At 31.4% G+C, this 71,588-nt stretch overlaps 4 protein-coding genes across 5 annotated transcripts; 3 read left to right on the top strand and 1 right to left on the bottom strand.

The window, feature by feature from the left end:
- The first annotated feature begins 40,550 nt into the window (after positions 1 to 40,550).
- Positions 40,551 to 42,782, top strand: LOC118061382 (putative disease resistance protein RGA4). Its single transcript, XM_035074814.2, has one exon. The coding sequence runs from the start codon at positions 40,551 to 40,553 to the stop codon at positions 42,780 to 42,782; it is 2,232 nt and encodes a 743-aa protein (XP_034930705.1).
- A 6,843-nt stretch (positions 42,783 to 49,625) lies between these two features.
- On the top strand, positions 49,626 to 50,828 carry LOC140956166 (putative disease resistance protein RGA3). The gene has a single exon (XM_073412658.1). The coding sequence runs from the start codon at positions 49,626 to 49,628 to the stop codon at positions 50,826 to 50,828; it is 1,203 nt and encodes a 400-aa protein (XP_073268759.1).
- Positions 50,829 to 51,153: 325 nt separating this feature from the next.
- On the top strand, positions 51,154 to 54,429 carry LOC118061383 (putative disease resistance protein At3g14460). 2 transcript variants are annotated; one of them, XR_004689559.2, is made up of 3 exons: positions 51,154 to 53,358; positions 53,445 to 53,551; positions 54,175 to 54,429. XR_004689559.2 is itself a non-coding variant. In XM_035074815.2 (2 exons), exon 1 carries the CDS (start codon positions 51,154 to 51,156, stop codon positions 53,341 to 53,343), a length of 2,190 nt encoding a protein of 729 aa, XP_034930706.1. In that variant the 3' UTR covers positions 53,344 to 53,358; positions 53,445 to 53,742. The 2 variants fall into 2 exon arrangements, 1 of the variants encoding a protein (XP_034930706.1); XM_035074815.2 differs by lacking the exon at positions 54,175 to 54,429 and having other exon boundaries at positions 53,445 to 53,742.
- Positions 54,430 to 57,857: 3,428 nt separating this feature from the next.
- On the bottom strand, positions 57,858 to 61,573 carry LOC118061403 (uncharacterized). Its single transcript, XM_035074826.2, has 2 exons — positions 60,544 to 61,573; positions 57,858 to 58,141 (listed from the first exon to the last, which is right to left on the bottom strand). The coding sequence occupies exons 1-2, from the start codon at positions 61,571 to 61,573 to the stop codon at positions 57,858 to 57,860; spliced, it is 1,314 nt and encodes a 437-aa protein (XP_034930717.2).
- Positions 61,574 to 71,588: the final 10,015 nt, after the last annotated feature.

The raw sequence follows: 71,588 nt of genomic DNA, 5'->3' as shown, positions 1-71,588 counted from the left end.
GGGCTAGCTATTAGCATTTTTATAGGTGTAGTGATGTGCACGTTTCACTGTTAACTCTTGTTCATTATGCGTTCGAAAATATCAACATCCTAGATTGCGTTGTCGACATCTGGTGGTTTGGTTGAGCAAGGTATTCCACGGTCAAAAAAAGTTAATCGGAGATGTGATTATTTCTGAATCTTTGACAAATTAAAACAAAGTGCATTTTGATGTGAGCTCTTGGTGATCATTTGTCCAATGTGCAATTCGAGTTGATTTGAAAGTTGCATAAACGTCTTAAATCATTTTTTAGTCCTTAGAAATTGGATGCAGGTGTAATTGTTGAAAAGTGTATATTAAACTTTTTTAAATTATAAAAAACACAAGATTTTTTTAAAACAATTCAAGGAAATAACTTATTTATTATATAATAAATATATGACATAACACAGTCTCATGATTCGAAAACAAATTTAGAAGATTACCCCATATAACTTTTTTTTTTTAAAAAAAAAAAATTTATTTTATTTTTATAATTCAATATTATATTATTTGGTTGTAGAAGAGTTAAATTTTTTATTTTAATTTTGAAAAAGAGTTGAATCGAGTTTTCCTTAATTTTTTTTATTGATTTTCTACTGTTTTTGCTTTTAATTATTTTATTATTTTTTGTTTAAAAACTTTGACCTGCATTGTTTCCTATTTTTTAGTTTTTATTTTTTAAGGGTATCATCCCACCCTTATAAAAAATTTTGCCATGTATTTTAGCATGCTCATACATAAAATTAATTTTTTGTCATATTTGTTTTTTAATTTGAATAAAATCATATTCTCAATGTTTTAGAAGGGGCTTCATTCTTCAATCCTGTACAGATATGGAGATTTTTATTAGATTAAATATTAGTTTAAAAAAAAGTATAAAAGATCATCATCTAATAATTAAAAAAATTAATGATATTTAAAATGCGCACCACCATATCATATGGAGAAAAAATTAAAAGTTATTAACTAGTAATTAAAAGAATTGAGAATCCTAAAATATACATTAACTTTAAATGTTGAGGTAAAAAATAATAGTTAGCTTAATAAAAAAAAAAAATGTCATTTTTACTTACCTTATATAATCTTATGAAATGTTCTTTTATTATATTGTTTTTCTCCTTAGGACAAATTTGTCTGTTTGCATCCAATATACAAAAACCTTAATCCTTAAAATATAGGGCTCGAGAAAATTTTTATTTCGCTTTCTTTCTTTGTCAGAGTTAAAGACGCGTTTTCAAGTTGGCTAGAAGCCACTTGTTATGTGAAAAAGATAGCAGTATTCAATTAATGTTTAAAACTGGATAGGTTAAACATCCATAAGACTTATGGAAGACTTTGGCACACGTTTGGAAGGACCTCCCACTAATATTTCTTAATTCTTGAAAGCTATATATTCATTCAACATCCTTTATGATCGTCAAGAAAATATGAGCACGGTCGTCAGTTAATTCTATTATTTTTAATTTTATTTTTAATTTAAATTAGAGAAATAAGTTTAATAAAAATGTAATGGTGAGTATATCTAATTTAAGGATAAAAAAACTTTTTTTTTATGAAAATATGTTAGAAAGTCAAACAAAATTATTTTTTGGATTTAAAATCACATCTAAAAACTCATAATTTGAGATAATTATTGTCAGAGAAATATTATGAAAAATATTATCCATGAGATTACTTGAGTAGAAAAAGTTTGTCACGATTGACACACCAGCACTCTAGTATTTTTAAGAATGTAATTATGGTTACTTTTCAACGTGTTTTTATTTAAAAATATATTAAAAATAATATAATTTTTTATTTTTTTAAAAATTATTTTTGATATCAGCGAAAATATAAAATAATCTAGAGAAACACTAGAGAAAATTAGGGTGAATACTATTAATTTTGAAAGACAAGAAAAAAAAAAATAAAAAATTATAATTTTTTTCAAAAATCATTTTTTAAAATGCAAAAACAAAGAATATTTTAAATTTTTTTTTATGTCTATAACTGTATATTTTTAATTGGATTCAATTTTGTTTTGGGGATTTTGTTCTATAAGATTTATTATTTAAGGATGAAATTCATAATAAAATAACTTAGCTCTTGCATAATATAAAAAAAGTTGAAGATACATCAAACTACTGATAAAAATAAAGTATTCAGACATTAAATAACTTAAGCTTATTGGGTTTGGATAGTTTTTTTATAATTATTATTATTATTATTTATCTAAGAATTGACTTGCATTGTTTTCTATTTAGTTTATTTTATAAGGGTGTCATCCCACCCTTATAAATTTGGTCATGTATTTAGCATGCTTAATAAAATTAATTTTTTTTTAATTTGAATAAAAAAATATCTCAATGTTTTGGAATTGGCTTCGATCCCTGTACAGTTTATAGAGATTGGTAAAAGAATGTTGGTTGTGTTCCCTGCTAAATGGAGGCCACGAGATGAATGGAAGATGTATATTTTTATGTTTTGGAAATGTATCTCAAAAATCATTGTAGAGATTAATTTATAAAATATTATTTTTAATTCGATTCAATTGTTCATTTGGTATTGTTTAATAAAATAACTTGTTGTTTATCATGCGATAACAGCATCCTAAATTGTTTGAATTAATCTTTTTCGTCCTAAATTGTTTTAAAAAGGGTATTTTTTTTTCGGTCTTGTGATGGAATTAAGAATGTTTCACACTTTGTAATATGAGTGACAAGATATTGAATGGTCAAAAAGTTAGTCGAAGATGTGACTAGTCTATGTATTATATGTCGAACCATAATACAGTGGTGAGCTAATTATGTACGTAATCGATTATATCTGATCTTTCACAGTACTGAATACAATAACATAGAAGGCCATCGTCGCTCGACATTTAAGAGAAGTTACCTGTAAACGAGCGACAATCACCCTAATTTTTTCAGTGTATCTTTTTCTCTCTTAATCCCTTGCGCTCGCTTACTTACGACCAAGGCCTATATCCAGCTGGCGACCGACCAGCTTTGTTGATTGGATCAGCTCTAAAGAGAATTCATCAACCTTTTATTTTTTAAAAAATTATCCTCGTTATCGTTTAGATGTAATCATCTTATCGTCCAAGAAAAATGTTGGCAGCTTCAAATCCCTGTCCGAAAAGTGGTGTGTGCTACATTATACTATGGATATCGTGCGAAAATCCCCCCTTTTTCACAGAGAAAATTAGAGAGAGAGAGAGAGAGAGAGAAATTAGAATGGCAAAAAAAATAATCTTATAAGACAAGCTAAGTGATCGACGTGTACGAGAGAAGAGAAATCCTATGCCATGTGCAGCATAAGTTAATTTGCAAGTTGCACAAATAATTAATCGGAAGTGCCCAAAAAGTGATAGGGACTGCCTAGTCCTTTAACTTTTTTTAAAAAACAATAAAATAACAAAAATTACCTAAAAAAAAAAAATCATAAACTTATTGTCAGGTTTTTTTTTAATCTTTTTTTATATTTTTTTTTCTTTATCACATGAGTTTCACAAGTGATTTGATAACTTATTATATTAAAATATTATTAAAAATTAGTGATTAACATGTATACTACACAAGTTAATATTTGGGTGTGTTCATAGGTTTTGGACAACATATTTGGCAATATATTTGAAAGTGTGTTTGCGGTTTTTTTTAAAGTGTTTTTACTCGGAAATATATCAAAATAATATTTTTTGACATCAACATATTAAAATGATTTAAATACATAGAAAAAATATTAATTTAAAGTAAAGAAAAAAATAAAAATTTTAATTTTAATTTTTTTTAGATGTTTTTAAAACGCAAAAAACAAAAAAGTTTTTTTTTTCTTTTTGCGTTTTAAAAATACTTTTTAAAAAAAATTAATTTTTTTAATTTTTTTTTATTAACTTCAAATTAATATGTTTTTAGTGTTTTCGAATCATTTTGATGTGTTGATATCAAAAAATAATTTTTAAAAAAATACAAAAATATCATTGGCATGCATTTTGACACAAAAAATTATTTAAAAAGTAACCACACTACTAAACAAGCTTTTATACAATAAATAGTCAAACTTTAAAGTATGACTAGGTTTGATTGATTTTTTTAGTTCATGTATGTCTAACAGTCCAACAATAATGTTGTTTAAGTGAAGAACATTTTAGAGTATGCACAGCTCTTTATCATCATCCTCATGAGACTATCACTTGACAAAGATATATATGATCTGTTTTGAGGTATATAATTGTGGACTTGCATAACTTTTGAGGGAGTTGGTCTGTTTTAATCTTGAATTTCAGGACAAAATTTGATCCAACTGAAAAGACTGGTTATATTTTAAATTAGCTTGCTTTTCTTTTCTTTGAACTCCTTAACTATGTCAATCTAGAAGGCCATTTTCATGCACCAATTAGCAAAAGTTATATTTAAAAGCGACAGCTTTGATCCTAACATCATAAGCAACAATTGGATGGTATATGATCGCGGACTTATATTAGAAGTGGACATCAATAGGTTTGGTTAGGTTGGATAAAAGAATCCAATCAAATTGAAATATTTTTATAAAATAATAAATCAAACTAAAATAAATGAAAAAAAATTAAAATAATCAGTGTGGTTTTGATTTAACTTTTATGAAAATTGAAATAAGTTTAAATTAATTAAAAAAAAGGCTATTTTCACCGATTTCTTTTTTTAGATAAAAAATGTGTGTTTAGTGCAGTGTAGTTAATTATATATAATATAATTTTAGTTTTTCTGGTTTTATTCATATTTTTTAAAAATTAAAATTAATATCGAATTGAAATGATTTTTTTCTTAAAAAAATGTCTAATTATTTTTTTAGTTTGATTTCTCAAATCAAAATTTTAAGTTAATTTTAGATTGAATTTTATAAATATGAGGTATAATCTAGTTATTTCAAATTACCTATGCTTTTCTTTTCTTTGAACTTTTTGTATACAGTATAGAAGAATCCCATTGTCACGCGACAATTAAGAAAAGTTTGATGTAAACGAGCGACAATCACTCTATCATGACAAGATAAGTTTGAAAAATCTCATGTCTGTACGTGACAAATCGGTAGCACTTTTGGCTCCTAATAGCAAAAGACAAAAGATAGATTAATGTTTGATAAGGCGGCCGACAAAGATATATGTTCACTTTTGGTAAGCAAACGTCAGCTCTAGCCAGTGTCCAAGGAGATGAAACATTAATTAATCTTTCCATTTACTTAAACGACCAAACTCGCGCGGCCTTTTCTTTAGGAAGTTGGTGTTATATATTATTTTTTTAATTTCATACAGAGTTTTCTTGCTTCCATATATAAGTAGAATCAGTCAATTTAATATAATTTATATTATTTTTTAATATAATTTTTAATAAAAACATATTTTTTGTGATATTAAAAGGGTGTTTCACACTGTATTTTAAAAATACTTTTGAAAAAAAATGATTTTTTTTGTTTTAAATTAATATATTTTTTTATATTTTTTAAATTATTTTAATCTCAAATAATTAAGAAAAGTGACATTGGAACGAGCGGTAATCACCCTAATATCGCACGATAAGTTTGCAAACTCTTCTATCCTTTTGGCTTTGAAGCTCGTGTGCCTACTTACCATTTTTTAAATCAATAAAAAACAAATAGCCACTATACGACAAGAGGTTTATATCCTAGCAATCAGCGTCGTTGATGTTTTTCTTAAAAGACGGTGGTCGTGGTATGTGCTGTTTATGTAGGCCAATGGCGGCGGATGATTATATATAGTATTCCGCTACAGTTCACAAATATCTTTTATATCATCCAAAAACATGTATCTTAAACATTATTGAGTTTTATATAAAATAATTTGATAAATACTTGTGTTAGAAACTGCTAATTTGTTTTTTACATTAACTTTAAAATGATTAAACTGATTATATAATTAAATAATACCCCTAAATATTATATCATTTATTAAATCATAATAATATCTTAAATAATATTTTCTTCATTTGACCATGTGACATAACACATGTTATGATCTAATTTAAAAATTTATCAAATTTATAATTCCAGTTATGTATATTATAATTTTGAATATAAACTTGTCAAAAACTTTTCTTCATAATGATCTAACAACAATTTGAATATGAAAATTATAAAATATTTTTTTATAAAAAATAAGAATTCATCATCATAATTATTTTGAATATGAATACATTAATATGGATAGTTTTAAACAATAAAAAAATCTCATGTTTTAAAATTGGATTCGATACCTTGTACTTATGAAAACTAAAAGAATAATGTTGATTAATTGTAATGTAGGGCGAGAAGCTGTTAAGAAATATATATATCTTATTTATTTGTTAATGATATAATATTATTTTATGTTTAGCCTATATATAATCTCTTTATATTGAGGTTAATTGAAAGTATTGTAATGAAATGTTTAGCCTATATATAATAGTATTAATCCAAAATGTGGGCGATCTTCTAATCTAAAATCTTAATTTGAATTGATACTAGAATTTGACAGGAGTCGGTTGCTCTTTTGTCTCATCAAAAACAAAACAAAAAAATTAATATTTGATTAGCCGACAATAGAATTTGTCTTCAACACTGATTGAAATGATATCGCAAGGTTAGAAAATGGTACATTGGGTGTTTTAAGGATAATTTTGCGGCAGTCAAGTGTCAGACATAAAGTATTTTCATCTGGTCTTGCTAAGGATCAAATTCATAATAAAAAAAAACGAGGCTTAGATTAAGAAGTTGAAGATACATCAAATATATATAGCACACCAGTACTACTGACAAAATGAAATCTCCATACATGTATAAAAAGCTAGCAGCCTCTCCACTCCTCTCTTGCTACCCATGGAGCCAGAAGGTAGCATGGAGTAACTCGTATGCTGCATATATAAAAAAGCAAATACAAGGAACAAAAACATAATATGTAAATCACACAACAACAATTAAAAACACCTAGCACATTACTAAGAACAGCTTGCTAGAAAAGCAGTCACTAACTCGCATACTGCAAGCGTAATATGTTTTACCAATAGCCCCTATTGGACAGGGGCCCAAACATTGAATATCTTGTGTTCAGTTCTGATTTCGTAGCTCACTTCACCATCTTCATCTACTTCCCTAGTCAGAACGATCCTGTCTCCGACTGTAAGGCCCTTCTCTTGCACAAGTGACAACCACTCTCCGGTGATGGCTGGTTTTGGATGGCCTTGAGTCCGAGTAGAAAGCTTAAGATTCCAGACTTTCCCAAGAGTATCTCGTGCATCAAAACGTATTGAAGTTTGGCCCTCGGACAGTAGTGGAAAGGCCCAAAGACTGTGGGTTGGATAAGCTAGACGGTTTTCTAAGTCTGTGCGCTTTATGATTTTATTCATGAGCTCCTCCATTGATGCTAGAAATGGATTTCAAGAGCACTAATCAGGTTTTTTGACAGGTTGAGAAACAGATGAACTAATCAGGTTTTTTGACAGGTTGAGAAACAGATGAATGGTGGAGGGCTAGCTATTAGCATTTTTATAGGTGTAGTGAGTGCACGTTCACTGTTAACTCTTGTTCATTATCGTTCGATATCAACATCCTAGATTGCGTTGTCACATCTGGTGGTTTGGTTGGCAAGGTATTCCATGGTCAAAAAGTTAATCGGAGATGTGATTATTTTTGATCTTTGACAAATTAAAACAAATGCATTGTCCAGTTGATTTGAAAGTTGCATAAACGTCTTAATCATTTTTAGCTTAGAAATTGGATGCAGGTGTAATCGTTGAAAAGTGTTTATTAACTTTTTTAAATTATAAAAACACAAGATTTTTTTAATACAATTCAAGGAAATAACTTATTTATTATATAATAATATATGGGGTAACCCAGTCTTATAATTTGATAAACGAATTTAGAAGATTTGCCCCATTTAACCTACGTTTTTTTTAATTTTTAATTTTAATTTTATAATTCAATATTATATTATTGGGTTGTAGAGTTAAATGAGTTCAATCGAGTTTCTTTGAAAAAAATTTATTGATTTTCTACAATTTTACCTTTAATTATTATTATTATTTTTTGTTTAAAAATTGACCTGCATTGTTTATATTTAATTTATTTTATAAGGTATCATCCCACCCTTAAAAATTTGGCCATGTATTTAGCATGCTAAATAAAGTTAATTTTTTGTCATTTGTTTTTTAATTTGAATAAAAAACATATCTCAATGTTTTAGAATGGACTTCAATCATGTACAGATATTGAGATTTATTATATTAAAATATTATTAAAATAAAATAAAAAATCATCATCTAATAATTAAAAAATTGAAGATCTTAAAATGCGCACCAGTTCATATCGAGTAAAATTAGAAGTTATTATTCAGTAATTAAAGGAACTGAAAATCCTAAAATATACATTAACTTTAAAGATTGAGGTAAAAAAAATTAGTTATGCTTAATAAAAAAAAATGTCATTTTTATTACCTTATTTTCTTATGAAATGTTTTTATTATATGTTTTTTCTCCTTAGAAAAATTTGTCTGCTTGCATCCAGTATAAAAAATAACCTTAAAAATTACACACACACACATTTAACATGTCTTTTTGTTTTTGAAGGATTCGCAACTCGTATGTGTTACCGACATGTAGGGCCCGAGTTTTTATTTCGCTTTCTTTCTTTCAGTATTTCAAGCTGGAAAAGCCACTGTTATGGAAGAAGATAGTATTAATTAATGCTGGATCGTCGACATCCATCAGACTTATGGAAGACTTTGCAGACGTTTGGAAGGACCCACTAATCATTTCTTAATTCTTGAGAGCTAATATCATTCAAAGGGCCTTTATGACCCTCAACAAATGAGACGGTAGTCAGTTTGAATTAAATTAAATTAAATCTATCATTTTTATTTTTATTTAATTAAATTAAATAAGTTTAATAAAATGTAATGGTGAGTATATCTACTATTTAAGGATAAAAAACTTTTTTTTGATGAAATATGTTAAAAAGTTAAACAAAATTATTTTTTGGATTTAAAATCACATCTAAAACTCTTAATTTGAGATAGTTATTTAAGAGTATTATAAAAATTTTATCCATAAGATTACTTGAGTAGAAGAGTTCGTCTCAATTGACACACCAGCGAGCCTCTAGATATCTCTTGCATTCCATCTAAATCTTTTTTTTATGTCTATAATTATTATTTTTAATTGGATTCAATTTGCCTAGGGATTTTTGTTCTATAAGATTTAATATTTAAGGATGACATTCATAATAAAATAGCTGAGGCATAATATAAAAAAGTTGAAAATACATCAAATATTTAACACATCGGTACTACTAACAAAATTAAAGATACATATATCAAATAACTTAAATTATTGAATTTAGATAATTTTTAACAATTATTATTATTATTATTTACCTAAGAAGTGACTGCATTGTTTCTATTTAGTTTATTTTTGACCTTATACATTTGGCCATGTATTTAGCATGCTCAATAAAGTTAATTTTTTGTCTTTTTTTCTTTATTTGAATAAAAAAATATCTCAATGTTTTAGAATTGGCTTGATCCCTGTACACAGTTATAGAGATTGATAAAAGAATGTTGGCTGTGTTCCCTGCTCAAATGGAGGCCACGAGATGAAAGGAAGATGTATATTTTTATGTTTTGGAAATGTATCTCAAAAACATCTGCAGAGAATTTTTTATATTTTCTCTTTAATTTAAAATATTATAATTAATTCGATTCAATTGATCATTTGGTATTGTTTAATAAAATAACTTGTTCTTTATCATGCGATCGATAACAGCATCCTAAAATTGTTTGAATTAATCTTTTTCATCCTAAATATTTTTTAAAAAGGGTTTTTTTTTTTTTTTGTCTTGTGATGGAATTAAAAATGTTTCACACTTTGTAATATAGTGGTGGGCTAATAATGTACGCAATCGATTAATATTTCTGATCTTTCACAGTACTGAAGACAACATAGAAGGCCATCGTCGCTCGAGAATTAAGAAAAGTTACCTGTAAACGAGCGACAATCACCCTAATATCACAAGATAAGTTAATTTACAAACACAGCTGTATCTTTTTCTCTCTTATAATCCCATGCGCTCGCTTACTTACGACCAAGGCCTATATCCAGCTGGCGACCGACCAGCTTTGTTGATTGGATCAGCTCTAAAGAGAATTCATCAACCTTTTATTTTTTAAAAAATCATCATATCGTCCAAGAAAAATGTTGGCAGCTTCAAATCCCTGTCCGAAATGTGGTGTGTGCTACATTATACTATGGATATCGTGCGAAAATCCCCACTTATTCAAAGAGAAAATTAGAGAGAGAGAGAGAGAGAGAGAGAAATTAGAATGGCAAAAAAATAATCTTATAAGACAAGTTAAGTGATCGACGTGTACGAGAGAAGAGAAATCCTATGTCACGTGCAGCTTAAGTTAATTTGCAAGTTGCACAAATAATTAATCAGAAGTGGCCAAAAAGTGATAGGGACTGCCTAGTCCTTTAACTTTTTTAACAAAAACAATAAAATAACAAAATTAGCTACATAAAAAATCATAAACTTATTGTCAGGTTTATTTTTTAATCTTTTCATTTTTTTTTTTAATCACATGAGTTCAGAAGTGATTTGATAATTTATGATATTACAATATTATTAAAAAAAGAATGATCATAGGTTTTGAACATGTTTAGTATCATTTTTTGAAGTATGATTGCAGTTACTTTTTTAAAATATTTTTTCATTTAGAAATGTATCATAATAATATTTTTTTTTAAAAAAATTATTCTTGATATTAGTGTATTAAAATAATGTAAAATTATTAAAAAAATATGAATTTAAAATAAAAAAATTTTAAATTTTTTTTTAAATTTTTTTTAAAAGATTAGCACTCGCCAGTGTCTAAGAAGATCATGAAACATTAATCTTTCCATTTAATTTCGACTACTCAAATAAACGACGAAACTTCCACGACTTTTTTTAGAGGGAGCAAAAAAGCATTAAGGGATGTTTGTAATTATGGTTATAATTGTTTTTTAAATTATATTTTATTTGAAAATAATATTATTTTTTAATTAGAAAATAAAAAAAATGCAAAAGCACACAAAAAAAAATTAAAACAAGAAAACATTTTAAATTTTTTTAAAATACAGTTTTTACCTCATTGTAGACCAACATATATAACTAGTAAAGCATTTTAAAGTGGCCTTATTAATCAATTGCTTTCAAAATCATTCTCATGACAAAGTTTTTGACAAGCAGGAACATGTGTTTTTAATTACATAATATTTTTAAGCTTTTTTTTTTTTTTCCCAATTGTATCTTGGTGGCATTTGGTTGTCCCAAGTCACGCATTATCTAATCTATATGCCAACTCTTGGCTTCCATATAAGATAATGTTGATTGGTTTCTCTTATGAATATCCATTAAGTCAAAGAAATTGTTGGTTAGTAATGGTAGGTTAAAAGAGAGTTTAAGAGTGCAGTAGCGATTACTTTTTAAAGTGTTTTTTATTAAAAAATACATCAAAAAAATATGTTTTTAAAAAATATTTTTGACATTAACATATCAAAATAATCTGAAAAACACAAAAAAAAAATTAATTTAAAACGAAGAAAAAGTAATTAAATTTTTTTAAAACACAAAAACAAATACACACTAAAACAGCAGATACAACGTACTTCAGTACTTCAACTTTGTTGCTTATACAAGAACAGTCAAACTCTATTCTTTCTGCTGATATGTAAAGAATTTAAATATGGTATGCTACTTTAAGTGCAAAAGCTAATAAGAGCTATATAATTTCATGCCTGATGGGTTATGATTTTTTAAAACCTCCATCATTTAAAGGTCATTAAAGGTCATAAAACGAAAGTCATAGCCTCAAATAGAGTTGTGTTTTCTCCACGCCTAACTCTAAATTGAATCATGGTGCGCTCGCACCCAATGATGCCCAACTCCATGTTGGGTCATGGTACATCCAAGCCTGACCATTCTTAAATACAGTCATAAGCTGAACTTAATTCCTTTGGGTTCACCTAGAAATATGTTAAAAAAAAATATTTTTTAAAACAATATATTTTTTGACATCAACATATTAAAATGATTTAAAAACATAGAAAAAAAATATTAATTTAAAATGGAGAAAAAAATAAAAAATTTAAATATTTTTTAAGTATTTTTAAAACACAAAAATAAATAGAATCTTATCCAAATAGCCTGGATTCTAGGACAGCGTTGGAAAATATTTAGCATCCCCTCTATGCTTTGATGGCATATATGTTCAATAGATCATTGATTTGTCACCAATGATTTTTTTTCCTTGATCCCTACACTAAACTTAGTCATAGAAAAGTTTAATTTCTATATAAGTTCTTAACATGACTTTATAGATTAGAATGCTAAAATTTAATTGAAATCAGTTGCAGTTTTGGTTTGTAAGAAACAAAATAAAAAAATAAAAGATAATGAAAGTTTGATTAGCCGCCAATATATAAAATTCTCTCTCACAAAGACTTTTCAATCTAATTCCAACTCCTTTAATAATTGGGAGATAGAGATCACTTATGGTAAGAAAACGTCAGCACTGGCCAGTGTCTAGGAGATCATGAAACATTAATCTTTCCATTTAATTTTCGACTGCTCTAATAAACAACGAAACTTCCACGACCCTTTTTGGATAATTTTCCAAGTCAAATGACCTTTTGAATATTCTAGCATTGCACGCATCATATATATATATATACCATGATCACAATCTAGAAAGCTGGTGAATGTCGAGCGATGATTCACAAAACATTACATGTAGACTTTCGATCACCACCTTAACATCACACTATGATTAAGACTTCTCTAATTTTTTAATTCTCAGATGTTCATATGATCATTACTATATATATATATATCATTATCTTGCTTGAACTCTCACACCACTAACCCTGCTTTGAACTTTAATCCTTCGAACCATTTGCTCAACCTGTTTGATTGTAACAAAAAATGGAGGTGATGAACAAAATACTATCCGAGAGCGATGCAACAAATAAGCGACTCGAATTTCCGGCTAGGAGTCTCCCGGCCTTCCCCATGCCAGATGGTCAGAACTCGGTGGAATTTGTGGCATTTGACATGCAAGAACAACAATGGAGACTTAAGGTCTCCATCCGCAATGAAGGTAGGCATGCGAAACCTTGGCTAAAGGGCGAATGGCATGACTATGTTCATCAGAAAGGGCTCCATAAAGGAGATAAAGTTATCTTGACTATGGATGAGGAAGAGAATGGCGAAAGAATTTATCGTATCAGAGCTGAAAGAAAGCATTTCGGTTTCTGGTATTCAATTGATGATCAGCAGTAATAGCTCTCCATAAATCGAAGCATGAGGCTGGGCTCATGTTTAGTGTGGCAGGCAAGCAGAAACTATCTTTTGGATCTGTCTGAATTAAGTTCATTCTGGTTGTGTATTGAGTTAGGTCAAAATAAAATATGTGTCTGTCTTGTAGAAGGTAAGTCCTAGCTAGTCGTAAGAACAATTATCCATATGAATTTGTTTCCTTCAGTACTCTGCCTTGGTGTTCTGTCATTGTTGTATTTTGTTTTGGGTATTATGCTTATTTATGTGAGATGTGCTTTGTGTCTGTTGGAGTGGATACAGTTCCAACATGTTTGATTAGGTTTGTTCTACTGCCTTTGTAGAAATCCCCAACAAGGATGATTCTTGTATCTTCACTTCGAATTTATATTATATAAAAGAATTTCTTGTATGTGTGTATGGTTTTTAGCTTCCGGCAATTTCTCATATTTTTGGGTAAAAAAACATTTTTTGCCTCTAAATATAGCTTCAACTTCTATTTTGAAGGTTTTTTTTTTTCAATTGTATCTTGGTGGCATTTGGCTGTCCCAAGTCACGCATAATCCATATGCCAACTCTTGGCTTCCATATAAGATTTAATCCATCACAACTTTTGATTTATATGTGTTAGGTCACAAAATAATATAAGGGTTATATAAAAATAAGAATATACCACTCACCATAATTTTTAAGCATTTGGTTAAAGGTAATGTTAATTGTTACTTTTTATTAACACTAGGTCAAAGATAATGTTGATTGGTTTCTCTTGTGAATATCCATCAAGTCAAAGAAATTGTTGGTTAGCAATGGTCCTAGGGGCAGCTAAGCTGGCGGATCCAACATGCTTCAGTACTTCAATTATATTGAGAGTCTATTTATTTTTATATTTTAAAAAATATTTTTTTAAAAATTAATTTTTTTAATTTTTTTATTAACTTCAAATTAATATGTTTTTATTATTTTTGAATTATTTTGATGTGTTGATGTCAAAAATATTTTTTTTAAAAAAAAATCATTAACATTCATTTTGGCACAAAAAATTATTTAAAAAACAACCGCAACCACATTACTAAACAAGTTCTTATACAAGGATAGTCAAACTTTAAAGTATGACTAGGTTTGATTGATTTTTTTAGGTTGATGTATGTCTTAACAGTCCAACAATAATGTTGTTTAAGTGAATAAAATTTTAGAATAGGCACAGCTCTTTATCATCATCCTCATGAGACTATCACTTGACAAAGATATATATGATCTGTTTTGAGGTATATCGTTGTGGACTTACATAACTTTTGAGGGAGTTGGTCTGTTTCAATCTTGAATTTCAGGACAAAATTTGATCCAACTGAAAAGACTAGTTATATTTTAAATTAACCTGCTTTTCTTTTCTTTGAACTCCTTAACTATGTCAATCTAGAAGGCCATTTTCATGCACCAATTAGCAAAAGTTATCTTTAAAAGCGACAGCCATGATCCTAACATCATAAGCAACAATTGGATGGTATATGATCGCGGACTTATATTAAAAGTGGACATCAATAGGTTTTGGTTAGGTTGAATAAAAGAATCCAATCAAATTGAAATATTTTTATAAAATATTAAATCAAACTAAAATAAATAAATAAAAATTAAAATAATCAGTGTGGTTTGGTTTAACTTTTATAAAAATTGAATAAGTTTAAATTAATTAAAAAAATGAGCTATTTTCACCGATTTCTTTTTTTAGATAAAACATATGTGTTTAGTGCAGTGTAGTTAATTATATATAATATAATTTTAGTTTTTTTCTGGTTTTATTTCATATTTTTTAAAAATTAAAATTAATATCGAATTGAAATGATTTTTTTCTTAAAAAAATGTCTAATTATTTTTTTAGTTTGATTTCTCAAATCAAAATTTTAAGTTAATTTTAGATTGAATTTTATAAATATTAGGTGTAATCTAGTTATTTCAAATTACCTATGCTTTTCTTTTCTTTGAACTTTTTGTATACATAATAGAAGAATCCCATTGTCACGCGACGATTAAGAAAAGTTTGATGTAAACGAGCGACAATCACTCTATCATGACAAGATAACTCTTCTCTCTCTGTCTCTTTAATCTCATGTCCGTACGTGACAAATCGGTAGCACTGTTGGCTCCTAAAAAACAAAAGACAAAAGATAGATTAATGTTTGATAAGGCGGCCGACAAAGATATATGTTCACTTTTGGTAAGCAAACGTCAGCTCTAGCCAGTGTCCAAGGAGATGAAACATTAATTAATCTTTCCATTTACTTCTCGACTACTCAAATAAACGATCGAACTCGCACGGCCTCATCTTTAGTGAGTTGGTGTGCTATATATATATATATATATATTTTTTTTTTTTTTAATTTCGTACAGAGTTATCTTGCTTCCAAATATAACTTAATATAATTTATATTATTTTTTAATAATAATTTTTTTTAATGCTTAAAGCTTGAATATAAACATATTTTTTGTGATATTAAAAAAGTGTTTGACACTGTATTTTTAAAAATAATTTTTAAAAAAATTGATTTTTTTTTTGTTTTAAATTAATAAGTTTTTATATTTTTAAATTATTTTGATGTGTGGATCTCAAAAATAATTTTTAAAAATTAAAAATATATTATTAACATACTTTTTTAAATAAAAAATACTTCAAAAAATAATCATAACCATATTCTCAACTACATTATAATTAATCTGAAAATAAAAAAGAGAATGATATTAAAATCCAAAATCTCAGAGAGACAAGAGGAGATTTTGCACATTGTCGCACCACAATTAAGAAAAGTTACATTGGAACGAGCGGCAATCACCCTAATATCGCACGATAAGTTTGCAAACTCTTCTATCCTTTTGACTTTGAAGCTCATGTGCCTGCTTACCATTTTTTAAATTAATAAAAAACAAATAGCCACTATACGACAAGAGGTCTATATCTTAGCAATTAGCGTCGTTGATGTTCTTCTTAAAAGACGGTGGTCGTGATCCCTGCTATTTATGTAGGCCAATGGCGGCGGATGATTATATATAGTATTCCGCTACGGTTCACAAATATCTTTTATATCATCCAAAAATATGTATCTTAAACATTATTGAGTTTTAATAAAATAATTTGATAATTATATGTGTTTGAAACTGCTAATTCGAATTATGTTTAAAATGATTAAACTGGTTATATAATTAAATAATACCTTAAATATAATATTATTTATTAAATCATAATAATATCTTAAATAATTTTTTATTCGTTTAACTATGTGGGCATAACACATACTAATGATCTAATTTAAAAAATTATTAAATTTATTACTTGAGTTATGTATATTAAAAAACAACAATTTTGAATGTAAAATTATAAATTTTTTTTATAAAAAATAAGAATTCATCATCATAATTATTTGAATATGAATACATTAATATGGATAGTTTTAAAAAATAAAAAAAATCTCTATGTTTTAAAATTGGCTATGCCTTGTACTTATGGAAACTAAAAGAATAATGTTGACTGTGATCGTTCTAAAAATTACCGTTGAAAGATTCATCGACGAAGCATTTTCGTCGGTACTTTCATTGGTAAATTAATTACTAATGAAATGATAGTACAAATACTAACAGAAAATTCTGTCGGTAAAACTATTAATTATGGTAGTGACTATTGGTATTTTCATTTGAATTTACTAATTTTCTTGTAATGGTTATGTTGGTGTAATTTTATATTATAATAAACAAACAAATAATTTGACCATGAAAGTGCTGAAAAAATTATGTTAGAGAATAATGTAAATTATATCTTGAAATTTCACCTAACAGCTTGAGTTATTGGGTTAAGATGATTATTCAACATAGTATCAGAGCCTTCAATCTGAAATCAATAATGATCTAAATTTATTTTATAGCTATGTAATATTTACCAACGCTAGAGTTGAAAGTATCCGTAGTTCAATATTCACTGGTGCCAGAGTTAGGAATATTATAAGCAAATTATCATAACCTAAACTAATAAATGTTTAGCAAATTAGGACAAAACCAGCAATGCAGTCTGCCTCAAGCAAAACGTTTAAGGGATAATCATATCTTTCATTTTACGTAACCAGTCCCGAACCATAGAATCTATGTTGATTAGTTAGGGTTAATACTGATCATAATACTAAGTGGCGACTCCTTAAACAAGACCGTTTTTCATCAAAGAATAGGATGCCAGATAGGGGCGGAACCAGAAAAAAAAAATTAAAAGGGGCCAAAATATTAGTTATTTTATTATTTAGGCTAAATATATTAATATTATGAAGGGAGGGGCTGGAAAAAAATTCCTTGCAAGGGTCGGGGCCCCTACCAGCCCCCCCTCTTTTCGTCCCTGATGCCAGAAATCCATTCTTTTCCTTGAAAATTTTTAAGGTTATCGCGATGTCGGGTGCGATAATTTTCAAAAATGTTTTTTTTTAAAATGAATTAAAATAAAATTTTTTTATATATTTTAAAAAATAATTTTAAGAGAAATTAATGTTTGCAGCTTCAAATCCCTGTCTGAAATGTGGTATTTGCTAGATTATACCATGGATATCGTTCGAAAATCCCCGTATTCGAAGAGAAAATTAGAAAGAGAGAGAGAGATCAAAAAAAATAAAAAAAAATACTTCAGCCACCATGAGAACTTAATCGATTTCGTAGGTTTGTGAGCATAATGTGTTAGACTCTCTTTGAATTGTTTTCTATCACTTGGACTGAAAGTAGTCTTAATCACGAGTATACAAATAATTAATTAATTGGTTCGTTCTTCAAATAAATTAAAAGAGAAACATTTGTCAAATCACATGTCTAGGTTCTTAACTAATTAATTAATTATTAGCCTACAAATTTAGCTACATTAGGCTTTTTAATTCAATTGATAAAAAATTTTAATCGGAGAATATATTGAGAACATTTCTCAATTCAATTCAATGTCTTCCTTAACTATCAATTTAAGGCCTTCCTTAATTAATATTTCAAGTCAGATATCTTTTACATAAATTATATCACCTTATTCTATTTTAATTAAAATATAATTCAATATATAGCACTGGCTTCCATAATAAAAAAGTATTTAAGATACCTAGATGTATGTGGGAGCTCGATTGGTCATAATTAAAACCATAGCCTAGACATGTGATGTGATCAAGATTAAGTAGCCATTTTCAACATTAGATCAATCGTTGTCAATGCAGTCCTAGTGCAATAAAACAATTAAAAGTGAATCCATCACATCATCAATGTCATTTCCAAACTTGGATTTTTTTTCTTCTATCTTTTTTTCCCCGTTCGGATTATTTGGGGATTTTCGAACGATATCCACAGCTCAAGCTCGACAAGCAACCAAAAAAGCACGAGTGAATGCGGCCAGATAGGGACTTGGACCTTCCAACATTGCCCCATTGATCGGTATAAATAAAGGTCACTACCTCTGATCTATTTTCATACCAAAACCCCTACAAAAGATTCCATATCATTTGGCAAATAGATTTCTAATTTTCTTTTATAAAATTTTCTCAGCCCTTTCAATTTACTAGAAATGGAGCAGGTGGCAATGGAAAAATCAGTGTCCAAGAGTGATGCAACAAATAATCGAATGGAACTTCCGATGGAAAGCCTTGGAAATTTCCCCATCCCTGATGGTCACAATTATTTCGAATTTGTTGCAATGGACATGGGAGACCGGCCATGGGAATTCAAGGTCTCCATTCGCAACGAGGGAAAATATAAGAAGCCTTGGATGTCAGGCCAATGGGGGAGCTATGCTCATGAGAAAAGCTTGAAGAAAGGAGATAGAGTTAAGTTGATTATGCAAGTGGAGGGAAATGGTGTCAGGAGTTATCGTATCACGGCTGAAAGAAACCTGACGATGGGCGTCTGGATACCGGTTGAAGAGTTTGCAAGATAGAGATGGAAGTACTTAAGGTGTGTTATAAGAAATGTTGCCCCTTTCTTCCTTGATGTTAAGTCTTGTTGTTGTAATTTTGGTATTAAGTTAATTAGCCCAGTTGCTTTGTGTTGTTTGAACCATTGATCACTGGTTCAGTACTTCATGTTTTGTGTAGACTTACCATTACATGGTGGTATGTTGTGTATTAATTTCCGTTTTTTCTTTTATAAGAAAAGGGCATGCTATTATGAGTTTTTTGGCTTGTAATTCGTATCTTTGTGGGTTATTTTGGTGTCTTTTTTCCCAATTTTTTTTAAGCACTGTTACATCATGACATCAAACTTCCTGAAATTAAAAGAAAAGGTTATACATCAAAAAAAATATTTTAAAGTCGTCACTTAATAATTAAAATAACTAGAAATTCTAAAATGCACATTGGCTCATATCAAGAAAAATTAAGAGTCACAACCTAGTAATTAAAAGAATTAAAAATTCTAAAACATACATTGACATAAAAAATTCAAATAAATAGTTAGTTATCTTTAATAAAAAAACGACATCACTTTTAGTATATCATTTCTTATAAAATGTTATTTTTATTATATATTTTTCTTCTAGATTTATCTATAATTATTATTACATCTGTCATAATTATCTTTAAAAATTATATTAAAAAAGCATCTAACATGTATTTTTTTTAAGGATTCACAACTCGAATGTGTTACCGACATGTAGGGCCCGAGTTTATATTTCACTTTCTTTCTTTCAGTATTTCAAGTTGGAAAAGCAACTCTTTATGGAACAAGATAATATTTTTATTAAATTAAATTAAATTAAATAAATTTAATACAATATAATGGTGAGTATATCTAATATTTAATATTTAAGGATAAAAAGATTTTATTTGATGAGATGTGTTAGAAAATTTTACAAGTTGAAGAAGATTATTACCGAACCACTTCCAACTCCCTTAATTATTGGGAGAGCATGGCAAATATATGTTCACTTTTGGTAAGCAAACGTCAGCTGTAGCATAGTATTGTTACTGAACTTTCCATAAAATGAGTAAACAAGACGAAAGTATTGATATTAAATTTGGTTCGATTTGGCAAATTAATTAAGTAACATACTGATTCATAGTATAGCCCAGCTCAAGTTAGGCTTATTTAAAAACTATTTTGAATATTAACTTTTTTAAATTTAACTAGCCAATAAATTAATTCATTACTTGATTGACTAGTGAAACTTGAATAAAATTAAAAAAAAAATGTTTTTATTTTATTTTTTTTAAATAATAATATTTAAATTATTTTTAAAATATTATTTTAAAATTAATTCAGATTATCACGATCCAATTCATACTCTCGATTAGTTTTAAAATATTATTGTTTTACTGTATTAATTAATGTCGTGTTTTTAGTCCTCAAGCAAATGGGATACTCCCATGAATCGTGCAGCTTTGCCGATGCAAATACCCTTTCTTTGTGAAGGATTTTCCAAATTGCCAATGATTTAATTATTTCCTTAATTTCGCATTAAAAATGATTGAAAGGTGAAATCATGCATAAAACGTCAGATTATGAGATCATCCATGACGTCAGATTATGAAATCAGCTGACGTACCTGTCTCCCATGAGTGGTGGCTGAAATAAGATAACAAAAACTGCTTTAATGATTTTTAAAATTTTTCAATATGATTAGTGGGTCCAACGAGTTGAAACATTAATCTTTTCATTTATTTTTCGACTACTCGAATAAACGACCAAACTCGCACGGCCTTTTCTTTAGGGAGTTGGTGTGATATATTATTTTTTTTAATTTCGTATAGAGTTCTCTTGCTTCCAAATACAAGTAGAATCAGTTAATTTAATATAATTTATATTATTTTTTAATATAACTTTTAACATGAGAGTTTTTTAATGCTTAAAACTTGAATAGAATTATATTTTTTGCGATATTAATTAATCTCAAATAAAAAAAGAGAATGATATTAGAAAAGAGAGACAAGAGAAGATTTTGCACATTGTCTTACCACAATTAATAAAAGTTACATTGGAGCGAGCGACAATCACCCTAATATCGCACGATAAGTTTGCAAACCCTTCTATCTCTGTCTTTGAAGCTCATGCATGTGCCTACTTACCATTTTTTAAATTAATAAGCTCATGTGCCTACTTACCATTTTTTAAATGATTAATACTAATTTGAATTAAAGAATTAGATCTAATCAAATAATTTATTGAAAGACCGATGGCATGATATTTCTATTTAAAGAGTATTAAATACATTTTTGTCTAAAAATGTATCCACCGTTTCTCACCACCGATGAAATTTCTTCCAATATCACTGAAAGTTTCTTGCTATCTGCCCTTTATGTCTTGAATTTTGCAAGATACGAACGATTGATAATTTATTGAAAGACAGCTTGCGAGTGTTGGTGGGGGTCTTCACATTTTGACCTTGATGCTTGCCTCTTTGGCAGCTAGCTTAATTGTTTAGAATTTGTTTTTACGGTGTCATAATTCAAAATTTTGAATAAATAATAAAAAATAAATTGATAATAATATATTTGCAAATGAGATTAAAACAACACAAATTCAAAATTAAGAGATGAAATTATTAAATTTGAGAGTAAATTGCTTAGAAATTGAAAAAATTAATAAGTTTAAAAATTTAATTAAAATTTGGATTAGTTTAATTAATGACATCAGGAGAATTAATAAGTTTGTGTACTTAATTAAATAAATGCAAGGATTTAATTGAATTTAATCAAAGTGGCAAAATTAAAATTTATTGATTAAGGGACCCAATTTATACAATTCAAAATATCATAGACCAATCTATAATTTATCATTTTCCATGCCCAATGACACTGTTTTGGATCTTTCTGTTCATCATCTGCTCCGCAGGTAAGTTTCCATTCTTAATTTGCATTCAATAAAACGCTTGAATGCAGTGCAAAGGTAATTTAATTACCTTCACATTGTTCATGCACGCGTGAATTTACTTCACACTTGCTTCTTCTTCTTGTGCCCAGCCGGGTCATTGGCTTGGGCTAGTGACCGGGCCGAGCCGGGCTGGCTGGGGTCTAGCCTAGACTATATAGGCTAAGTTGGGCCCAACCCCCAAAAAAAAATTAAAAATTAAAAACTTAAAAATATATGTATGCATAAATAAAAAATAATATATATATTTATTGGTTTATTCACTAACACCAGAGTCAGGAATAAAAATATTGATTTAAATTTATTTTATTTTAGCTACATAAAAAAATATGTGTATGCATAAAAATAAATTTTATTTTTGTTTTTATTTATTGACGCTAAAGTCAAGAATAAAATATGGATTTAAATTTATTTTGTTTTTATAGCTACATAATATTTATCAATGTCAGAGTTGGAAGTATTCGTTGTTAAATATTCATTAGCGCTAGAGTTGGGAATATTACACGCAAACCATCATAGTATAAACCAACAAAATGTTAGTAATTATCAACAAAATGTTAGTAATTTAAGACAAAAAAAGCAATGCAGTCTGCCTCAGGCAGAACATTTAATGGGTGATAATATCTTTCTTTTTACGTAACCAGTCCCAAACCATAGAATTTCTATTGACCAGTTAAGGTTCCTAGTGACCATAATACTGGGTGATGACTCCTTAAACGAGACTATTCCCCATCAAAGAATAGAATGCCATAAATCCATTCTTTTCCATGAAAATATTTAAAACCGTCACGATGTCTGGGTGTGACATACGATATCAAATTTAATAGTTTTATGGATGGAAAATTTTGTTGATATTTATATTTATAATTTATCAATAAGTATTTTATTAATAGACTCGTAAATATGACATGCCATTAAGAAAACTCTCATGTGTAATTTTTAGTTATAAGCTCCTCTTCCTCTTCTTTTGTCCACTATTCATGCAGTGAACGTTGGGGTCGACCCAATTTTGGCCCCACCCAAATGGTCATGCTGAGCCAGACCCAAAAACTAGAAAAAAAGAAGATATTTGTTGGGTTGAGATCTGCCCAATATTTGTTAAGCTAAGTCCGACCTAGTTAGTTGGTTCGGGCCAACCTACATGTTTTATAATATTTAATTATAATAATATAAGATTGCATATTATAATATTATACATTAAAAACAAAAGAAAAAAAAAATTTTAAAAATATTTTTTTAAAAAAATCCTTTCAAAAATATGTGATTTTCTTACATATTTTTCTGTTAATTTTGCTTAATATTAGGTTGTATTTTTGTAGAGATATAAACTTGATATTAAAATACTTGGTTTTGTCTGAAATATTTCTAAAAAATTTCAAAAAATTCAAAAAAAAAATCAAAACTTTTGAATTAATCTCTTTTTTTTTATTATTATTTTTCTTATTTTAACGTATATAACCAAATCCTAAAATTTTCCAAACATATTTTCTTAAAAAGAAAAAAAATTGCATCTTTCTCATGTTTTAAAAATAAAAAATAATGAATATCGTAACCAATTTATAATTATGCATTAAGATTTGATCAAAATATCAAAAACACGTTACCAATCTATTTTTAGGATCTAGATGCAATTTTTATATTTATGGGGTGTAAAATTACATAATAGAATACACCATCAAATATTAAAGATACAAGGTATAAAATAAATGCGATAATAAAATTCAAACTTTAAATCGGTTAGAATTAAACCCGATGAAATAGAGACTCTCTCATGAAGGAAGATCTACCTTGAACTTTAGACGAGACCAACATATAGAAACCCGACCTAGAAAAATAATCAAACAATAATACAGCTTACTTTAGGTAGGGTGCACTAGAGATGACTTATCTTTTCCTTGTACAACTAGTCCCTTACCCAGATTCTTACAGACCATAAGTTCCTAGCAACCATAATATAAGGTGGCAATTCCTGAATTTTAATAATAATTTTATGATTAAATCTAAAAACCTTCTAAACAACACACATTCCTCATAAGACACAATAAACCTTGTTGTTGCCTCGACATCACGACACACCCCTTGATAACCACAACATCACAACATAAATGAAAATGGATAGTTAAAAAAGCTGAAAAAAAAAAATAGAAAAGTAAAGAATGACAACATACCTTAGGATGAGAAGAGAAGATGGTGCTTGATTTTCAGCTCGGGTCGTGAACAAAAATAAGAAAATGAAGAAGAAGACACAAAAAGAGAGAGGATGAAAGATGAAGATTGAAGAAAATTAAACCACTTCTATTGTGTTCGTGGTTTTTTATATTAGGTTTTACCGAAGAAATTCCTGACGAAATATTAAATATTAATAGTTTTAATATTTTCATTGGTGATTCCATATGTGAAGGCAAAGTAAAATTTTCAATTTATATTTTTTTAAAAAATCCCTCCAAATATTACCAACAACTTTTTATTTTGTGGGTGATTCTGTTTAAAAAAGTAAAATTGTCAACAATAAAAAAAAAATTAATTACTAGTGCATTAGAATTCTCATTTCGTTATTGATTTTATTGGGAAAGTGTACCACAATAAAAAAGAGTATTAATTACCAGTGCGCTAGAATTCTCATTCCATTGGTAATTTTTAATTATCACTGCCTTGAGAAATAAATAATTATAGTCCAAATCATTATTGGATATAACTAAACTTTCCAAACTTCATTTTTGATATGTAAAACTTAATTACTGGTTCAACTTGGCTCCTAAACTATATATATTTTTTATTGTTTTAATCTTCTAGTTTTTGCATTTTTAATGTTTTTTCTAACTTAATTTAACATATAAAATCAATAATTAAAAGTGACATAAATAATAAAGTGATTAGACCCCAGCTTTTCTTTTTCTTTCTTTCTTTCTTTATTTCTTAATTGAAGGATAATATATTCCAAATGTTATTTTTTTATCCAAACAGAATTCTGTAAGTGTGATGTTTTCAATTAATTAAATTAAAAAAATTTAGCATAAGATATTGGTCTACGTAAATTTAAATTTTTAAAAACTTTTATTAGATAGTAATATAAAGTCATTTATTAAAGTTCATCTAATAATTTAAGTTTTTTTTTTTTGAAATAGTAATTTAATGGTAATATAAAAACCTTATCTATAAGATTAATTGAATAGACTTTGAAGAAGCGTGATAAAAGTTATTTTAAATGATTTAAAATAATATATATATATATATATATATATATTTAAAAAAAATAATAATTTATGATATTATCACATAAAATTATTAAGAATCACTAAAAAAACTAATTCAAAATAAAAAAAATCACAAAAAGTTTAATTTAAAATAAAAATATCATTTTAATTTTCAGAAGATGTGGCTTGTCTATGTATTATATGTCGAACCATAATACAGTGATGAGCTAATTATGAAATCGATTATATCTTATCTTTCACAGTATAGAAGCCATCGTCGCTGGACAATTAAGAGAAGTTACCTGTAAGGCGCTCGCTTACTTACGACCAAGGCCTATATCCTCGCGACCGACCACCTTTGTTGATTGGATCAGCTCTAAAGAGAATTTATCAACAAAATCCTATGACATGCGTGCCATGTGCAGCATAAGTTAATTTACAAGTTGCACAAATAATTAATTGAAAATTTATTGTGATTGTTTTTTAAAATATTTTTTATTTGAAAATATATTAAAATAATAATTGTTTTATAAAAAATATTTTTGATATCAGCACATCAAAATGACCTAAAAACACCAAAAAATTATTAATTTAAAATAAATAAAAAAAATTTAATTTTTTTTAAAAAACACTTTTAAAATACAAAAATAAATAAAGTTTTTATAAGTTAGTGTTTGGGTGTCTTCGTGGATCTTGGACGACATATTTTGCATTACCTATTAGTCAAATAGCCTAGATTCTATGACAATGTTAGAAAGTGCCTAACGTCTCTCTTTGTGTTTTGGCAACACGTGGTTAATAGATCATTAAGGTTTTTTTTCCCCTCAATTCTTGCACTAAACCTGGTCATAGAAAAATTAAATTAAATTTTTAAATGAAGTTTTTAACACGACTTCATCGATTAGAATGCTAAAATTTAATAGAAATCTGTTGCAATTTTGGTTTGTAAAAGACAACATAAAAAATAAAAGAAAAAAATAAGGTTTGATTAGCCGCCAATAGATAAGATTCCTTCTCACAATGAGTTTTCAATCACTTATGGTAAGAAAACGTCGGCACTGGCCAGTGTCTAAGGAGATGATGAAACATTAATCTTTCCATTTAATTATGGACTTATATTAGAAGTGAACATCAATCAATTTAATATTATTTTTTTAATTTCTTACAGAGTTATCTTGCTTCCAAATACAACTAGAATCAGTCAATTTAATATAATTTATGTTAGTTTTTAATATAAACTTTAAAATAAGAGTTTTTTATGCTTAAAACTTGAATAAAACCCAATCTTTTTGTGTAATTAATTCATCTCAAATAAAAAAAAAAAAATAAGGTTTGAGATATAATATGAGTAAATCTATATATGATATATTATAAAAAAACCATCTCAACTAAAAAATATAATTTTTTAAATGAGACCCCAAATTTAAATTATTCTCTACAAGTGATTATGGACCAACATATGCAACTAATCAAGCATTTAAAAGATAGCTTTTAGACCCGGTCGGTCCAAGGCCAGGGTTTCAGGTTTTAAACGGGTTATTGGGTTGCCCGTATCAATTTTTTATTTAAAAAAATCAAAATGATGTCGTTTTAATTAAAAAAAAAATTAACGGGTTGCAACTAGATTTTTGATCGGGTCTTGCTAGGTCACACCGGGTTTTTTCTTCAACCCGGCCCAATTCCAACCCCGGGTTGACCGGGTCCCGGGCTGGATCGGGTTTTAAAACTATGATTTAAAATGACATTAATCAAACTTACAACCAATTTCTTTCTAAATCACTCTTATCAACGTGTGTTTTTACTTACATATTTTATGTAATGAGTTAATTTACAAGTTGCAAAAATAATTAAATTTGAAACGCTTTAGGTAAAGAAGCATTCAATTTCTTATTAAATTTAAGAACAAATATTATCAGATATTAGAAGCAAATTAAAATAGACACTGTATGAAATCTATAAAAACAACACCTTCCAAAGGTCTAAAATCCAAATTTATAAAGATATTAAAATCCAAAATCTCAACAAGAGAGAGACAAGAGGGCATTTTGCACATTGTCGCACCACAATTAAGAAAATTACATTGAAGCGAGCGGCAATCACCCTAATATCGCACGAAAGGCAGATCCTGACTTTCTTGGTCAGGTTTCGTAAGCAAATACTCAATTTTCCAAGTCAAATGATTGGAAGTATCTCTAGTACCCTTCCGAACATTCTTACATTGCATGCATCGTTATGATCACAATCTAAAATCTGGTCAGTGTTGTGCGATGATTAACAAAAATTGACATGTAAACGTTCGATCACCGCCTTAACATCACGCTATGATTAAGACTTCTCTAATTTTTTAACTCTCAGATGTTCATATGATCATTACTATATATATGTATCACTATCTTGTTTGAACTCTCACACCACTAACCCTTCTTTGAACTTTAATCCTTCAAACCATTTGCTCAACCCGTTTGATTGTAACAAAAAATGGAGGTGATGAACAAAATACTCTCCGAGAGCGACGCAAAAAATAAGCGACTCGAATTTCCGGCTAGGAGTCTCTCAGCCTTCCCCATGCCAGATGGTCAGAACTCGGTCGAATTTGTGGCATTTGACATGAACGAACGGCAATGGAGTCTTAAGGTCTCCACCCGCAATGAAGGGAAGTATGCGAAACCTTGGCTAAAGGGCGAATGGGATGACTATGTTCATCAGAAAGGGCTCAAGAAAGGAGATAAAGTTATCTTGACAGTGCAGGAGGAAGAGAATGGCGAAAGAATTTATCGTATCAGAGCTGAAAGAAAGCATTTTGGTTTCTGGTATTCAATTGATGATCAGCAGTAATAGCTCTCCATAAATCGAAGCATGAGGCTGGGCTCATGTTTAGTGTGGCAGGCAAGGAGAAACTATCTTTTGGAGGTGTCCGCAGTTCACTCTGGTTGTGTAATGAGTCAAGTCAAAATACAATATGTGTCTGTCTTGAAGAAGGTAAGTCCTAGCTAGTCGTAAGAACTATTGTCCCTATGAATTTGTTGCCTGCAGTCTGCCTTGGTGTTCTGTCATTGTTGTATTTTATTTTATTGTATTGTATTATGCTTAGATAGGTGCTATGTGCTTTGTGTCTGCTGGGGTTGTTACCAGTTCCTCCATCTCTTGTTAGGCTTGTTCTACTGCCTCTGTAGACATCTCGAACAGGGATGATTCTTGTATATTTACTTCTAATTATTATATATATTAAAAAAAGGGGTCTTGTATGTATGAGTGCTTTTCAGTTCCCGTGCAATTTCTTATATATATATTTTGGGTAAAAAGAAACAGATTGTCTGAAGCTTAATCTAGTTTCTTAATTTCCAGTTAATTTTATCTTGCCAATTGTTGGCTTCCGTGTAAGATTTAATCCATCACAACTTTCAATATCTATATGTTAGAACCATCAATCCTATATGAACTGACTGAATAATATAAGAGTAACGGCGGATCAAACATGCTTCAGTACTTAAACTTTGTTTCTTATTCAAGAACAGTCAATCTTTATTCCTTCTGTTGATATATTGTTCACATGTAAAGAAGTCTGGAAATAACTAAATAAGTATATTATTTTAAGTGCAATGTCCAATAAGAGTTATAGGATTTCAGGAAAATCCAGCATCTAAGCTCTATGAAACCATTTGTACATCTCCGAGGGACAGAAGGCTCAGAGTATAAAGCAAATTAAATACCAAAATAACAAGAAGGATTGAGCATCAAAGCAGGTAGAGGCAACAATTATCAAAGGGACAATTACCTTCCGTACAATATATAGACACTTACAGCACACATTAAAAAAATATTAATTTCCATTTCTAGCATGCCACTCTTCAATTGGAACCCACATGCCCATTGCTATGTTTCTTTCAGCTTTAATTTGATAGTTTCTTACTCCATTCTCTTGCATAGCCATAGTTAACTTCACTCTATCTCCTTGCCTAAGCTTTTTCTCACGAGCATAAAGCCCCCATTGACCATGTATCCAAGGTTTTCGATACCTTGTGGGACGAATGGAGATTTTGAGACTCCATGACTTGCCTAGAATGTCCAATGCTTCAAAAACGAATGACCTGCTATAAGCAGAAATGGGGAACTCTCCTAGACTCTTAGATGGGAATTCGAGTCGATCATTGCTCGCTTCACTTTTTGATAGCACATTGTTCATTACCTCCAGCACTGAATTATAAATGTGTAAGGTGAATGCCTTATATACTGGTTCCGAGAAGAAAAACTTTAGGGCTTATCGAACTTATTCAGCTGTTTGTTTTTGCTTTGTTGAGCATGTGTACCATCGCTCCAAATTGTCCTGATCATTCTGTACTTTTCTTTTTTCTTTTTTTTACGAAGACGAGGGATTCTAAAATGAAACAAGAATGGGAAGGGAAACCTTGCTCGATCAAACGAAATGATAACGACTTTTCACATTTTTTTAAGGAAGACAAGGGATTCTAAAATGAAACAAGAAGTTGAAGATGCATCAAATATACATAACACACCAGAAATACTGACAAAATGAAAGCTCCATACATATATAAAAAGCTCCTACACTCCTCTCTTGCTACCCTTGGAGCCAGAAGGTAGCATGGATTAACTCGTATGCTGCATATGTAAAAAAGCAAATACAAGGAACAAAAACATAATATGTAAATCACAACACAACACAGGACAATTAAAAACACCTAGCACATTACTAAGAACAGCTTCCTAGAACAACAGTCACTAGCACGCATACTGCAAGCATAATATGTTTTACCAATAGCCCCTATTGGACAGGGGCCCAAACATTGAATATCTTGTGTTCAGTTCTGATTTCGTAGCTCACTACACCATCTTCATCTACTTCCCTAGTCAGAACGATCCTGTCTCCGAATCTAAGGCCCTTCTCTTGCACAAGTGACAACCACTCTCCAGTGATGACAGGTTTTGGATGGCCTTGAGTCCGAGTAGAAAGCTTAAGATTCCAGACTTTCCCAAGAGTATCTCGTGCATTAAAACGTATTGAAGTTTGGCCCTCGGACAATAGTGGAAAGGCCCAAAGACTGTGGGTTGGATAAGCTAGACGGTTTTTTAGGTCTGTGCGCGTTAGGATTTTATTTATGAGCTCCGCCATTGATGCTAGAAATGGATTTCAAGAGCACTGATCAGGTTTTTAGACAGGTTGAGAAACAGATGAATGCTGGAGGGATTCCTGTTATTGCATTTTTATAGGTGTGGTGATTGCACGTTCACTGTTAACTCTTGTTTATTATTGTTCAATATTAAGTAATACTTTAAAAGGCGTGGAAAACTACTATAGCTTTCCCACGCCTTTTACTTTCCATCTTTAATATATTCATTTATTATTATATTATATTATATTATTATAATTATTATATTATATTATATAACTTTTTTTTAATAATTTTTTTTTATTTGATTTAGTTTGTTAATGTTAAATATTTTTTATTTAGTTATCATATTTTTCATGATACGGATTCCGGATTTGATGAGTTAACCTGATATGACAAGTTAACCCGAATTTTTTTTAATTAATTTTTTTCATTTAGTTTAGTTTGTTAAAGTTAAATTTATTTCTATTTAATTATCAGACTTTCATGACATATATCCTGGACTTGACGGGTTAACTTGGTTTGATGGGTTAACTTGGTTTGATGGGTAAACCCGTTAAATTTTTTTTTTCTATTTAGTTATCAAACTTTCATGACGTGAATCTCAGGTTTTACAGGATAACCTGATTTAAAGGGTTAACCTAATTAATTCATTTTTTTTTCTTTTCCTTCATTAGTTTTTTTCTTCCTGTTGATTTTTTTTTGTTTTTTTAATTAATCTATTTAATTATTACACTTTTATGACATGACCTTATAGCCAGACCCACATCCAAAATTCTTGAGTCTGGTATTACAGTCAGGCTCACTTAAACTTGGATCATGCAAGTTTAATGTTATTATTATTATTATTATAAATATTACTCTTAAATTAAGCGTTGCAGCAAAACCCAAAATTCTTGTCAGGCTCACTTAAACTTGAATCATGCAAGTTTAATGTTATTATTATTATTATAAATATTACTCTTAGATCAAGCGTTGCAGCAAAACCCAAAATTCTTGGGTATAGTTTTTGCAAAAAAACCCAAAACTTTTAAATCTTAGTTTTTTTTTATATTTGTATATAAAAAAAACCTGCACACGAGTGATGTAACTAGTCAACATCCTAGATTGCGTTGTCACATTTGGTGGTTTGGTCGGCAAGGCGTTCCATGGTCAAAAAGTTAATCGGAGATGTGATTATTTGTGATCTTTGACAAATTAAAACAAATGCAATGATTTGAGTTTCTTGTAGTGTTTTAAAACCCAGCTCGGCTCGGCGGGTCGCTCCGGAACCTGGTTGACCCGAGGCTGGAACCGGGTCAGGTTGATGAAAAAACCGTCCAGGGATTTGGCTTGGCAAAACTCTGTCGACTCGGGTAAACCCGGATGAAAACCAACTATTTTTTTTTCATATCTATAAATAAAGCGTCACTGTTTTATCTTTTGACTATTAATTTATCAAACCATTTGCATTACAATGTGAAGACAAAATTACAAATTCACAATTCACATAATCCTAATCTCTTCAAAGTTCAAGCCATATTAGTTGCAAAGGATCTCCACCCACAAATAACTTCAAGGCAAGCCATATCTGGTAAGTTTTTGTCTCTCTTTTAGTTATAATAACAAGAAAAGGCCCTCAACAAACTCTAACTTTTGTTGTTTCTCTTCGGTTTTCTTCTTTCTCAAATTTTTGATCTTTACTGATTGATGACGCAAACCAGTAACTATACACTTGGAGAACCGCGTTTTGCAGGTAAACTATATATCCTTTTCTTCTTTGTCATTTTTTCTCCGTTGTGGCTTTTTGGCTTTTCTGGTTTTTAATTCGTTGTATTTAATTACATGGGTAATTCATGTTTTCCTTTTTGTATTTGAAAATTAAGAAGATGATACACCATATCATTGGATGTTGATCCATACCTGTTTAAAATGAATTTTCCTTTTTGTATTCACTGGTTTTGTTTCTCTTCATAGATGTAAGTTCTATGTCAATCCTTTTCTATTTCTTGCCAACATTTTGCTTGAATCTAGGCTCTGTTTCTTGCCCTATTTTTGTTTATGCTAACAACAAATTGAGAGAAAATTAAACTATAACCATAAAAATCATATTTTTTTGGGTTGGTCCGGGTTAACCCATCTGACCCGTAATCCAGTCATTGTACTGGATCGACTGCCGGATCGGGTTTAAAAACTATGGTTTCTTGGTAATCATTTGTTCAATGAGCAATTCCAGTTGATTTGAAAGTTGCATGAACGTTTCAATTTTAAATCTTTTTAACTTTTTAAAAGAAGAATATTACCTCATTATAAGCAAATCATTTTTAGCTTAGAAATTAGATGTAGGTGTAATTGTTGAAAAGTGTATTCACTTTTTTAAATTATAAAAACACAAGATTTTTTTAAAACAATTCAAGGAAATAACTTATATATTATATAATAATATATGAAATAACTCAGTCTCGTGATTCGAAAAACAAATTTAGAAGATTTGCCCCATTTAACTTCTGTTTTTTTAATTTTTAATTTTAATTTCATAATTCAATATTATATTATTGAATTGTAGAGTTAAAAAAGTTGAATCGAGTTTATCTTAATTTTCTTTATTGATTTTCCACAGTTCTGCTTTTAATTATTATTATCATTTTTTGCTTAAAAACTTATCTACATTGTTTCTATCTAGTTTATTTTATAAGGTATCATTCCACCCTTATAAATTTTGGCCATGTATTTAGCGTGCTCAATAAAATTAATTTTTTTATTATATATTTTTTAATTTGAATAAAATTATATCTCAATGTTTTAGAATGGGCTTCAATTCTCTACAAATATGGAGATTTATTATATTAAAAAATTAAAATTGCTCATCTAATAATTAAAAAAATTAAAATCTTAAAATGTGCATAGACTCATATCAAGAAAATTAGAAGTTGTTACCCAATAATTAAAGAAACTGAGAATCCTAAAATATACATAACTTTAAAGATTGAGGTAAAAAAAATTAGTTATGCTTAATAAAAGAATGTCATTTTTACTACCTTATTTCTTATTAAATGTTTTATTATATGTTTTTCTCCTTAGAAAAATTTGTCTGTTTGCATTCAATATAAAAAATAACCTTAAATTTATATATATTATATATATATATATATATATATATAAACGTTTAACATTTTTTTTTTTTTTTTTTAAGGATTCGCAACTCGAATGTGTTCCCCACATATATGGCCCGAGTTTTTATTTCGCTTTCTTTCTTTCAGTATTTCAAGTTGGAAAAGCCACTCTTTATGGAACAAGATAGTTTTAATTAATGCTGGATCGTTAACATCCATAAGACTTATCGAAGACTTGGCAAACTTTTGGAAGGACCCACTAATCATTTCTTAATTCTTGAAAGCTAATATCATTCAAAGGGCCTTTATGACCGTCAACAAATGAGACAGCCGTCAGTTTGAATTCTATTATTTTTATTTTTTATTTAATTTAATTAAATAAGTTTAATAAAATGTAATGGTGAGTATATCTACTATTTAAGGATAAAAAACTTTTTTTTTGATGAAATATATTAGAAATTTAAACAAAATTATTTTTTGGATTTAAAATCACATCTAAAACTCTTAATTTGAGATAGTTATTTAAGAGTATTATAAAAATTTTATCCATAAAATTACTTGAGTAGAAAAGTTAGTCTCAATTGACACACCAGCGAGCCTCTGGGTATCTCTTGTATTCCAACTAAATCTTTTTTTTTTTTTATGTCTATAATTATTATTTTTAATTGGATTCAATTTGTCTAGGGATTTTGTTCTATAAGATTTATTATTTAAGGATAAAATTCATAATAAAATAACTAAGGCATAATATAAAAAAGTTGAAGATACATCAAATATTTAACACACTAGCACTACTGACAAAATAAAAGATCCATACATCAAATAACTTAAGTTATTAGGGTTAAATAATTTTTTAATTATTATTATTATTATTATTTACCTAAGAATTGACCTGCATAGTTTCTATTTAATTTATTTTATAAGGTGTCATCCCACTCTTATAAATTTGGCCATATATTTAGCATGCTCAATAAAGTTATATACATAAATATCTCAAGATACCTGTAAACGAGCGACAATCACCCTAATATCACAAGATCAGTCTACAAACACAGTTATATCTTTTTCTCTCTTAATCCCTTGCGCTCGCTTACTTACGACCAAGGCCTATATCCTCACGACCGACCAGATTTGTTGATTGGATCAGCTCTAAAGAGAATTCATCAACGTCCTTTTCTTTTTATAAAAAGTATCATATCGTCCAAGAAATTAATTAATGGAGCAATTAATGTTGGCGGCTTCAAATCCCTGTCCGAAATGTGGTCTTTGCTAGATTATACTATGGATATCATTCGAAAATCCCCGTATTCGAAGAGCAAATTAGAGAGAGAGAGAGAGAGAGAGAATAAAAAATACTTCAGCCACCATGAGAACTTAATCGATTTCGTAAGTTTGAGAGCATAATGTGTTAGACTCTCTTTGAATTGTTTTCTACCACTTGGACTGAAAGTAGTCTTAATCACGAGTATACAAATAATTAATTAATTGGTTCGTTCTTCAAATAAATTAAAAGAGAAACATTGGTCAACTCACATGTCTAGGTTCTTAACCAATTAATTAATTATTAGGCTACAAATTTAGCTACATTAGGCTTTTTAATTCAATTAATTGAGAAAATATTTTAATCGGAGAATATATTGAGAACATTTTCTTAATTCAATTCAATGTCTTCCTTAACTATCAATTTAAGGCCTTCCTTAATTAATATTTCAAGTCAGATATCATTTACATAAATTCTACAAATCATTATCAATTAAATTATTTTGAAAAAAAAAATCTTACAAGACAGGTTCTCTTTGACTTTTTTTCTTAGGAAATGAAAGAGGCAAACTGTACGAATCATTAGAATGACAAGATGGTCTAAAGATCATGTTTGTTTTTTATTTTAAAAAATTATATATATTTTTTAATTTGTTTTAAATTAATATTTTTTTTGGGTATTTTTAGATTATTTTGATATACTGATGTCAAAATTAATTTTTTTAAAATAAAAAAAATATTATTTTAATATATTTACGAATAAAAAACACATTGAAAAAAAAAACTGCAACCATACTTCTAAATACGCACCAAATCCACGAGCAAGAGAAAAGAGAAATCCTATGCCATGCATGCAATGTGCAGAATAAGGTAATTTGAAAGTTGCCCAAATAATTAGGTTATTTTAGTGTTTGTGTTTGAAAACATTTTAGAAAAAATTAAATTAAATTTTTGTTTTTTTTCTTACTTCAAATTAATATATTTTTTTAGTGTTTTCAGATCATTTTGATATGTTGATATCAAAAATAATTTTTTAAAAATACTAAAATATCATTTTCATGAATTTTTTAAGTGAAAAATAATTTAAAAAACAATTACAATCACACTCTCAATCAGATTCTTAAATGGTTAAAAAGTTATAGGGACTACCTAGTCTTTAAAATTTTTTTAAAAACAATAAAATAATAAAATTACCCATGATAGAAAAAAAAAATCATAAACTTGTTGTAATGCATTTTATTATTATTATTTTTTTTTATCATGCACTAAACCAAGCCATAGAAAAATTTAATTTTTATATGAAGTTTTTAACACGACTTTATCGATTAGAATGCTAAATTTAATAGAAATCAGTTGCAATTTTGGTTTGCAAAAGACAAAATGAAAAATAAAAGAAAAATTGAATATAAGATTTTCTCACAATGACTTTTCAAACTTATGATAAGAAAACGTCGGTACTGGCCAACAGAGGTGTTCAAAAAAACCGACCAACCGATTAAATCGAAAAAATTAACCGAAAAACCGAACCGATAAAAAAACCAAATAAACCGATTAAAAATTTTAAAAAAACCACCCGGTCCGGTTCGGTTCCAGTTTTAAAAATACCGAACCTCCCTTCCCTTTGGAACGCATTTCAACTCCCCCTCCAATCTTTCCAGCCCAATGTTTTCTTTTATTTTATTAGTTTTTTTTTTTTTCTAAGGCTAAAAAACCGACCCGAACCGAACAAAACCGGTTCGGTTTGAACCGGTTTTCGGTTCGGTTCGGGTTATATTAACAAGAAATGATATTTTCTGATTCGGTTAAATTTTTATGTTAAAACCGGACCGTGAACACCCATACTGGCCAGTGTCTAAGGAGATGATGAAACATTAATCTTTTCATTTAATTATGGACTTATATTAGAAGTGAACATCAATCGGTTCGGTTAGGTTGGATATAATCGGTTTCTCACGCGACAATTAAGAAAAGTTAATGTTTGATAAGGCGGCCAACATCTAACATTCTTTTTGGCGACGACATTAATTTCAGGTTAGTTTTCAGTTTGACTTTATCTTTGTTTGAAAAGTTAATGTTCGTTGTGTTAGAAAACTTTACGAGTCCAAGAAAGAATATTACCAAACCACTTCCAAGTCCTTTTAATTATTGGCAGATATATGTTCACTTTTGGTAAGCAAACGTCAGCTCTAGCCAGTGTCCAAGGAGATGAAACATTAATAAATCTTTCCATTTACTTTTCGACTACTCAAATAAACGACCAAACTCCCACGCTTATTTTTAGGGAGTTGGTGTGATATATATATATATATATATATATATATATATATATATATATATATATATATATATATATATTTTAATTTTGTACATGCTTATCTTGCTTCCAAATACAAGTAGAATCAGTCAATTTAATTTAATTTATATTATTTTTTAATATAATCTTTAAAATAAAAGTTTTTTATGCTTAATGCTTGAATACAATCATATATTTTGTGATATTAATTAATCTCAAATAAAAAAAAATAAGGTTTGTGGATATTTGAATTCATAATTATATAATAGTTAAATCTTTAATATATTATCAAAAAATTATCTCAAAAAAAAATTATGATTTTTTAAATGAAACTTTAAATTTAAATTATTTTTTAATACTGATCATAGTCCAACATATATAACTAATTAAGCATTTAAAACATAGTTTTTAGACCTAATCCGGTCCAAGGCTCGGGTTCCGGGTTTTGACCGGGTCATTGGATCGTTTGGGTTAATTTTTTTTTAAAATCAAAATGTTGTCGTTTTAGTAAAAAAAAAAATAAAAGTTAATGAATTGCAACTAGGTTTTTAACCGGATCTCCGGGTCAACCTGTCGGGCCAGCCGGGTCAAGTCGGGTTTTTCTTTCTCTTGTTTTTTCTTCAACCCGACCCGGTTCCAGCCCTGGGTTGGCTGAGTCCTAGGTCGACCCGGGTTTTAAAGCTATGATGTAAAATAATATTAATCAAACTTACAACCAATTTCTTTCTAAATCACTCTTATCAACGTGTGTTTTTACTTACATATTTTATGTAATGAGTTAATTTACAAGTTGAAAAAATAATTAAATTTGAAACGCTTTAGGTAAAGAAGCATTCAATTTCTTATTAAATTTAAGAACAAATATTATCAGATATTAGAAGCAAATTAAAATAGACACTGTATGAAATCTATAAAAACAACACCTTCCAAAGGTCTAAAATCCAAATTTATAAAGATATTAAAATCCAAATTTATAGAGAGAGACAAGAGGGCATTTTGCACATTGTCGCACCACAATTAAGAAAATTACGTTGGAACGAGCGGCAATCACCCTAATATCGCACGAAAGGCAGATCCTGACTTTCTTGGTCAGGTTTCGTAAGCAAATACCCGCTGAAGTGTGCATAAGATGATACTCAATTTTCCAAGTCAAATGATTGGAAGTATCTCTAGTACCCTTCCGAACATTCTTACATTGCATGCATCGTTATGATCACAATCTAAAATCTGGTCAGTGTTGTGCGATGATTAACAAAAATTGACATGTAAACGTTCAATCACCGCCTTAACATCACGCTACGATCATTACTATATATATGAATCACTATCTTGCTTGAACTCTCACACCACTAACCCTTCTTTGAACTTTAATCCTTCAAACCATTTGCTCAACCCGTTTGATTGTAACAATAAATGGAGGTGATGAACAAAATACTCTCCGAGAGCGACGCAAAAAATAAGCGACTGGAATTTCCGGCTAGGAGTCTCTCAGCCTTCCCCATGCCAGATGGTCAGAACTCGGTCGAATTTGTGGCATTTGACATGAACGAACGGCAATGGAGTCTTAAGGTCTCCATCCGCAATGAAGGGAAGTATGCGAAACCTTGGCTAAAGGGGGAATGGGATGACTATGTTCATCAGAAAGGGCTCAAGAAAGGAGATAAAGTTATCTTGACAGTGCAGGAGGAAGAGAATGGCGAAAGAATTTATCGTATCAGAGCTGAAAGAAAGCATTTCGGTTTCTGGTATTCAATTGATAATCAGCAGTAATAGCTCTCCATAAATCGAAGCATGAGGCTGGGCTCATGCTAAGTGTGACAGGCAAGGAGAAACTATCTTTTGGAGGTATCCGCAGTTCACTCTGGTTGTGTAATGAGTTAAGTCAAAATACAATATGTGTCTGTCTTGAAGAAGGTAAGTCCTAGCTAGTCGTAAGAACTATTGTCCCTATGAATTTGTTGCCTGCGGTCTGCCTTGGTGTTCTGTCCTTGTTGTATTTTATTTTATTGTATTGTATTGTATTATGCTTAGATAGGTTCTATGTGCTTTGTGTCTGGTGGGGTTGTTACCAGTTCATCTCTAGTTAGGCTTGTTCTACTGCCTCTGTAGACATCTCGAACAGGGATGATTCTTGTATCTTTACTTCTAATTATTATTATATATATATATATATATATATTAAAAAAAGGGGTCTTGTATGTATGAATGCTTTTTAGTTCCGGTGCAATTTCTTATATATATATATATATTTTGGGTAAAAAGAAACAGATTGTCTGAAGCTTAATCTAGTTTCTTAATTTCCAGTTAATTTTATCTTGCCAATTGTTGGCTTCCGTGTAAGATTTAATCCATCACAACTTTCAATATCTATATGTTAGAACCATCAATCCTATATGAAATGACTGAATAATATAAGAGTAACATATAAAATGGAGATTTGGTATAATCCAGACTCAAATACCATAAGTCTTGAGCCATGTGGTATAATCCAGACTCAAATACCAAATTCTTATTTTGGACAAACCCAGCACTCTGTTTTTGGTCACCCTCAAATTTTACCATGGGAAGGCTTGATTTTGGCCTCTGTGATCTGCTTGGCTGTGTAAGCCCTGCAAGAGCAAGGCTTGATTTGGTTAATGTCCAATTGATCCCTTTGATTACTAAGTGAATATTGAACAGTAAAATAATAATAATTTTATAGAGTTATGCCATAGCTTTGTACCTTATAACTTGTGCATTTATACATTCTTATTTTGCACTCGAAGTGTTGTTCTCTATCCCTTTTGTTGTTAAGGACACTACAGTCCTTCAACTATTCTCGTATTGAGCTATGCTAATATACTCTTTTGGGCATAGTTATAAGAATTCTCTCAAGGCTCGGATGGAAAGTTAGTCGAATCAATTTACAGATAGAAGAATTAATTTATTTATTTTATTAAAATAATACATTTCATGTTTTTTTAAATAAAATAATTTTATTTTTATTTAAAAAATGTAAATCAAAATAAAACTCAATCCAAATTAAATTTTAAATTAAAGAGTAATCACAAGGTCTTAGTACAATGTTTATTTTGGATCTATATAAAATATGTTTTCTTATTTTGAGAAGCAGAAAATAGGTTCTCATGCTTTTATTCTTTAAAAAAAAAAGATGAAAGAATTCTTTCAGGTTAATTGGAAAATTAATTCATTAAACCGATTTTTGTTCAAATTGAAACAAATATAATAAATTTAGAAAAATACTACTAGTGATGAATTTTCGTGGACAGTAGTCAAAGTCTTATCAATAAGGTCCACTGTCGGTTCCAGGCAGAAGCTGAAAAAGAAAAGAGAGAAATAAGGAAAAAGAAAAATCCTTTCCAGTCTGCTTGCAGACTGCTAGAAGATCATCATGGATGCTTTAGTAGTATCTCCCCTTTTACAAGTTGTGTTTGATAAGTTGGCTCTTGTGATTACAAGAAAATCAACGACTCGTGGAGATTACGAGAAGGAGATGCAAAAGCTGCAGGATAGGCTTCCCATAATTCAAGCTGTGATCGAAGATGCAGAGGAGAGACAACATGGAGATAAGAAGATCAAGATTTGGCTGCAAAAACTTAAAGATGTGGCCTATGATGCAGAAGATTTATTGGACATGATCCATGCTCGAGTTTTGTCCAAACAAGTGCTCGAAAGTGACCGCTTCACATATTCTCCGAGTTACGACACGGGAATACTCGGTAAAGGAAAGCTTCTGGCAGAGGAATTTGGTGAGCTGATGAATAGAAAGGTACGGTTGGCTTCTCATGTTGTTGAATCAGTTCCAAATTATTTCATAAACTTGCGCAAGCTGAGAGATATTAGGGAGAGATTGGATGATATAGCGAAGGAGATGGGTGAGTTCCAACTTAAGGAAGTTCTCATGTCGAGACTACCAGAGACCGGTAATAGAGAAGGGAGAGAAACTGGACCTCACATAGTTGAGTCTGAAGTTTGTGGTAGAAAAGAGGATGTCGAAAAGGTTGTGAAAATGTTATTGGAATCTAATACTGATGTCAGGGTGATTTCAATAATTGGGATTGGAGGTATTGGAAAAACAACCGTTGCTCAATTAGCCTACAATGATGAGAGAGTGAAGAAGCATTTTGATTTGAAGATTTGGATCTCCCTATATGATGATTTCAATCCTAGGAAGATTATGAGAGAAATGTTGGATTATGCTGTGATCAGTTTGCTGCAGTCACAATTGAGGAAAGCATTGTACGGGAAAAGATATCTCCTTGTGCTGGATGATGTTTGGAATGAGGATCCAGATGAATGGGATAAAGTAAAGAATCTGCTAGGGGATGGTACAAATGGAAACAAAGTTATTGTCACCAGCCGGAGCGGGAAAGTAGCATCCATAATGAGCAGTAGCCCTGCTTACCATTTGGAAGCCCTGTCCGAGGATGATTGTTGGACTTTGTTCGAGCAGCGAGCCTTTCCCGATGGAGATGAAAATGGTTTTCCAAACTTACTACCTATTGGAAAACAGATCATTGACAAGTGCAAAGGAGTGCCTTTGGCAGCCAAAGTTCTTGGAAGCTTAATGCGGTTCAAACGCGAAGAAAGTGAGTGGTTGAGGGTGCAAGGGAGCGAATCATGGAATCTTGATGGAGGGGAGAATAAAATACTGCAGGTCCTAAAGTTGAGTTTCGATCATCTGCCATCACATTTAAAGAGATGCTTTGCTTATTGTGCGGTTTTACCGAAGAAATTTGAAATATGCAAGGAAAAGTTGATCCATCAATGGATTGCCGGGGGATTAGCTCAACGTTCTGCTCATGATCGGGTGTCCGAACCTGAAGACATCGGCTCCGACTATCTCAATGATCTGCTAAGGATGTCTTTTTTGGAAGTGGTGAGTGGATGTGATGACAGCAGCACGACAAGGATTAAAATGCATGATCTTATTCATGATCTTGCTATATCAGTTGCTGGTAATGAATTCCTAACTGCAGGGAAGACTGAACAACAAGGGACCTTGGAACAGAGCCACTCCTTGCCAAAAGTGTGTGATTTCTTCACACCAACTAGACATGCTGTGGTTGATAGCAATTCTTCGTCCAGCCTGATTCATAAAGCCTTGTACAGAGCAAAGGGACTGCGTACTCTCAATTTGTTGTCTCTAGGAGATGCATCGGAGAAAGCCATCAGGAATTTAATTTCAAGCTCCAAGTACCTCAGAATTCTGAATTTGAGTGGGTTTGGCATAAAACTGTTGCACAAATCCGTTGGTGACTTGACATACCTGAGATATCTTGATCTCTCCAACACTCCAATTGAAAAATTACCAGCATCTATTTGTAACCTTCAATTGCAGACACTAGATTTATCAAGTTGCTATAATCTTCAGAAGTTACCCAAAAAGACGAGAATAATGACCAGCCTGAGACATCTAAAGATAAAAAACTGTGCAAGACTTGCTCGCTTGCCAGGTTTTACTGGGAGAATGAGAAATCTTCAGAGCTTGCCTATATTTATAGTTGGCAAAACACGGGAGGATGACTTATCTCAGTTACTAGAGCTACAAAATCTTCGAGGTGAACTGAAAATTAAACACCTCGAGAATGTACCTACAGATTTTAGTCTGTTGTTGTTTTAGAATAAACAAAGAAGAAACAGAGTTCCTGCAATAAAGTAGAAAATGAGAGTAATATATTTGAAGGTGAAAAACTGAATATAATTTACGTATGAAGCATTACAATTTAAAGCTTGATAAATAACCACCCACTAACATCATGGTCTTAAGATTACGCCATGATCACAATCATGGATAAAAGAAATAACTGAAAGCTAAGTAAAGGAACAGGTTTGAATTATTCAAACCACTAAACAATGTTTATGACTCCAACAATAGCAGTTCAAAGCATGTTTTCTAACACTCTTGCTTGCTTTAGTAACTGCAAACTCCAAGTTTTGCCCTTAGAAATTCAAACTTGCTAATTGGTAGAGGTTTGGTGAAAATGTATGTAGCCTGATCTTCTGTTTTGCAGTAGACAAGAACAATAGCTCCATCTTTTTGTACTTCCCTTAAGAAGAACAACTTAATGTTGAAATGCTTAGTTTTGCCATGAAATACATGATTATGTGATATAACAATAGCAGCTTGGTTGTCAACAAGAACCTCAATGCTTTCCTTCTACTCTAAGTTAAGATCAATTAAAATTTTCCTCAGCCATAAAGCTTGATTAACAGTAGCTGTTGCAGCAACAAACTCTGCTTTAGCAATGGATTGAGCTATGATTTCTTGTTTTTTCGAGCACCATGAAAAAACACCAGAACCAAGTGTGAAACATTAGCCTGAAGTGCTCCTTAAATCATCAATGGAACCTCCCCAATCACTGTCTGAGAAACCAACCAGCTTGAGCTCTTTGCTCCTTGTGAATTTAATGCCAAAATATTTAAATGTGCCTTTGACATATCTAATCACCCTCTTTGCAGCCTTAAGATGCAGTTCACTTGCACAATGCGTAAACCAAGACAAGATAGTTACAACATTCAAAATGTCAGGCCTAATTGTTGTGAGATACATTAAGCAACCATCCAGACTTCTGAAATGTGCTTGATCAATCTTGTCTGTTCCATCTTCTTTACAGAGCTTTTCCTTTTGGTTCATAGGAGTGCTCATTTCCTTGCATTCTTCAAGTTTAAACTTCTTTAGAATCTCCTTGGCGTATTTCTTCTGACAGATAAAGACTTCATTCATCCTGCATAATTTCCATTCCAAGAAAGAAAGTCATCAAACCGAGATCTGTCATCTCAAAAACCTCCATCATTTCTTGCTTAAACTTCTCCACAAAACTTGTGTTGTTTCCTGTCACAAGCAGATCATCAACATATAGTGAGATAATCAGAATGTTAGCTCCATTATGCTTGACATACAATGTTGATTCAGAGAAGCTTTTAGCAAATCCTAAATTCTGCAGATGTTCATCAATTCTACTATACCATCTTGGAGCTTGCTTCAATCCGTAGAGAGCTTTTTTAAGAAGACAAACTTTGTCTTCTTCTCCTTTTATGTAGCCTTCTGGTTGCTCTACATAAATCTTCTCCTGCAACAAACCATTCAAGAACGCCGACTTGACATCTAGCTGGTACACCTTTCAATTTTCTTGAGATGCAATAACAAGTAAAAGCCTGATAGTGTCGAGTCTGGCTACTGGTGCAAATGTATCTGAGTAATCCACGCCGAATATTTAAGCATATCCTTTGACCACGAGCCTGGCCTTATGCTTATTGATTGAGCCATTAGCATTAAGCTTGGTTCTATACACCCACTTGACTCCAATTACCTTTCTGTTTTGAGGTCGATCAACCAACTCCCATGTTTTGTTCCTTTCAATCATGAACAACTCCTCCTTCATTGCAGCAATCCAATTTTGATCCATCTTGGCTTCTTCAAAATCTGCAGGTTCACACACAACAATGTTGCATCTTTGATAAACATCAGAAAGTAGTCTTATGCCTCTGATGGGAGTGTCATCTGTCATGACATTCTGCCAGTCATCTATGTTTTGTTCTTCCATGTTCGAACCAACAAAGTTTATCTTTGGCTCTTTTGAGGTTGAATTCATCTTCTTTGCATCATCCCAGTTCCAATTTTCGTTCTTCATAAAGTGCACATCTCTGCTTATAATAATTTTTCCAGTTTGTGGCTGGAAAACTTTATAAGCTTTTGCAACCAAGCTGTAGCCAATGAAAATGCCTGGAAGTGCTCTTTCATCTAGTTTATCTCTTTTGATCTATGGAACAAAAGTGAAGCACAAACATCCAAAAATTTTAAGGAAGTTCAAAGATGGTTTATAACCATACCATACCTCAAATGGTGTTTGATCCTTTACAGCTCTGGTTAGAAGTCAGTTTTGCAAAAAAACAGCAGTGTTTGCTGCTTCTGCCCAGAACTTCTTTGGTAGATTCTTCTCATGCAACATACATCTTGTCATCTCCAAGATGAATCTGTTTCATCTCTCACTAACTCCATTTTGTTGTGGAGTGTATGGAGCAGTTAATTGATGTTGAATGCCTGCCTCCTCATAAAAGTTGTTGAATTAATTAGAGGTGTACTCCTTGCCATTTTCTGATCTGAGAATTTGAATTTTACAGCCACTCTCATTTTCAACTCTGGCTTTAAAGTTACAGAAAACTTGAGCCACCTCTAACTTGTGCTTCAAAAAGAAAATCCAACACATACGAGAGAAGTGATCAATGAAAATAGCATAATAGAGACTGCCATTTAGAGAAGGTGTTCTTTGTGGGCCTGCAATGTCAGTATGAATCAATTGCAGCTTCTTTGTTGCTCTCAATGTTACTTTGGGAAATGGTTTCTTGCTTTGCTTTCCAGACTGACATGCTTTGCAATTTGGAATGTGATCATCAAGTGCTGGAAGATCATTTGCCATCATCTTAGATTTCATCTGCAACAACCCCTTATGATGATAATGCCCAAGCCTCTTGTGCCAAACATCTGTGATATTTTCTTTGATTAGGAAAGCAGTTTGCTCCTCCTCCATTGGATTTAGAGCAAAGCTTTTTCCTTTCATTTTTACTTTGAAAATATCATGGCCATTTGCATCTTTAATCAATCAACTTTTGTCTTTGAACACAACTTTATAACCTTTTTCAATTAGTTGTCCAACACTAAACAAGTTTTGATCAATTTCAAGAACATGCAACACATCAGAAATGAACTTTGTACCTAAACAAGTTGAAATTGCAACTGTTCCCTTTCCTTCCACAGTTATGTACTTGCCATTTCCAATTCGAACTTTTGACGTGTTTGAGCTCCTTAGTTCTCTGAATAGATCCTTGTCATGTGTCTGTGGTTAGTACAACCACTGTCAATAAGTCAACTCTCACTTGATTCAATGCTAGAGAAACATATAGCCATGAATAGTTGATCTTCTTCCTCTTGATCAACAATTTGTGCCTCTTCACCATGTTGTTGATTTTTGCTCTTACAGATAACAGCTTCATGCCCCATCTGATTGCATTTGTTGCACTTGGCGTTTGGTCTTCTCCAGCATTTAAAATGTGGATGAGATTTTTTATTACAATGCTGGCATGGAGGATAAGATCCCTTCTTGTTTCCAGTATTGCTCCTGTTGTTGTTGGCCTTAAAATCTCCATTTGAACTTTGCTGGCTTTTACCCTTATATTTTTTGTAGTATTTGTTCTCTTTATGCTTGACAAATAAGGCTCCCTCAACATCTTCTTCCTGCCTCATAATCCTTCTTTGCTCTTGTGCTTATAATGCATTCAACATCTCTGATAGAGTGATTTTGGACATATCCTTAGTGTTTTATAAGGATGTAATTGTTGCCTCAAATTTTTCAGGAATTGTTACAAGAATTTTCTGGACAATCCTTGATTCTGGTAGAGACGAGCCAAGTAATCTGACTCGGCTAGCAATGTTAAGCAACCTGTCAAAATACTCTTTGATGAATTCAGTCTTTTTCATCCTCTGCAACTCAAAATCACGTACAAAGTTCAGCACTTGCATCCCTTGGATCCTTTCATCTCCTTCGTATTCAGTCTTGAGATAATCCCATATCTCCTTTGCTGACTTCAGAGACATGATACGAGTAAAGATGGTGGATGAGATTGCAGCAAAAAAACAGGCTTTTGCCTTTGATTTCTTTGTTTTCTTCTCCTTATGCGCTTTGATATGTGCCATGGTGGGATTGTTAGGAAGTGCATGGATTTCATAGTCTTCTTCCACTGCTTCCCAAAAATCCAAAGCATCCAAGTATGTCTCCATGCGTACTGCCCAAATCTGGTAGTTGTCTCCATCAAACATTGGCGGAACAATTGATGAGAAACTAGCTTCGGCTTCCATGACGTATCAAACTCACATAGGTCCCTTTAAGAAAAGAGCTTCAATATCAATTGTTCTTGTTTTACAATAAACAAAGAAGAAACAGAGTTGCTGCAGTAAAATAAAGTAGACAATGAGAGTAATATATTTGAAGGTGAAAAACTGAATACAATTTATGTCTGAAGCATTACAATTTAAAGCTTGATAAATAACCACCCACTAACATTATGGTCCTAAGATTACGCCATGATCACAATCATGGATAAAAGAAATAACTGAAAGCTAAGTAAAGGAACAGGTTTGAATTATTCAAACCACTAAACAATGTTTATGACTCCAACAATAGCAGTTCAAAGCACGTTTTCTAACATAGTCATTTCACTGCAAGCTATAAATTGGAAAATATGCAACTTAACTCGTTGGGATTGTCATGGGGAGATGCTGATGAACATAAGCTGAGTCGTAGCGTGAGGGGACCAAGAAGCCAAACAGGACATCATAGTGCTGGAATCTTAAGGTATTTACTTCATTCAATATTGAAGCCAAACTCCAGGATAAAGAAGTTGTTTGTGAATGGCTATCCAGGAACTGAGTTTCCCGATTGGATGCACGCAGCCGCCCTCTGCAATCTGATACAACTTAAGTTAGCCAACTGTACAAATTGTGAAAGCCTCCCCACGCTTGGGGAATTGCCGCTGCTGAAAGTTCTCCGTATCCAAGGAATGGATTCTGTAGTGAACATCGGCAATGAGTTCTTTGGTGGCATGAGAGCTTTTCCATCATTGACCGAGTTCTCTCTCAAAGATTTTCCTAAGTTGGAAACCTGGAGCACCAATCCGGTGGAAGCATTCACTTGCTTGAACAAATTAACTATCATCAACTGCCCAGTTTTGATCACCATGCCATGGTTTCCATCTCTTCAACATGTAGAGATCAGAAACTGCCACCCAGTGATGCTACGGTCTGTAGCACAGCTACGATCAATCTCCACTCTCATTATTGGCAATTTTCCGGAGTTACTCTATATACCAAAAGCACTCATAGAAAACAACTTGCCTCTCTTGTCTTTGACAATTTCCTCCTGTCCCAAACTTTGTTCATTGCCTGCAAATGTTGGTTTCAGGAGCTACACTCTTTGCCACATGGTTTGATAAATCTGACTTCTCTGGAGTCCTTGGAGATTATCGAGTGTCCTAATTTAGTCTCCTTGCCAGAGGAAAGCCTAGAAGGATTGAGTTCGCTGCGATCACTCTCCATTGAGAATTGTCACGGCTTAACTTCTCTGCCGAGTCGGATGCAACATCCCACAGCCTAACTATTATCTGGTGTCTTTGCCAAATGGCTTGCAACATCTCTCTGCACTTAAAAGTCTAAGCATTTTAAGCTTCACAGGGCTGGCATCTCTGCCTGAGGGACTACAATTTATTACAACATTGCAAAACCTGGAAATTCACGACTGTCCAGAAGTCATGGAATTACCAGCGTGGGTGGAGAACCTCGTTTCACTTCGATCTTTGACAATCTCAGATTGCCAAAACATGAAGTCTTTCCCACAAGGTCTCCAACGACTCCGCGCACTCCAACATTTGTCCATCAGAGGTTGTCCTGAACTCGAAAAACGATGTCAGAGAGGGAACGGCGTGGATTGGCAAAAAATATCTCACACACCGTATTTTATGTTGGATCATCAACATTGCAGCAGTCACGTGACACTGCTAGCAGCTCTTCAACTTCATAGGCACACCTCTTCCAGGTCTTAACTCGTGTAAATTTTCTATTCCAAAACACACTTAATCATTGAATAATCAATAAATCTTAAGTTCTCTTGCAACATTTCAGGTCCGAAACCATTGAAAGGATGGTCTTTATCCAAAGCACCAAGAATCCGTCCTAGAAGGGGTACTCCGCTCTGTCATTTACTTGTATTTGTAAAATACAAAATACGGAAAAAACAACAAACAAAAGAAATGTCCTCTGTGTGTTCAAGTGTTAATTATGAGGAGTGTATGAGAAATAGGTCTTTGCTGATTACTGATGGTTGCTGGAAACTAGTGCGGTGGGAGGATAGTTTTTTATTGGTAGTTTTGTGTTGTTAGTGCTTTTCTATTTTTGAACATATTGTTTAACTTTCCAAGTTTAGTGGGCTATAAAATATAGCCAATAGGTTATTCTTGATTATGCTGGTAATAATATAAAATCCTTCCTACTTTTGTTTTTTCTTTCCTGATTCTTTTATGGTTGATAATAAATTACTTATCAGCTACCCAAGTCAGCAATGGTGGGCATCAATTCGATGCCACTTGGAGCACCAAATTTTTACAAGATAAAGACAAGGAGTGCATCCAAGCCTAAATATGTATCATAGAAATAATATAAAAAGTAAAAAGGAGAGTAAAGAAAAGTTGTGAGGTATTTGTAAGAGAATAAATAAGATATTTTTTCTAATTTCTAGTTGTTCTATTAATTAATAAAGAAATTTCTAGTTGTTCTACTCTTATCAATAAGGTCGACTGTCGGTTCCAGGCAGAAGCAGAGAGGCATCTTGCAAGAAGGAAGCTGAAAAAGAAAAGAGAGAAATAAGGAAAAAGAAAAATCCTTTCCAGTCTGCTTGCAGACTGCTAGAAGATCATCATGGATGCTTTAGTAGTATCTCCCCTTTTACAAGTTGTGTTTGATAAGTTGGCTCTTGTGATTACAAGAAAATCAACGACTCGTGGAGATTACGAGAAGGAGATGCAAAAGCTGCAGGATAGGCTTCCCATAATTCAAGCTGTGATCGAAGATGCAGAGGAGAGACAACATGGAGATAAGAAGATCAAGATTTGGCTGCAAAAACTTAAAGATGTGGCCTATGATGCAGAAGATTTATTGGACATGATCCATGCTCGAGTTTTGTCCAAACAAGTGCTCGAAAGTGACCGCTTCACATATTCTCCGAGTTACGACACGGGAATACTAGGTAAAGGAAAGCTTCTGGCAGAGGAATTTGGTGAGCTGATGAATAGAAAGGTACGGTTGGCTTCTCATGTTGTTGAATCAGTTCCAAATTATTTCATAAACTTGCGCAAGCTGAGAGATATTAGGGAGAGATTGGATGATATAGCGAAGGAGATGGGTGAGTTCCAACTTAAGGAAGTTCTCATGTCGAGACTACCAGAGACCGGTAATAGAGAAGGGAGAGAAACTGGACCTCACATAGTTGAGTCTGAAGTTTGTGGTAGAAAAGAGGATGTCGAAAAGGTTGTGAAAATGTTATTGGAATCTAATACTGATGTCAGGGTGATTTCAATAATTGGGATTGGAGGTATTGGAAAAACAACCGTTGCTCAATTAGCCTACAATGATGAGAGAGTGAAGAAGCATTTTGATTTGAAGATTTGGATCTCCCTATATGGTGATTTCAATCCTAGGAAGATTATGAGTGAAATGTTGGATTATGCTGCGAAGGGCAAGTATTATTCGATGTCCCAGATGGGTTTGCTGCAGTCACAATTGAGGAAAGCATTGTACGGAAAAAGATATCTCCTTGTGCTGGATGATGTTTGGAATGAGGATCCAGATGAATGGGATAAAGTAAAGAATCTGCTAGGGGATGGTACAAATGGAAACAAAGTTATTGTCACCAGCCGGAGCCGGAAAGTAGCATCCATAATGGGCAGTAGCCCTGCTTACCATTTGGAAGCCCTGTCCAAGGATGATTGTTGGACTTTGTTCAAGCAGCGAGCCTTTCCTGATGGAGATGAAAATGGTTTCCAAACTTACTACCTATTGGAAAACAGATCATTGACAAGTGCAAAGGAGTGCCTTTGGCAGCCAAAGTTCTTGGAAGCTTAATGCGGTTCAAACGCGAAGAAAGTGAGTGGTTGAGGGTGCAAGGGAGCGAATTATGGAATCTTTGATGGAGGGGAGAATAAAATACTGCAGGTCCTAAAGTTGAGTTTCGATCATCTGCCATCACATTTAAAGAGATGCTTTGCTTATTGTGCGGTTTTTCCGAAGAAATTTGAAATATGCAAGGAAAAGTTGATCCATCAATGGATTGCCGGGGGATTAGCTCAACGTTCTGCTCATGATCGGGTGTCCGAACCTGAAGACATCGGCTCCGACTATCTCAATGATCTGCTAAGGATGTCTTTTTTTGAAGTGGTGAGTGGATGTGATGACAGCAGCACGACAAGGATTAAAATGCATGATCTTATTCATGATCTTGCCATGTCAGTTGCTTGCCATGTCAGTTGCTGGTAATGAATTCCTAACTGCAGGGAAGACTGAACAACAAGGGACCTTGGCACAGAGCCACTCCTTGCCAAAAGTGTGTGATTTCTTCACAACAACTAGACATGCTTTTGTTGATTGCAATTCTTCGTCCAGCCTGATTCATAAAGCCTTGTACAGAGCAAAGGGACTGCGTACTCTCAATTTGTTGTCTCTAGGAGATGCATCGGAGAAAGCCATCAGGAATTTAATTTCAAGCTTCAAGTACCTCAGAATTCTGAATTTGAGTGGGTTTGGCATAAAAATTTTGCACAAATCCGTTGGTGACTTGACATACCTCAGATATCTTGATCTCTCCAACACTCCAATTGAAAAATTACCAGCATCTATTTGTAACCTTCAATTGCAGACACTAGATTTATCAAGTTGCTATAATCTTCAAAAGTTACCCAAAAGGACGAGAATAATGACCAGCCTGAGACATCTGAAGATAAAAAACTGTGCAAGACTTGCTCGTTTGCCAGGTTTTATTGGGAGATTGAGAAATCTTCAGAGCTTGCCTATATTTATAGCTGGCAAAACAAGGGAGGATGGCATATTTCAGTTACCAGAGCTACAAAATCTTCGAGGTGAACTGGAAATTAAACATCTCGAGAATGTGGAACGTTGGCATATTCCACGGACATATGTACTTTCAGAAGATCTTCCTGGGACCATACATAAATCTTGTTTGGAAAATATGCAACTTAACTCGTTGGGATTGTCATGGGGAGATGCTGATGAACATAAGCTGAGTGGTAACATGAGGGGACCAAGAAGCCAAACAGGACATCATAGTGTTGAAATTGCAAGGATTTTACTGCATTCAACATTGAAGCCAAACTCCAGGATAAAGAAGTTGTTTGTGAATGGCTATCCAGGAACTGAGTTTCCAAATTGGATGAACGCAGCCGCCCTCTGCAATCTGATACAGCTTGAGTTAGCCAACTGCACAAATTGTGAAATCCTCCCCACACTTGGGGAATTGCCGCTGCTGAAAGTTCTCCGTATCCAAGGAATGGATTCTGTAGTGAACATCGGCAAAGAGTTCTTTGGTGGCATGAGAGCTTTTCCATCATTGAACGAGTTCTCTCTCAAAGATTTTCCCAAGTTGGAAACCTGGAGCACCAATCTGGTGGAAGCATTCACTTGCTTGAACAAATTAACTATCATCAACTGCCCAGTTTTGATCACCATGCCATGGTTTCCATCTCTTCAACATGTAGAGATCAGAAACTGCCACCCAGTGATGCTACGGTCTGTAGAACAGCTACGATCAATCTCCACTCTCATTATTGGCAATTTTCCTGAGTTACTCTATATACCAAAAGCACTCATAGAAAACAACTTGCCTCTCTTGTCTTTGACAATTTCCTCCTGTCCCAAACTTCGTTCATTGCCTGCAAATGTTGGACAACTCCAGAACTTGAAGTTTCTGAAAATAGGCTGGTTTCAGGAGCTACACTCTTTGCCACATGGTTTGACAAATCTGACTTCTCTGGAGTCCTTGGAGATTATCGAGTGTCCTAATTTAGTCTCCCTGCCAGAGGAAAGCCTAGAAGGATTGAGTTCGCTGCGATCACTCTCCATTGAGAATTGTCACAGCTTAGCTTCCCTGTCGAGTCGGATGCAACATGCCACAGCCCTTGAACGCCTAACTATTATGTACTGTTCAAATCTGGTGTCTTTGCCAAATGGCTTGCAACATCTCTCTGCACTTAAAAGTCTAAGCATTTTAAGCTGCACAGGGCTGGCATCTCTGCCTGAGGGACTACAATTTATTACAACATTGCAAAACCTGGAAATTCACGACTGTCCAGAAGTCATGGAATTACCAGCGTGGGTGGAGAACCTCGTTTCACTTCGATCTTTGACAATCTCAGATTGCCAAAACATCAAGTCTTTGCCAGAAGGTCTCCAACGACTCCGCGCACTCCAACATTTGTCCATCAGAGGTTGTCCTGAACTCGAAGAACGATGTCAGAGAGGGAACGGGGTGGATTGGCAAAAGATATCTCACACACCGTATATTTATGTTGGATCATCAACATTGCAGCAGAGACGTGACACTGCTAGCAGCTCTTCAACTTCATAGGCACACCTCTTCCGGGTCTTAATTCGTGTAAATTTTATATTCCAGAACACATTTAATCATTGAATAATCAATAAATCTTAAGTTCTCTTGCAACATTTCAGGTCCGAAACCATTGAAAGGATGCTCTTTATCCAAAGCACCAAGAATCCGTCGCACAAGGGGGTACTCTGCTCTGTCATTTACTTGTATTTGTAAAATACCAAATAAGGTACATTTTTTCTATTGAATGTTGCTTGGATTTGTTGCAAGTCAAAGGGTTCCAGTTAGTGCATTTGTTCTTCAGAGAATTCAGTACCTTGTTTTCTGCTAGTGTAACATATATTTCATGAATAACTAGAGCACTCTGTCTTTACTTCCTCTTGTAACTTCACTTTCAATAATTGTTTACAAGAAAAATAATATTTGCCCCTGTTGAAAGGAAAAAAAAACAAACAAAAGAAATCTCCTCTGTGTGTTCAAGTGTTAATTATTTGATCGAATTAGTGAGCTCCAACAGACAACACTATGATTTGATAAATTTTGAATATTAATAACTCTAAAATGTAAGTCAAACATTCCTATTTATACCATTTTTACATCGAAATCCTAATCAGAAAAGAATCTTCATTGAAAAGCTATATAGCTACTATATAATCTAATTAGCATTAGTATCTCTAAATAGGATAAAAAAGTAAAATAATTAAAGCAGTAATACAATAAATATGTAAAAAAATCACTCGATATTCGTCTGCCCTCATTCCAATATAAAAAACTGTTGTATTTGTGTAAATATCTCCTCCAATTATGTGACTGGGAATATATGATTTTGACTCCAATTTGTTTGTTGGGTAGAAACTCTATACAATTACAGAAATCCAATCTCCAAGCTTCATTAGTCAGTCTCTTCAGCACCAAGCCCAGCCTACCAAGAAACAGCTTACAAACCCAGATCCATTGCACTCTGTTTCAGGTCATCATCAAATTTCTTCCTTCACACATTTGGATTTGAAATTACATTAGCATTAGCTTCTTTGGTTGAAAGATTTATTTAATGGTATATCAGGTGACTTTAAATGGCTATAAAAAAACCAGCGACAGTTTCTAATTTTATTTTTCTTTATGTGATTTCCAATTCTGACAAAAAAAGGACAATTAAAACTGAATTTTAGACACTAATATTTCACCAATAGAATTTCTATTGATACTGAAAATTACCAATGAAATTATTAATGGAATAAAAATCCTGACATGTTAATTTTCAAAGGTGATATTCCATTGTTGTGTCCATTGGTAATTTTCAATACCACATAATCTTCCCTGTATACTGGTAGATTATTCTGTCGAAAATTTTTTAAATTTTCTTAAATTATGTAATTCAAGATATAAGATTATATTTTTTTTATTAGTACCTTCAAGATGTTAATTGAAGCTATTGGAGGATTTATCAGATCTGAGGTCAAATTCGAGTTTTTTTCGTTATTAACAACTAACAACGCAAATTTTTTATCTTCAAATTAAAAGAAATGAAATTGAGATGTTTCTAAATTTCAGATATGAATATGAAAGATAAGATGATTTTTTATATGTAGTTAATTATCTATTATTATTCTCATCACGAGGATATAAAAATAAGAGAGAAAACTCTCTATCACTTTCTCTTTCTTTCTCTTTCTCTTTCTCTTTGTATTTATCTCTTATCCATGGAGGAGGTATTTGCTTTATATATTCTCCGTAGTTACTTTTGTAATAATATAAATTGTTTCCTCTATATTTTCACAATTCATGTAGAAGTATTTTAAAATTTGGAATGCTCGACTTTCTATCTCGATGTGAACGTTGATCTATGTGTTTGGGTGTAAGTTAATATAATTTATTTTGTTTTTCATCGGTCAAAGACTAGAAGTTTAGCATAGCAGCCCTATGAACATTACTTTTCTGCAATCTATAGATCCATTGAGAGTAGACAATAAATGCGCCAACAGTGCGAGCATTCCAATAATTTAGTCACTAGTAACACATGTTCGATCCGCCGCCATCAAACATTCCTAGAAAAAGATGGGTTGAAGACAAATATTTCTTGGTCTCCTTTGTATCATAATTAAATCTTAATCTGTTGACAAAATCATAACATCTAACAACCTTTAGGGTGCCATGGCCATGCATATCCCCCGTGCTGGTGTGGATATATATATATATAATTTGATTCTCCAAAGCAAGATTCATTACCTAATTAAGTGCATAGCTAAAGTTTACTATTATTTTTTTTAATTCATTTATCACGAAAGGCTGTAATTTTTTTATTTTTGGATTCGAGGAAACCTCACCTCCCAAAAAGTGTACTTTGTAGGTTCAGGTGAGTGAATAAAATCCCGGCTGTCCCATATTCTTACAAGAAATGCATATCTTGATTTGAATTCAAGACTTACTGTATAGATCTCAAATCCTTTGCTATCACGCTATATTCTTTAGGGAAATGAAAGGCCGTAACGTGCACCATCACTTATGGTTTACAAGTCTCGAGTATTTTCAAGTTGTGTTTTCATACATGGCAAGAGCCAGGCTCTCAGTCCATGACATGCCTGCTCACAGGAAAAACAGATTCGCGCTGCTAGACTTGGATTGCCCACTTCAAGACCTGACGTAGAAGAAGACTCAGTTCACCAACCAGGAGGTCGATGCAAAAAAAAAAAAAAAAACAAGAATTTTTAAAAAATCAAAACAATACAGTTTTAATTTATTTTTAAAAAATCATGATTGCCGGTCCTTATGATTACTCTTTTATGTAATAAATCATGATCATAAAACATTAGAGTTTGGCGCTTTCCAGGATAGACATTAATTTTAGCAATTACCCCATTTTCGTCTTCTTTTACTAAGCAAAACCATTTGTTACATTAAACTAAATAAGGTATTCTTGAAAATTGTGGTAAATGTTTTTTTATTTTAAAATGTATTCAAATAAAATTTTATTATTATTTTTTAAATTTTATTTTTAATATCAACACATTAAAATAATTCAAAAATACAAAAAAAATAATTTACGTACATAAAAAAATTAAAAAATCTTAAAAAGCACAGTTATACTACAAAAACAAATTGTAACTAAGTAAAGAAGCGTTGGGATATAAATATTCTATAAAAGGGAACTTTTTATGAATATTTCAATCTCACAATGTGATGTGGTTAATTTATATCAGTTTGGAAAGCCAAGAGAATAATACAACGAAGAGTAGAACAAGCACATTAACTTGTTTATGATTAAAGCTACAATAAGCACATCTTGGACGAAAGTCATTTTTTAATTTTGAAAAAAAAAATGCATTTATTTTCATATATAATACAACATAAAAGGAACAAAATAACATATCACTTAAAAAAATATATATATGCGCAATTTACGAGTGGAACAACAATTAATCACGTTTTTTAAAACCCTAAACAAACCCCAAATTGAAATAACTCTATCTTACAAATTTTTGTTAGGAAAAAAGGATTTGGTTTAATTTGCTGAGGAGGCTGCTAATCAGAAGGAAGATATTAGGGAAGTAGGAAGTCTCGATCCTAGTGAAAGTACGACAAAAAGTTGGAGCCCATTTGAAAGAATTGCCATGAAAGCATATGTGAAGGGGTGGTGGTGGAGTAATGAGGTGTTAGTGGTTGTTACAGCGGTGGTGAAGCAATGTTAATGGAAGGTGGTATTAATAGAGATTATGGTGGTGGTGGTGGAGAAGCAGTACCAGTTATGAAGGTGATGGTGGATATTAGCAGTAGCTGCAATGACAATGGAGATGGTGGAGTGCTGGCGATAATGATTAATTAAATCATTAGAAGATATTTTGAATGAACTACTATCCCTAAAATGTTTTTTATAGAAATTTATGAATCAAAAATGTTTTTTTTTTTAAGAGATAAACTAAATTTAAAGATTCATTAAAATATTCATATTAACTTATAATTTTATAAAATATTTTATTGAAAACTAGTACAATAAATTTAGAAAAACATATTCCAGTAAAATATTTTATACAAAACATGCCGATGACTTATTATTTTGAAAGAACTTTAGGTTACATATACTTTTGCTTATTTGTTTTATGGATCCACTGAGAGTAGAGAAAAACTCAAAGCACATGTAGCCTGAATTCTAGAAGACCGATCACTCCTGGATGGATGCTATTGATAAAAGTATTTTTGACTTAAAATTTTTTTAAAAAAAAAGAAAAGAAAATTAGAAGAAGTATCATTTAATTTACTCAAAAAGTTAATTCTATTAACTATAATTTTACTTGTTATATAAAAATTAAAAATTTTAATCAAAAATTAAAAATTTTCACTCTAATTAGCCTGTTATATAAAAACTTACTCTTATAACTCTATTAAAAAAAATCCCATAACTAATGCCAAACACAATTTCACTTCTGAGAAATGCGCACAAATTTCAACTTGACATAATTCACTATTCTAGTATATATAATTCGACTTCCACACTTGCTCTCAAACATATTCCTACCACAATCTCATACACCAGAAAGCCACTATTGATCAATCGAATACCAGAAGCCGAAATGCTTTCTTTCAGCTATGATGCGATAATTGTTGGCACCATTCTCTTGGTCATGCATAGTCAAGGTAACTCTGTCTCCCTGCCTAAGCCTTTTCTGAAGAACATAGATGCCCCATTGACCAGATATCCAAGGTTTGGGATACTTACCTTCGTTGCGAACCGATATCTTCAATCTCCAAGGTTGGCCTAGCATGTCAAATGCATCGAATTCAACTGAATTTTGACCAGCAGGCAAGGAGAAAGCCCACAAGCTCTCTGTCGGAAATTCAAGTCTTTTATTACTTGTGTCACTTTCCGATAACAGTTTGGCCATCACCTCCATTTCTAGGGTTCGGCTGAGAAAAATTAATGTGCAGATGGTTAATTTCAAGGAGGGATGGTGATATGGGAGTTGGATATATATTGATAGATTTAAGTCGTATTTATAAAAGATCAAACGGAGATTTATGAACCTCAATCTCCCCGATTATTAAATTCTAGAACTTGGATTGGGACATGCACAGAAGTTACTGGTGATCTTTGAAAATGGTTATTGACCTGAGTTTTTTTTACTTTAAAAATGAAAGAAGAGTAAAGTGTCGTGCAAGGTTGAAAAATATGGATCAATTATATGATTAACTGTTAATAAAAAAAAATCTTTTTTATAATCACCGAAAATATATTGAAAATGTTATAAAGTGAATGGCCAGAGCAATATACGACAAGACAAAAAAAAAATAGAAAAAAAGAAATAGACTTGGAAAAACATAGGAAGAGAATATGTTAAAAAAAAAAAAATCAGTGTTGTTCTGCCATAACAAAAATAAAAAAAGAGAAGTAAAACTGAAAATACTAATTGAGATTAATTTTTTATTACATTATAATTTGATATCATCAATAAATCTTTAAGAAATTATTTTCTGTATAAATAAAATTTGAATCTACAACATGTAACCACATAATAATTCAATGAAAAATAATAAAAAAATAATTAAATAAGTTTATAGTTTTTTAAAAAAATTATTTTAAAAAATACTTTTACATAAAATATTTTATATGATGATGAATGATAATAAAATAATTATGGCAGTAAAAGAGATGATCATGATGATGAATGATAATGAAATTCTTTTAAAGGTGGTTAACAATAAGATAATAATGTAAAAAAAAATATTATAATATTATAATGATGGTGACATGGTGAAATAATATTATAATGATGATAGTTTTATGATGACAATAATAGTTATCATGCAGGTAACTAAACGAATATCGTTTTCAATTATTTATAACATTCGTTTGCAATTAAGATTTGAAGTATGAAAGAGAAGAAAATTTAAGGCACTAGCTCATTTTCATCTGCATTTAATTTTTAGACTAAAAAAAAGAAAAAAGAAAAAAAAAAACCTTGAAGTTGATGTCAAGAAAAAGTGATGAAAAACACGCAAATAATAGATGAAGTAAAAATCAACATCACCGTTGGTCTTCAGTGTTGCTTGTTCTAATAGTCATAGTTTTGAAACCCGACCCGGTCATTGACCCGGTCGACCCTCCGGATCACGGATTAGATGGGTTGACCCGGGTTAACCCGGGTCAACCCAAAAAAACCTATAAAAAAAAAAAAATACATAACTAATTACAATACAACACTTACTTAAACCAAATTTAAATTATAAACCAACAACATAAATTTAATTCAATATCCAAAACACAAACCAAATATAAATTCTAAAATATTTAAAACAAAACATTCAACCACATAAATTCTAAAATATTTTAAACAAAACATCCAACCACATAAATTCCAACAACATAAATTCTAAAATATTTAAAACAAAACATCCAACAACATAAATTCTAAATCAACAACTCATTCACTTATGTTGAATTAACATATTAAGTTCTTCTGTTTCCATGGAAGAAAAATTTGGATCAAATGTCGATGGAATGAAGTCAATCTCGTCAACACCTAATAAATCATCAGCATGCTCCTTTGAAACTTCATCGTCACAATCATCTTCAATATCATTAACATTTATGACATCTACATTTCAAACACAATTAAAAAATAAATATTATGTGTTAAACAAAACTTTATTTTCAATAATATTTATCACTAAATAATAAATCATTAATTACCATCAACTAAAGTATCTTGTATGGTCATAGTTGATAGAGCTTGGTGAAAACTCTCTACTTCTTCTGTTGTCAAGATTGATAGGTCCTCTTCGACTACCCAATTTTCAATGTCGAAAATTGTCTCAACATTAATTGGATCATAATTTCGTCCTTTCCAATAATTCCTATATATTAAAAGTGAAGGTAAACACAATATAAGTATTAATAATGCTACTAAATAAGATAAAATAATATTTAAGGAATTAGAGAAAAGAAAAATACTTTTGTTTCAATCTTAGATTGCAGTGGACGTAAACAAGGTCATTAAGCCTTTGGTGCTCCAATCTATCTCTCTTCTTGGAATGAATATGTTCAAACATACTCCAATTTCTCTCACATCCCGAAGAACTACAAGTTTGACTTAACACTCGTATGGCCAATTGTTGTAGATTTGGAGCGCTGGTTTCATATGTCATCCACCATTCATCTATATAAAAAAAATATTAAGTTAAAGTGTAAGACTATGTCAAATAATATTTTTAAATATAAAAATTATATACCTGGAGGCATAAGGGTGCGATTATTTATTGCGGACGCTTGGTCAAAGTCATGTTCAGCATTCCTAAAAAACTTCATTTCACCTGTAATCTTACTTTGCAATGGTAGATTTCCGTGTGCATACTTCTCAAGAACATCTAGAAGTCCAGAAATGGTGCTCATATGTTTATCCATTATATTTGCATCATATTGAAATCGAGGATTCAACCAAAATGCCGTTGCATAAAGACTTCTACAAAATTGTCCATCCCACCGATTATTGATAATATCTATGAAAGGTTTCACTCTAGACTTTCTCTTTTGAAATCTCCTCATCATTTCTTCTTTTGCATGATGAATAGCATCATACAAATATCCCATCGAAGGTCTATCATCACCATCAACCAATCGTAGAACTCGAACTAAAGGTTCACTCATTCGCACAATTACTGCACATTCTTCCCAAAACAAAGAGTCCAGCACACTCTCAACAAACTTTTTTCCTTTGATATCTTTAGCATAAGCAGATGAGACCCATTTCCTAAATGTCACCATAGCTCTCAACTCATCTTTATAAGCTAAAATGCTTTGCAATGCAATGAAATTGGTGGCAAAACGAGTAGGAGCTGGACGAAGTATTTCTTTTCCTCCAGTGAACTTCCTCATCAAATACAATGGATAACAATGATTATAAATATACTTTGTGATACCATAAACATGCTTAACAACACAACAAACTGACTGTAATTTACCAATATCCTGGAGTATGAGGTTGATGCAATGAGCAGTACAAGGAGACCAAAATATTGAAGGAAATTCTTCCATCAATAACCTGCCAACAGCAACATAATTTGCAGCATTATCAGTCACCATATGCACAATGTTTTCTACCCCAACATACAAAACAACCTCTCTAAACAACTGATACAACAATCTAGCAGTCTTTGAGACATCTGATACATCCACGGTTTTCAAAAAAACTGTTCCTTTAGGACAATATACTAAGAAGTTAATTAAAGTCCTCCTCTTCTGATCTGTCCATCCATCAGCCATTAATATGCAACCAGTCTTCTTTCAAATCTCTCGATAAGTCTCAATATAAATCTTCACTTCATCAATCGCTTTTGCCAAGTAATAACCACGGATAGCATGCAAGTTTGGTCCTTTATAATCAGGACCCATGGTTGTTACAACATCTATGGCATGCTGATAATACATAGAGTTAACAGCATTAAATAGCACACATGCATCAAACATCCACTTCGCTAAAGCAAGATCACACCGTTCAACTGCTTCTTTCCTTTGCCAACAATTCTGAAGAGACTTCTGAGCACCAGGAGTTGTTCTCGGCATGAAATATGTCCCTAATGTTGCAGATTTCTTCTGTTTTCCATAACTTGTAGTTGATTGTTTTACAGTGCTTTGAATCTTTCTTTTTTTTTTTGCAACCTTCGATGGTAACATATGTTTTTTAGTATTGACATCCTCATCATCCTCCTCATCATCACCATCACCATCATCATCTTCTAATTGCCTAATCATCATCTCTTCATGCTCTCTTTGTTGTGCATTAAATAGATTGAAATCTGCTTGCATTTCTCTAACTCTTTTTTTGTTTCAACATTTCCTTTAAGGTTCAAAAGCATTTGATGTCGAACATCAGGAGGATATTTGCGACATTGTTCAACTTCTCCTTTAGCTCCAGCTAAATGTTGCTTAAATCGATTAATGTCACCACCCACAAATACTTTAACACAATATAAACATACTAATTTAGTTTTTTTACATCCAACACTAAGTTCAGGAGCTTCTCTACAATGACCCCATGTCAAATCTGTTTTTCCTCTACTACCACTTGACATGGAAATTGAAGGTTGAGATGATTGGGTCGTTGAAGGATCACTACTTGGAGTACTACCATCATGTGAAGACATTTTAAGGACCTGACATAATTTATAAGATATCACTGGAAAATTCTTTCAACCAGATTACTAATTACTACCATAATTAAAAAAAATATTTTTCTTCAGGTCATGTTTAATCTCACCTAGGCAAATAAGCAGGATTTAAACAATTAATTCAGATTTGTGCTCAATATGTCATCCAATTGCAGTAAAACTTAAAGGAGAAAAATAACCTAAAGAATTATAACACATGCTCTCTTAATTTCGGCATCTCTGTCATTGTAGCTTTTGTGTAGCATTTGAAAATCACAAATAGTAGCTGTGAATATTTAAGGAATTCCTATGCCTATGGATACACAAAAGCTACATATTCTAAGAGAGAAAAACATTACAGTCAACCCATAGTAATTCCTTAGAATATGGATACACAACTGCAGTTCACGTGTTCAACAAATGCAAGAATATTCACAAGTAAATGAACAGCCGAATAGGGAAAGCAATGAGCAAACAATTAACGAACAGAGACAGCCAAAAAATATTAACGAACAGGGATAACCAAACAATTAACAACAATATTCACAGCTACTTGCATAATATTCACAGCTACAAATTGAGCAGAAGTAAACGAACAGGGACAACAAAAAATTAACAACAATATTCACAATATTCACGACAAAAATTAACAGGGACAACCAAAAATTAATGAACAAAATATTCACATTTCACAGCAATATTCACATGAATCACATCAATATTCAACAGAGATAAAAGAACAGAGAGGCCATTTGAATTCGCAGAAAAAAAAAAAAAAGAATAGAGAGGCCGAGATACATATTGTGGGAACGAGGAAGTACAGAGGGAAGAACCGATGGATGATGGATCAACAGACTGAGTCACTGAACAGAGGGAAAAACCGAAGCCATTGTTATATAGATGGAAGACAGATGGAAGAAAATGAAACAGAGGATAACGAAAGGCGAAAGAAGAAAGAAACAAGTAAAAGTTCATCTAACCTTTTGATCAGAATTGAAACGACGATTCAAGAGTCTTCTGTTCTTCTTCACGACTGAGAGTAAAATGGGTTTAACAATTTCAAAATTAGGTCTTCTTCTCAAGTCTGCAATGGTATTTTGTTTCGTGACTGAAGAATTGAAATCAATGAAATGGCCTCTGCTCTTGTCGTTTTGGTCTTTTAATTGTTAAAGACCAAAATGACGTCGTTTCGGGCATGAGGAAATAAAAAAAAAAAAAACCCGGGTCTCAGCCGAGTCTGACCGGGCCGGCCGGGTCCCGGGTCGACCCTCCGGGTCAACCGGGTCTGGCCGGGCCAATTCCCAGCCTGTTTTTTCCTTAGACCTGGCCCGACCACAGACCCGGGTCATAGGTCGACCCGCCGGGCTGGGCCGGGTCTTAAAACACTGCTAATAGTGATTTGGTGCCATTAAAGCTAAACAATTTTGGTTTACGTGTTAAAAGCATTTTTTAAAAAGTTTAATTTTTTATATTTTTTTATTTATTAATATTAAAAATAAAAATAAATTTAAAAAATAAAAAATAAAAAAATTAATCTAATATATTTTCAAATAAAAAATACTTATTAAAACAACAGCTGTTATAATATTAAATGAGATTTTAATGGAATTATAATTTATTTTATTTTATTTAATGGAATTGAATTCAACAATATTTAGGACTATATAATGTATATTTATATTAAACTCTAGCAGCTTTAGAATAGGTTTTAGTAATTTTTAATAATATATCTTTAGCATACAGCTCGACTCCGCTCTGTTCGCTTCACTTCTCTCGCTGTGCTTCCCCAGGCTCCGGCATCCGTATAAATGAGGCACAAACTACAACAATTACCTCTCAATCCTTATAGGGTTACTAAAAAAATAAAAAAATAAAAACAGAAAGGATGAAACATTGAATATCAAAACGACCAGATGTACTCTCAATGCTCTGTTTTGCTAGATTAGCAGCAACAAAATTGCCCTTTTCAGCCTCTTTGTCATCATGGTGATTTAATTTATTATTGAGGCAATCAGTAGAATGTTTGATCTTCTAGAGCAAGATTTCGGAAAGTAAAAAACGGAAAATGTCACCAGAAGCCGAAATGCATTCTCTTGTTCATGCATAGTCAAGGTAACCCTGTCTCCTTGCTGCCTAAGCTAGGCTCATGGAATGTGATGTCCAAATAATGTGAAGTTTCTTAGCATTTAACAATTTTAAAATAAAATATGTTTATTAGTTTTACTAGTTTGAGAAAGAGAGAAAATACATAAAAGACACAAAACAGTTCCTTAAAAAATTCTTACCCCTCCTTTCTAAAAAGTATTAATAATTATATATCGTTGTTACCATTTTTTTTTGTTTTGAATTTAACTCTTAAAAAAATGATAATTATTTTGTAATTAAATAGATATAGGTTTCAATTGTTTATTAAATACGTTGCTATTAAGATTTGAAGAGGCTTTCTAGTGTAAACCCTGACCTCTATGCATATAAGATTTAATCCATCGCCACTTTCAATATTGTCTACACGTTAGAATTACCAGTTTCACAAGAAATTCTAAATTAATATATAAATTGGTAATATAACACTTCCGTTTATTACGCATATATTTAATTGTATTTTCTCATTTCTTACCAAAATTTATAAAAAATTAAATTAAATCACTTGGTCCACCAATTCTAATATGAAAACAAGAAAAAGATCCGACAAACATTAATAAAAAAATATGTTCTTTCTTTTTTCTCGCAGGTAGAGAACATCAATTTGACGTAAATTGTGAGTTTTGGTGCATGTGTTTACTGTGCTAGATTATTAAGATTAGATTGTCAAAACATGTTGGTTTAGATATGCATGTACTCATTAGCACGACCATTCGTGTGAAAGATAGAATGGAAATAGAAGAAGAAAGCAGGATTGCGGGCTGCATTTGTTTTCTTCTTCCTACCATAGTGCGTATCTTTTGAGGTCCTACTTGATCTTGACGGATGTGGAATCTATTCATGGCCGTCTCAGTTTACTTTAGAACTTGTTTCTTTCTATGCATAAACATGAAAAAAAAAAAAACACCAATGAAAAAGAGATGGAATCTGTGTTCTATCAGCTTTTGTCACTTTTTTTCTAAGAAAAAGGAAAAGGAAGTTAGATATAGACCTTCCTTTTACCATCTCTTGAAAAAAAAGTGCCGCCCTTTGCCCTTTTGTCTCCCGTCACATGCCCATGTTTTTTCCTCCGCGTATATATTTAATTAGAGACTTTACTTCATTGTTTTTATTTGTTTTGTTTTTATTTGTTTACTTTCTGTGGAAGTTTTTACTAATTTTATAAATGATTTAGATTTTCTCGAGTTTGGTTTTTCATTATTTATTGAATTTTCTGGCTAATTTATTTTTTAATTTCAAGTTTTTTATCTTTCAAGTTTTTATAATAATTTTTAAAATTGGTTTTCTTTTCTTACAATTCTATCTTCCTTAACCTTTTCATTTTACTACCAATTGTTTATTACATTCGTTTGCTAGTAAGATTTGAAGGATGAAACAAAAGGAAAATAAGGCTTTCTAGTGTTAAACCTTTAAAAAAGAAGCAACATATTGAAGTTGATGGTAAGAAAAGGTGATGCAAAATATCTTAACCTATTTTTGGGTTATTTCTAAATTCATTTCCTTTTCTTCTATAAAAAAGAAATCAAAACAATGTTATTTTGAACGACACTATTTTTCTTATTTCCTTATTTGCGCAGAGACAGGGAAGAAGGAGATTTTTAAATCCCCCCCCCCCCCGACACAACCCATGCCTTGCCACCATCATGGTAGAACCAAAATACCCATGGCTAGCCACCATACCCTGCCACCATTATAAAGGCCCTTGCCCAACCACCATACCCTACCACCATTATAAAGACCCTTGCCCAACCACCATACCCGACGCTTAGACAGGGTAGGGTGGCCCTCTCCCCTTACCTCTTACAAATACAGGGGGAGAACCAAAGAAAATTAGGGGGCATTTTTTTGAGAAAGAAAGGAACGAACTGAGGATTTAAGGGGGGAAAGAAATATATATAAAAAAAAAAAAAGAGGAAGGAAGGAGGGAGATTTTTTATAACAAAAAAAAACCAAGGAGAGAGTGGAAAGAAAAAAAAAGATAAACAGATGAAAAAGGAGAGAAAAGAGGTTGAAGCCGGTGAGGAAAAGAAGAAAACGAACAAAGAAGAAAAGAACTAGGCAACACAGAAGAAAAAAGTTACCGAAGAAGAGTGGAAGCAAAGACAGATGAAAAAGGAGAGAAAAGAGGTTGAAGCCGGTGAGGAAAAGAAGAAAACGAACAAAGAAGAAAAGAACTAGGCAACACAGATGAAAAAAGAGAGAGAAAAAAAAAACACACAGAAGAAGAAGAAGAACTGACGATAGGCGAAACAACTCCCCAGCGCATGGCCACCTTGCTGCTGCCTAAACCACCACCTTCAGCCATCGTCACTACTAGGTTCATTGCCCCCTGCACCAGTTAACCTTCTCTTACTTGTCATTCCTCTTCTTCCTCACTTGCAGCAAGGTTGCTGCATGCAAAACGATTGCATGGAGCACAAATAATTAGGTCAATCTCGACTTAGTTTCTTTTGGGCTGAGTCCAGCTTTTGTTTTAAGTCGAGTCTCGGCCCAGTTTATTATTGGTTGAGTCTCGACCCAACTTCTTGTTTGGGCTGGCATCGGCCTAGTTCCTTACAGGTCTGAGTCTTGGTCGGGCATTGTTGTGGGTTGAGTCCCAACTTAGTTATTTATGGGTTCGGACTAGGCTAGATGGTGTCGGGGTGGTCTTGATCCAATTCCTTTTGGATCCAAACACGACCCAACTTCTTGTTTCCGGTCTCGGCCCAGCTTTTGTTTTAGGCTGGCCCAACCTAGTTCCTTACAAGTTGAGTCTTCGCCTGCCATTATTGGCTATAAACATTTCAACACGGTGCATTTTTATAATATTTGTTTCAAAATCTAAATTCAAAAAATTTAATCATCATATTTATCCTCTTAATCAATGTTCATAGCCAACTTTGAATTCAATATCTATAAAACTATAAATTGTTATTAAAGAACCAGAAAGCAATCAAAAGCATGAACAAAATCACTGAAAAACCTTTTATGTTCCCAAAAATAAAGAAAAGAAATTGTCATGTCCATGGCTGTCATGAGATTGGGTGTCCTTAGACTAGAAATGGTGAAAAAGGACAAAAACATGCGCCGACAGTGGTCTACGGTTGATTGGGCAAGGCATTCTGATGATTATGAACATAGGACAGCCAGGCTGTATAACATTCATTATCTTTCATACTTCTTTTTTTATTAGAATTTATTTTCAAAAGTTTTTTTAATATATTAAAATAATATTTTTTATTTTTTCAAAAATTATTTTTTTAAATCAACATTTCAAAACAATTTTAAAAAATAAAAATTAATTTTAAATAAAAAAAATTAAGATTTAAAATTTCTTATTTATTTTTCTGTTTCAAAAGTTTTTTTAAAAAAAATTTGAATTTTTTTTTAAATTTTTTTATTTTAAATTAATATATTTTTGATGTTTTTAGATTATTTTGATATGCTGATATTAAAAATAATTTTTAAAAAATAAAAAAATTATTTTAATATATTTCAAAAAAAAAATAAAAATAATTACAACAACACTTTCAATCAAATAATATATAGATAATAAAAAAAACATTATAGAAAGAAATTATGTTGGCCAATATCCATAAAAGCTGAACATACTCGAATATTTCAAAACCTTTAGACAAAGAACTGCTCGTTCAATTGTGTTAATGTCTAAAATTAAAAAACAAAAGTTATTTTAATATTTTTAAAAAACATTCTTCACACGCTGCGTCTGGCGTCAAACATGCGTTAAAGAACACTCTAGAAAGAAACTATGATGGCCAATATCCATTAAAGCTGAACATTCTTGAATATTTCAAAACCTTTAGACAAAGAACTGTTCGTTCAATGTGGCAATTCTTGCATTATCACACAGTATATGACTGCTCACGCTCTGTTTCATTTTTTGTTCCTTTTGGACCAGTTCCTTTTGTTACTTTTTTAATATTTTTAATTCAACAATATATATATATATATATATATATAACCAACAATTTTGCAATCTAGCCTTTTCTACATAATGTTTTTTCCCATGAACTTTTTTTTTTCTTTCGAAGTGCAATAGTAAAAGCTATTATAATTACAAACACAAACTTGATAAATTAATAAATATAATTTTCAAACGATCTAAGATTCTTTTATCCTCTTAATGTATTTAAAAGAATAAAACACCTTATCTTTGTAACTTTCCAGGAGGTTAACTTGTAAATATGCTATTTTATTCATAATATTGTGCTCCTTAATCTAGCAGTTCATAGCGTCAAATCACAAAATTTAAAGTGAAAGAGATGAATGCACAAAGTGATTGCTGTTTGCCTCCAATTCTTGGGCTGGGCTGCATGCCCAAGTAATAACCATCAGGCTTTCTATTATAAATGGTTTGGTTATATTAAATTATGTTTCATATATTATAATTATTTTAGATTAATAAAATAAAATTTTATTTTGTAAAATTAAACATCAACCGTGGATCAAAATCTTTTTCTCACCAACACGAATGCTCATATCTAGGTAATAAAAAAACATCATCTAATCCCAAATAAATTCAATATAAAAGCATCAATCTTTTTTTTAAAAATTAAGTGACGAAATAAAAGGGCTGATCTTTTTTCTATCCATGAAATTTAGTCCTGGAGTCTTTCAAGAAAAAGAGGTTAAATATTTGTTTGTTATTCAAATTTGTTCCTTGTAATTTCAATTGTTTTCAATCAATAAAATTTTATTTATTTTTGTTGAACAAAGCATCAAAATATTTTCAAACTCAATCCATGTAAATAGAAATCCAAAGGAACAAATTAAAAAAAAAATCAAATGAAAAAGCCAAGGGAACGAAGAATAAAAGAAGAATAAGAAGAAAACATTGTGGAACATTATTATAATCCACACCCTTTAGTTTTTTTTTTTTTTCTTGTAAGTTTTACAAACATATATAGATTGTTAAATGCTTATATTGTAGTAATTAACTAGTTTATAGGTTAGCGTTATACCATGGGTTGGATTAAAGTATTTTTGTATGCAAAAAACTATTTAGGTTGTAGAGAACTATTTAGCATTGTTATTAAACTCGACCCAACATGTCAACCTTGAAATCTTCTAATTCGACTCTTTACTTAATTCGAGTTTAAAATTAAATTGTCTTGGAGTTTTTCTAACATTATTCAATTGACTTGACCGGTCTAAAGTCAACCTGATCAACTAATAAAAATGTATGACATTGAGAAAAAAAAAATGATGAATTTGACAGAAAAAAATCTCTCAACCCAACTTCATGCATAACCTAGGTTAAAAATGAAACCATGTGGGAGTTGCCTTGATATGATTTAATCAACTTTGTTGGTCCAAAGATAACCTGATTGATCGGTAAAAAAATTTAAAGATAAAATTGAGAATAAATGATGAGATTGACAAGAAAAAAAATCTTTAGATCCGACATTTTATCTAATCCAAGTTTAAGGTTAAACCTTGTGAAAATTATCATATTGTTATCCAATTGACTTAGCCGATTTAAAAACAACTCTCGCTACTACTAAAAAAATATATATATGAGAATGCAATTAAGAAAAAAATTATGAAATTAAAAAAAAAAGAAATTGAAAAAAAAGAGGCTAATTTTTTTTTTTAGTTTTTTCTAAAAGGCTCCGTTAGGTTACCCAAGTTTTTTTTAGTACATGAGGGTAATTTATCATTAGAATTCATATTATCAATCATTGCTTATCCAAAACAGCTAGCAAAGGAGGCAATAGAGAAAAATCAATCCATGTATTTTGTAAGGAAATTTATAGTGCAAATTTGCATAGTGAATTCCTCACCTATTTTATAATTTTTTAATTATAAAGAATGTGATGTCTGTAGAATTTTAAATTATTTACCATTTAATATTTTTTAAATAAAATATGTTTATTAGTTTGTGAATGAGAGAAAAAAAAAACATAAAAGACAAAAAAAAATTCCTTAAAAATCTCCTACCCCTCCTTCCTTTCAAAGGTTAGAATCCCCTCCCTCAACCCTTATTTACACCTTTTAAAGGTTAAATTTTAACGACCTTAAAAGAGTGCCCTCCCCCATTTTGTTCTCTAAACAATATTAATAATTATCCCCATCAAACACATTCTAAGTGTTTTTGTTGCCAATTTTTTTGTTTTTTTTTTAGAATTTAAGTCGTAAAAGGATGATAATTGTCGTGTAACTAAATAGATAAAACTATACGTGATGACTAAATAAAATTATTTACGAATATCAATCCTACCCACATATTTGCAGTACCTAAAAAAAATAAAAATAACTAAATTAAGAGGTTCTGTCGATATCAAAAAAGTGATGTTCATCGTGGCTTGTGCGTTCATCGTCAAAAACACGATTGGCTTTCAGTGTTGCTTGTTCTCATAATGATTTGGTCCTGTATCATTATTCAAAGCTATACAGCTTAATTTCTCTTTAGCATATCTTAATGGAAGGTGGTTTATTTTATTTATTTATTTAATGGAATTGGATTCAAAATTCATTAATTAATACACAGTAAATTACTTGCAAAGAAAAAACAGAAAGACTCCTATTAAATGGTGGTCTCAGCACAAAAGATTTTTTTAGTAAGAGAGGGATTATTATTTATGAGAAAGGTCTTTGTTTTTTCGCTGCAAGGAGATTAAAATTATACATTATCTTTTCCATCATTCTCTTATAACATAGTTTTTTTTGGGTGGATTCTTCAATTGGTCTGGATATTTAAATTGTTTGTTTAGGGATCCAAATCATAATATGTAGGAATGGTTCAGCTTGATTAAAAATAATTTTCAGTGTCATGCTATTATCTTTATTTTTAAAGAACTGAATTGATCTATGCAGATAGCTCTCAATTGTTTGATATTTGAGTCTAAAACTCCAGATTGAGATTTGATTTTTGACTTTATCTTTTATCATTTGACCTTTTAATTAAAGTTTTTAGTTAAAAATTTCAGCTATATAAGCTTTAATCTTTTTAAAAATCTTTAATATATCATCAACTAGACTAACTATTT

This window comes from Populus alba, chromosome 11, assembly GCF_005239225.2.
Source record: "Populus alba chromosome 11, ASM523922v2, whole genome shotgun sequence".
Lineage (NCBI taxonomy): Eukaryota > Viridiplantae > Streptophyta > Magnoliopsida > Malpighiales > Salicaceae > Populus > Populus alba.
Note: the sequence above shows the minus strand (reverse complement) of the source record. Positions and strands in the feature narration are given on the sequence as shown.

Bases quoted from the DNA above. Each gene is read 5' to 3' on its own strand.
- LOC118061382 (XM_035074814.2), top strand. From the start codon at position 40,551: ATGGATGCTTTAGTAGTATCTCCCCTTTTACAAGTTGTGTTTGATAAG.
- LOC140956166 (XM_073412658.1), top strand. From the start codon at position 49,626: ATGGATGCTTTAGTAGTATCTCCCCTTTTACAAGTTGTGTTTGATAAG.
- LOC118061383 (XM_035074815.2), top strand. From the start codon at position 51,154: ATGACAGCAGCACGACAAGGATTAAAATGCATGATCTTATTCATGATC.
- LOC118061403 (XM_035074826.2), bottom strand. From the start codon at position 61,573: ATGGCTGATGGATGGACAGATCAGAAGAGGAGGACTTTAATTAACTTC. The intron at 58,142-60,543 runs GTATATAATTTT...AATTTCCGACAG, and splicing joins TCGCACCCTTATGCCTCCAG to AGAGCTTGTGGGCTTTCTCC.